At 38.1% G+C, this 72,089-nt stretch overlaps 4 protein-coding genes across 4 annotated transcripts in view; 2 read left to right on the forward strand and 2 right to left on the reverse strand.

Annotated features, from left to right (window-relative positions):
* The first annotated feature begins 10,572 nt into the window (after positions 1-10,572).
* LOC121795301 (universal stress protein A-like protein) lies at positions 10,573-11,554 on the forward strand. The gene is made up of 4 exons (XM_042193817.1): positions 10,573-10,793; positions 10,896-11,005; positions 11,067-11,185; positions 11,267-11,554. Exons 1-4 carry the CDS (start codon positions 10,619-10,621, stop codon positions 11,349-11,351), a joined length of 489 nt encoding a protein of 162 aa, XP_042049751.1. The 5' UTR covers positions 10,573-10,618; the 3' UTR covers positions 11,352-11,554.
* An 11,035-nt stretch (positions 11,555-22,589) lies between these two features.
* LOC121795307 (GTP-binding protein SAR1A) lies at positions 22,590-24,604 on the reverse strand. Its single transcript, XM_042193830.1, has 3 exons — positions 24,341-24,604; positions 24,086-24,217; positions 22,590-23,153 (listed from the first exon to the last, which is right to left on the reverse strand). Exons 1-3 carry the CDS (start codon positions 24,467-24,469, stop codon positions 22,833-22,835), a joined length of 582 nt encoding a protein of 193 aa, XP_042049764.1. The 5' UTR covers positions 24,470-24,604; the 3' UTR covers positions 22,590-22,832.
* Positions 24,605-42,974: 18,370 nt separating this feature from the next.
* LOC121795315 lies at positions 42,975-45,627 on the forward strand. The gene is made up of 3 exons (XM_042193841.1): positions 42,975-43,350; positions 43,473-43,888; positions 44,222-45,627. The coding sequence occupies exons 1-3, from the start codon at positions 43,261-43,263 to the stop codon at positions 45,375-45,377; spliced, it is 1,662 nt and encodes a 553-aa protein (XP_042049775.1). The 5' UTR covers positions 42,975-43,260; the 3' UTR covers positions 45,378-45,627.
* Positions 45,628-63,655: 18,028 nt separating this feature from the next.
* The window catches only part of LOC121740876, an 11,495-nt gene continuing 3,061 nt past the window's right edge, over positions 63,656-72,089 (reverse strand). Inside the window, exons 8-10 of the mRNA XM_042133527.1 lie at positions 64,850-67,849; positions 64,544-64,760; positions 63,656-64,454 (exon numbers count right to left, since the gene is read on the reverse strand). Of these exons, the coding sequence (XP_041989461.1) occupies positions 63,903-64,454; positions 64,544-64,760; positions 64,850-67,849 (3,769 nt within the window). The 3' untranslated portion in view covers positions 63,656-63,902. The remainder of the gene's footprint in view (positions 64,455-64,543; positions 64,761-64,849; positions 67,850-72,089) is intronic.

Here is a 72,089-nt window from a genome sequence, read left to right on the forward strand (position 1 = left end):
GTTATAGGTGGTAAAAAAAAGTAGGAGTATTAAAAAAATTTGTTGTGGACAGTAGTAAGGGAAAAACAAAGGTTCACTCATGTTGTGACTTGTGATTGCTATATATTTTAATTTTCTTAATCCCATGTATATGAATTATAATTGGAAACTTTCCTATATATTTTAATTTTTTGTTTAATCGTATGTTAATTTTATTTTATCCTACAATCGAATATTTGGTTTCAATGACATAGTAGTACTACATTATAAACAAACACGCTATAAAATAAAGCATGTGACGGTGAGCAATAATGTCTTCTTCTAGATGTAATAATTAGTAGTCAATCGTAGTTATTTTATTTTTAGAATTGACTAATAAACCAATAAAAGAAAAGAAAAGAAAAGAAAACTAGTGTATGATAGTAGTTATTTAATAGGAATGCTTCGAACAAAATTGTTAATCTAAGGATTATGATTAATATCGATCTAATTTTTCGCACTGAACCGCATAACAATAGTTGTTAAAATAACATGAACATGAAAATGAACTGCATGTTACTCCCTTCGTCCTGGATAATTCGTCTCATTTTGACCAGGCACGGATTTTAAGAAATGTAATGAAAAGTGAGTTAAAAAAATTAGTGGAATGTGAGTCCTACTTTTATATATTAGTTTTATAATAAAATGTGAGTAGGAATGAGTTAGTGGAATATGGGGTCCACTACCAAAAATGGTAAAAAGTGAAATGAGACAAATTATGTAGGACGGACCGAAATAGAAAAATGGGACAAATTATCCGGGACGGAGGGAGTGTTGGCAATTGAAACATAAAAATGAATATAATAGTAATCCACATCGGTGTACACAAAGAGCTTAATCCACTATATAAGTCTCATGGACCTCTCCTCTTATCACCAATTGGTTTTAAGAGGGAACCCATGGATTTCTATCATGGTATCAGAGCGGGTCACCGACTGTGGGTCATATTTAACTGACCCAGCAGTATATATGGGCTGAAACTGAAAAAAATGACTGACCCAGCAGTATAACTGGGCTAAAAATTTGGGCCAGTGGTCCAACCGATCAAAAAAAATATTGGGCCGATTGTTCAATCGATCATAAAAAAGTCCAACCCCTCCAAGATTCACCTTGAAGGGTTTGAGGGAGGGTGTTGACAATTGAAACATAAAAATGAATATAATAATATCTCACATCGGTGTACACAAAGAGCTTAATCCACTATATAAGTCTCATGGACCTGTCCTCTTATCACCAATTGGTTTTAAGATGGAACCCATGGATTTCTATCAGTGAGTACTATATAATAATTTAACTTTATGTTAATTTTACGGTTCGATACTAATTTTGCATGTATCACAAATCTCTCCGCATATATATATATATATATATATATATATATATATATATATATATATGGGAGCGTTATTCTCCTATTCATCCCTTAGATCCTTTATTCTTCTTAATATGGGCCGTTAGATCTCATTCATCAACGGTCCAGATGATCTGCATTATTACACTATAATGGGGCATTATTAGTCGGTGTGCATTATTCAACTGAAAATCTGCATTATTACACTATAATGGTGCATTATTAGTCGGTGTGCATTATTCAACTCAAAATCTGTATTATTAAATGACACGTGGCACCAATCTAACCGTCGGATGACAAAATCGTGGGGCTCAGATTAAAAAGAACAAAGAACAAAAGATACAAAAAGGAAATGAATACATCCCTATATATATATATATAGAGAGAGAGAGAGAGAGTTGTGATCATATGATAACCCCTAAATATCGTAATAACCCTATAACCAAACCTGAACCACACATATTTTCTAATCTTGTGGTTGAGATTCAAACTTAGATTTACTTCATAAAAAAAAGCACGGGGGTAAATATGTCATTTCCCACATTTAATTTCTGAATTTCGTCAAATAGCACGTAAAATGATAAAATGATATATGTTAGGTTTATTGCATAGAATGATAGTTTTGCCGGATAGAATGATACTCTGAGTTGATAAAATGATACTTTTGGCTGATAAAATGATATATGTTAGGTTTATTGCATAGAAGGATAATTTTGCCGGATAGAATGATACTTTGAGTTGATAAAATGATACATTTGACTGATAAAATGATATATGTTAGGTTTATTGCATAGAATGATAGTTTTGCCGGATAGAATGATACTCTGAGTTGATAAAATGATATTTTTGACGGATAAAATGATATATATGTTAGGTTTATTGCATAGAATGATAGTTTTGCCGGATAAAATGATACTCTGAGTTGATAAAATGATACTTTTGACTGATAAAATGATATATGCTAGGTTTATTGCATAGAATGATTGTTTTGCCGGATAGAATGATACTCTGAGTTGATAAAATGATACTTTTGACTAATAAAATGATAAAATGATATATGTTAGGTTTATTGCATAGAATGATAGTTTTGCCGGATAGAATGATATTCTGAGTTGATAAAATGATATTTTTGACTGATAAAATGATATATGTTAGGTTTATTGCATAGAATGATAGTTTTGCCGGATAGAATGATACTTTTGACTGATAAAATGATACTTTTGACTGATAAAATGATACTTTCGACTGATAAAATGATAAAATGATATATGTTAGGTTTATTGCACAGAATGATAGTTTTGCCTGATAGAATGATACTCTGAGTTGATAAAATGATACTTTTGACTGATAAAATGATATATGTTAGGTTTATTGCATAGAATGATAGTTTTGCCGGATAGAATGATACTCTGAGTTGATAAAATGATACTTTTGACTGATAAAATGATAAAATGATAACTGACAAGAATTTATTATACATACATACGTGTAACTGAATCTCATACATCTTTATATCATAGGAAATAAGATTTTACGTATTTAAATGAGCGAAATTTGAATACGTAAATTTTATCATGAACGAAATTTAGAAATTAAATGAGCGAAATGACATATTTACCCTCTGCGCCTTTTTTATGAAGGAAAGCTAAGTTTGAATCTAGACCACGTGATTTTAAAAATGTGTGGTCCAGATTTAGTTATAGGGTTAGGGTTATTACGGAAATTGAGGTTATCATTATAATGCACCCATATATATATATATATATATATATATATATATATATATATATATATATATAGGGATGTGATCATATGATAACACATATTTATGGTGATAACCTAATAACCTATCATTCTATGGACGAAATATATCATTTTATAAAATAGAATATCATTTTATGGATTAAAAGTATCATTCTATGCATGCTGAAAAAATATCATTTTATAGTGTATAAATATCATTTTTAGTAAAAATGATATTTTTGACCCATAAAATGATAAGTTATTAGGTTATCACCATAAATAAGGTTACCTCACCTCTTTTTTCTTTTTCTTTTATTTATTTATGATAAAAAGGTAGAAAGGCTATCAGAGCATCCACAGTTGTGTGGAATTCCCGGCGAAATTCCCCGATGAATTCCCAAAAACACCTCCTGGCATGTCATAAGGAATTCCCACTGCACTGCCACGTCATAAGAAATTCTCACTGCACAGTGGTGGAATTCCCGAAGGAATTCCCACAATTAAAAAAATTCACAAATTCACAAATTAGACAATTTTCCGGCATTTGAGGCATCGCAACGGACATCGGCGTACTCCCGCCGATGGAAAAATGGGGCGCCGGTGACTCGCTCGAGGCAGGTGAATCACTGTCGTGGTGCTCCATTGTTGATTCACACGAAATGTATTTTTAGAGAGAGAGAAACTTGTTAATACAAGTGGTGCAAATGAAATGAAGTTCAACGGGATGTATATATAGGAACCGAAAAAAAATATTTAACGCATTAAATGGGATACAAGTGGTGCGAATGAAATGAAGTTCAACGGGATGTATATATAGGAACCGAAAAAAAAATATTTAATGCATTAAACGGGAATTCTGCGCGGAATTCCGTGAGTGTCAACGCAATGGCGGACGTCAACACGGAATTCCGTATCTGTGCCTGGGACGCGCAATGACGGACGTCCGCCACGGAATTCCCGTACGCCAGGGGGAATTCTGCGTGGACGTCCGTCATTGCGGATGCTCTTAGGCCTAACCTCACGGGGTTTTAACTTTTTGACTTCAAGGTAAGAAATCGGTCACTTTGCTAGATAAATGGACTATCATTTCGAATTTATGGAAGGGTGAAAATTATTTACTCACTTTTTTGTAATATAATTATTAATTCCGTGAATGGACTTTTGTATCAAATGGATTTTAAATCGATGAAAGAAACAATTCAAACGGTAACCCATTTAACCTTTTATAAATAAAATTAATGTATAATTATTTTAAGTTAATTAGAAGTGGAGCGCATACGCGCACGCTCATACAAGAATTTCTCTTATAATATAATGATGGATCAAACATCTTGTACATGTAATTTAATGAAGGATGGTAATATAAAGTTTGATTTGATTTTTATTAAATACGAAAGAATAAATAAATGCAATGATTGAATATAACTAATTTAGTTGAAGCAAGTAATAAATCAATAAATGAGCTGCGAATCGAGGTCTCTCACTAATTTTCTTGTGTTTAGGCTTTTTGGCTACTTTGAATTTTAGCTTTTTGTGTGTTTGAACGTGAGGTGTATCATTGCTTGATTCCTACCAGAAATTTGAATTTGTGGGCCCACTTCCACCACAACGCGCTATTTCATGACCCGAGATTCAATGGGGCCCATTTTCTACCTTAACCTTTTATATTTTCTTGAGAAAAATATATATTGCAGTGTGAATGAATTCATTTTATATTTCTTTACATTCGTAGTTACCAAAAAAAATTAATAAATAAAATCTTTATTTAGTTGTAGCCTTGTTGTATTGGAGATTGGTAGAATTGATACTTGAAGCTAGCTAATGGGAGAAATTTGGACATATAAAGATTTTGTATGGATGAAACGAGACGTGTTATACTCCGTTTACCAAAAATTTATCACAATTTTTTATCGGTTCATTCATAAAAAAATATATATCATTTTTATTTAAAAGTAATATAAATCATACAACTCATCGAACATTTAAATTGATACATTTACTTCACTCATACACACAAAATTATCAATCATTTTTTAAATTCGTGTCGTCCATAATGCGGAAGGTTATTTGCATGAGTAATTGTTTGAATATTTTCGATCCAAAAATGTATATTCCATGATTGACTTTGGTGATAAAAAATTACTAACAAACAATTTAATACTAGTAACTTTGAGAAACACTAAGTTAGTCGTAGCAATATGGCTTCATGCTAGTATTAGTGATCTAATCTGGCTGCTATGTTGTGCTTTTCTTTCATACATAAAGTTATCCGGTTTTAGTTTGATGAAATTCTTGCCTTAAAATTTTACAAATTTTGACTAGTTATTGTTTTACAGAACATTTATAGTAGTAATATTTAAGAATGTTCACGATAATTTAGTTTTCTAGGAGATTCTAAAAGAATATTTAGTGAAGTAGCAATAGAGAATGAAAAAACGTGGAAGATGCATGGAAGTGCAACGTTCAACAATGTTAAGCAGACGCGTGCACAAGCCATACTTAATTATTACTCACATATTTTGGGCTGCTGACATTTGTGCTTATCCCCAATCCATTCTTATCTCTATTCTTTATTTCTTTCTCTCTCTCTAACTTTATTTTCTCTATCTATCCATAAATACAATCAATTGATTAATTAGGATTGGGCAGTTGTAGATTCTATAACGCTACCCGTCATTATCTCATCGCCCAATTGCAAACATTCAAAAGTCGATCATCATTCTCATCTTATTCTATTTTGCTTTCTTACTTTAGTATTATATTTATTGGAATTCAGACGATAAACTAGTACTTATATGAATTTGGGTAAGGCCGTAATTAAGCTCTTTAACATAAGTCATAAAATATTATTACAACTAAGCTTATGATACGAGAGCCTATGGACTCTTTCCTAGAAAAGTAAATGAGGTCCATTTATTTATCTAAATGACATACTATTGAAAGATTTGTTTATTTTTAATAAGAATAAAAACCAATTAACACTAGTATTATGATTTTTCTCAAGTTAACATGGAGTAAAAACTTAGTCCTCAATCACACCAATTTTTTCACAATTGTACAATAATTACCATACTCATTTTTCCCTACTTGACTCTCCAGTTCGTCAATTAGGATATCTTTATTTTATAGTAGTATGTGTAATTGACGTGGGTTTCCGACTTGGCAGTTAGGCAAAGCAGACCCTATTTTGATAGCATGACATTATTATGAATCATATTAAAAGATAAGAACCTAATTTCTCAATTAACTAATGTATTAACATAAATGTAAAACGTTATGTATAATAAATAGTATATACCTTTATTAATATTTAGTTAATAAGCTCGAAAAACAACTTATATGATATTACTCCTCCAAAAAAAGTCAGTCCCAAGGGTATACAATTTCATATACTGATATAATTTGGTTGTATGTTAAGGTTATATCGAATCTTATTATTATTATTATTATTATTATTATTATTATTATTATTATTATTATTATTATTATTTAATAAGTTGCTTAGTTGAAAATTAATTATTCTTAACAGGTGGCATACTATGACGCGTCTAATTTTTTCTCAATTTTCTAAATGACGAATTATATGGTAAGATTATTTAATCAATAAAATTAAAAACAATTAAAAAGACGTATCAAATATCAATTGATTCCAGTTTTTCTCATATTTATAATTATCTTATCTTGGAAACTATTATCACGCGGTACTAATTTCAATATTTCAATAGTAAAACTAACACATTACGAATATTTATATCTTCAGTTCCTCCTTTAATCAAGTCTCGTACATAAATGCCAATATATTAATTGATGCAAAAATCTTACCATTTCACAAAAAAAAAATATTCGAACCAGGTAGTTATAAATCTTCGTCGTTAAGAATTTAAAGCATCAATCTTATCTATATTTCGATGTTTTATCAACAAGTTTATTATTTGGACATCTTAACATCTCTCAAAACAATTTTGAAAAAAATCTGAAAAAAATATCTAACAAAAATGTTTGGAAACTCTACCTTTTTAAGCAACCAAAACCTTTCATTTAGGATTGGGTTTTGTCAATTGTTGATAAATGTAAAATCAATGGATGTATGTGCCTTGCAAGTTGCATCTAGTGTCGCAGTAGTGATTGGAAATTGAAATAGACCTTAAAATTGATCCATTTTACAAACTTTTGAGTTGAATTAAATTCAGAGTAATCGTTAAGCCTATTTTTATTAAAAAAAGTTAGTGAAAATTTGAAAAAGGACCCTTGAAGGGGACGTAGGTGGGCCTTCTGAATGTAACATTACTTTGATAATCATTTTACTACTCATTACGACATGTATAGAAGATATTTATTTTTTATTCATACTACTATTCATTACTAATTCAGCCGGAAAATGATTCGGATTCAATTTTTGTTGGACATTTGAACTTTATCATAAGTCTAAATGCAATAGAAGTTAATCTCCACTACTAATATATTTAAAAGAATGAAGAAATAAATAAGAAATCAAATTATTGGTGGTCACGCAAGTATGAACTATATATAACGATGTAAATAATGGTTCGTTTTTCGTAGTTTAGAGCTAACTCAATTAGGATTCCTAATTTTCTTCTGCGTATTGTTTTAATTTTATTTTTAAGAACTGCACTGGAATTTGGTGGTGTAAGTGTAACAAATTTAAACTTGAATAGATATAGGCACTTCTAGACTACAATTTTCGGTATTTAGGATAAAAAAGGAAACGAAAAATAATACTCCATATCAAATCAGATGGTATTTAGTGAGTGGAGAGATAATACATTAAAATCTAAAAATTGAGGAATCTTGCTCGTTGATTTTATATTTATAGGAGTATTATTAAGTCACTAGTATCCAAATGAATTGGTTTTTGGTGAAGGGTAGTAATACATTAAAATCTAAAAATTGAGGAATCTCGTTGATTTTTCTGTAGACGACAACCATTTATTCATTTTATTGTATCTTTATTTATAAATTTAAAAAAAAAACTACACACATGTACTCCGTATATAATATCTATGCATGCTTACACTGTTTATGACTCATTGATTAAATTTGCATGATAAATATATGAAAAATATTTTTTTTTTCTTGTCATTAAGCCACCCGCAACGCGTTACGCGCGTGGCTCGAAGCCCGTTCCTCCGTGACGGGACGCGCGCGGGACGCGTTGCAGCGTCTCATCCCGTCCCCAGCCCGCTGAGACACCCGTCTCTCTGAGACGGCCCGCGAGACGTCTCACCACGTGCGCGAGCGACGTGGCGCGCTCCGGCGCCATGCGTGACGCCCACTCGCCGCCCCGCGAGTGGGTTTCGTCACGCTGACGCAATAAATCATTTTTTTTAAAAAATCGAATTTAATAAAAAAAATACTAATTTAAAATTCGAAAAACGGTAATATTACCGTTTTTCGACCGTTTTCCTATTTTTTTTTATTTTTTTACTCTATAAATACTCCTATTTCATCCTCATTTCACACACAAACACACATCTATTCTTCTCAAATCATCTCTCTTTCAACTCCAATTTTCATCTCAAATCAACTCTTTTATTCTTCCCCCAAAGTTAATCGACCTAATGGATCCATATGAGCAAGTGCGTCGAATAATGGAAGAATCACTTGAAGAAGATCGACGCCGGGAGGCGGAAGAAGCCGCGTCGCCCCAAAGACGCTCCCGGACTTACATCCATCGTAACCGGGAGGAAGCCGCCGCAAGGTTAGTCCACGACTACTTCTGCGATAACCCGGTTTAGAGAGATACCTACTTCCGTCGACGTTTCTGCATGCAGAAACTGCTATTTCTCCACATCGCAAATACATTGGCAGCCGGGGAAGAGTTCTTCCAAGAAAGGTTCGACGCTGTCGGCCGTCCCAGCCACACGACGCTGTAGAAATGTACTGCATCAATCCGTCAACTTGCGACTGGAAAAACGGCGGATGTGTTCGACGAATACCTCCACATTGGAGAAAGCACTGGGAGAATGCGCTTGATCCAATTCTGCAAAGGCGTCTGGGCAGCCTTCACCGACGAATTTCTCCGGAGGCCAAGCACGACAGATTGTCAGTTTCTGCTCCACCTTCACGAAGAAGTGCACGGATTCCCCGGGATGCTTGGCAGCGTCGATTGCATGCACTGGCAATGGAAGAATTGCTCTGTGGCGCGGAGGGGGTCGTACACTAGCGGCCACAAAGGCACCCACCCCACCGTTATACTCGAGGCCGTTGCCGACTACCGGCTATGGATCTGGCATGCGTACTTCGGGGTCCCCGGATCGAACAACGACATAAATGTGCTCCACCAATCCGACCTCTTCGCCGAAGTTTTGGATGGTAAAGCGTCGGCCATCAACTTCATCGCTAACAACCGGCGGTATAAAATGGGGTACTAGCTTGCCAACGGCATCTACCCGAAGTGGCCAACCTTCTTGAAGACGTGCAACAGGCCTGTGAACGCAAAGCAGGCTCTTTTTGCGCAGAAGCAGGAGGCTGCTCGCAAGGATGTGGAGAGGGCGTTCGGGATTCTCCAAGCGCGCTTCAACATAATCAAAGCCCCGGCTCGTACATGGTTCATGGAGAGTATGGTCGACATTATGTATACGTGCACAATCTTGCACAACATGATTGTCCAAGACGAAGGACCTGAGGCGGGAAATTGGTTCGACCCTGAAGCCCCCGGAAGCTCTACAACAAGTAGTCCGCCTCGCAGTGGAGTGCATCCGTCTATACAAGAATGGTTGTCTATTCGGGCAAGGACACGTGACTCTACCGCCCACGCTCAACTCCAAGATGATCTAATGGAGCACATTTGGGTAAAATTTGGAGGAGGAAATTATTAAATTATGTATTTTTAATTTTTTTAGGATTTTACGAATTTTATGTTATAATTTTATTTTATTTTATTTAATGAAGTGTGCTTTTATTAATTGAATTTGTTGGAAATAAAAATAAAAAATGAAATTGAATGAATATTAATTTAAGAGACGGTTAAGGGGCGGATAAGAGATGGAGGGTTGCAGGTTCTGTCCCTTAGTTAAGAGATGAAGTAAAAAAGTACAGTGGGACTCATGAATAGTAATTTAAGAGACGGTTAAGGGACGGATAAGAGACAACGTTGAAGATGTTGAAGATAACGTTAGCTTATTATAGGAGCACAGAGTATCCTCATAATCATAAACCACAATTATTCGAAAGAAAACTAATTGTTCGAAATATCTCTCTGTAACTCAACAAATAGGTTACTTTTCTAAGTGTACAAAAATTATGGGACACTAACTACAAATACTAAACCAAGATATTTAATAGATGTTCAGCCAATCATAATCAGCCATGTTATGGCCCCACCGACACAAGAAATGAAGGAAAACTTAACTAAACAAACAAAAAAATCATAATTAACTTACTGCCAAACTCATCACACAGCCTCAATATGAAAGCAGTGAGGCCTTGTTTATAAATTAAAGCACATAAACCTGAAACTCTAAAAACAAGAAAACTTGTTAAAAAATGGATAATGAGAGGAAAGTAGTGGTGGCAGTGGACGAAAGTGAAGAAAGCATGTATGCTCTATCATGGTGTCTCACCAATCTTGTATCACCAAAAACCCCCAATCCAAACACCACCTTAATCCTCCTCTACATCAAACCACCTATTCCTTCTTACTCTTCTTTAGATGTCACAGGTCATAATTTACTTATCTTTTTTCCATCTTCTCATTCTTAATTGATAGTACTAGTTTTGATAGATAATTAGAGTATAGACTATTAACTCTAGAAATTTTCAGGGTATTTATTTGCTGGAGATGTGATTGCAACCATGGAGAAATACAGCAAGGATATGGCTAACTCGGTTATGAAAAGGGCGGAGGCAGTTTTCAATACTTGCAATAGCACAGTATGTGATCACCTTCACTTTGTGAAAATAAAGACATGATTAATTAATTAATGAAGTGCAGGTGAAAGTGGAGAAGAAAGTTGGAAGTGGAGATGCTAAGGATGTAATATGTGCTGCAGTGGACACACTAGAGGCAGACATCCTTGTCATGGGAAGCCATGACTATGGTTTCATAAAGAGGTCTCTCTCCTCTCTATAATTAAATTAAATAATCAATCTAATTTGGAAGAGTTAGTATTTGATTGAGTTTATGTTTTGCAGGGCACTTTTAGGAAGTGTGAGTAATTACTGTGCTAAGCATGTAAAGTGCCCCTTAGTGGTAGTAAAGCGCCCAAAGACTTGCTAGAGTGCTTATCAATGGCTTACTAATTGGTGGAGTTATGAAAAGAATTACTAAATCTTAATGAGTATTTATAAGACTGTACTGTAATATTCTGATTCTGTGTATGTTTATGTTTATGTTTATAAATAGCTGTAAGAGGTAGGATGAAAAATGCTTGTAGATGGTTTGCTTGTTGATTGATTAAAACAATTCCACTTAATTAGCAATACTGCCTATAAACTCATTTAGCAACAATCATTTACTCATAATAAAGTCGTGAGTATACATAAAATTGGTAAATATCAGGGGTTGTTTCCAAACCATTAAAAAAGGGGAAATGCAATTGAAAAAGAGGAATGGGCTAACGCGTCTGTTGATTTGGATTATGAGAGTTCAAAATTTATAATATTATTAATATTAAAACATATGACACTATTGTCAGTTTGTGAAGAAAGCAAAATCAGTTGTGAAGTGAATCTGTGTGTTGCTCAAGGAGTCGAAATGGGCCGTCGGATTTTTTAATTAGGGGAGAATATATTGGGCTTATTTTCAGTTGGCCACATCTCACGGTTTTCCTTTCTGTCTAATAAATATCGTTATCAATGCTTATCTTTGATACCATGAAAATTGGAAATTTACATTTAAAAATATAGCTTTCATTTCTAAATTAATACTATCATCAATATATTCTGATTTTCAATTGAATTAGAATATTAAAAATGGTACTACAACACAATCAAATGTTTAATTGTACCAAACATATGCTTATAGTATTTAATAGCTCATTCAAAAGCTTAAAAACCCATGTTTCATTGAAAACCTTAACAAGTCCCCCAAATTAAAGCAAAATAAACTATAGGCTTATGGAATCCACATGCAGAATGCATGCGACACACTGGTTCGCAGCCGGTAGAATCGGCCGGACCGATCTGGCTTTTAAAACGTAACAACAATTACTCATATAATAGTAGTAGTAGCAGCAGATGCTAAAAACTCAGAGAATAACCCAATTCATTATACATAAAGTCAGTTAGAAAATCACATCAAAATATTAAATATAGGATATGCTATTCAAATTTTTTTAAATGCATAAGTATATTAATATCTTTTACCAAACATATATAATGTGCATTAATAAATGGACGTATTTTATAATTCACACGTGACTCTCTCATCCCATATTAATATTTTTCGTGTCAATTATCTACTGTTATACTAACACAATGTTTTCATAGTTACATAGTATTATGTCTTTATGCTAATGTCTTGCATTAGTTTGATGATTCATTAGAGCATCTGGATTTACGTTTTTGTAAACACTTGCTTAGGATTTACTCCAACTACTCAGTAGTCTTTACCAATTGGCAAACTTGAAAATGATATTAAGCAAAATGATTAACAATTCATCAAAATAGAAAGAGACATACATACACATATAGTTGTGAATTTTGGGTATTGTAGAATTAGATGTGTAGCCATATTAATATATTGAGTGATACTTAGTCATACCAACCAATCCATGTTAAGAGGAACCGTTCAACGGCATTACCTTTCAACTTATTTTATGTTATGAAAAAATGTAAATGCTTATAGCTTTGTCATACAAACTCATATAAAAGATAGAGATGAAAGAGAAGTTGTTAGTAATTTGTTAACACTAGCGACTCGAGAAATCAAGTGTTGGGCCACCAGAAATAAAAGGTCTATTTGGAATTGGGTTATGTTGTGGAAGTCTGAATTCTCTTGCTACTCCCGACTCGACATGGAGATTTATCCCTCCCATGCAATAAATATTGCGTACCTAACATTTAGGCATGAGCAAAAAAAATCAGAAAATTGAATATATGAATTGAACTAAACCAAAATTTAAAAGAGAAAAGATAAATATACATAGATTATACATGTACTCCACATAATAGGGAGATAATCAAAACAAGAATGCATTTAACTCCAGTTAAGATCATTTTAGGTCATTATTTGTTAGTATGACATAAAAATAGACTAACAATGACCTAAAAATGTCATACGCATGTTATTGTTTTGTATTTCTATATTTAAATCTAGTTTTTCATAGATTAAAACCCCCACATAATATCCATAAATTTTTAAATTTAAGTGAATTTAATAGTACATGACGGAGAGGGTGAGGGGGGATGGTGTTGGTGGCGGCGGTGGTGGCAGAAATTGGCGTAGAGGAGGAAGAACAAGGTGAGGGAGAAGATGACGGCGAGGATAGCCAAAGAGCATCCACAGTGGGGCACCCTAAGGGGCGCCCTAAAGCCCTCCTTATGCACCGCCACGTCAGCATTTTATCCTCATGCCCTTCCACTTGCAGTGGGACGCCCTAAGCATTTTCTTCTATTTGAATACTTAAATAACTACAAAAATTGGGAAAAAACCTTCATTTCATTTATAAAATTAATACATTACAATACGGATTACAAAAAAAATACGCAAACTCAGCAACGGCGGTTACGGGCCCACACTTCTTCAACCATGTCGTTCATGAGCTGCGCATGGTCGGGTGGCTGCCCTTGTATCCACTAGTGAATTGGCCTCTCCACGCCGTCGGATAATTCTTCCACGCCCAGTGCATACAGTCGATGCTCCCTAACATCCCAGGAAAGTCGTGCGCCGTCTCGTACATTCTCATTAGGCTCTGGCAATCTACAGCTGTCGGCTTTCGCAAATATGTGTCGATGTAGGCCTCCACAACTCCCCTACAAAATCTCTTCAGGCACTCGCGGTCTGTTGTATCCCCGACGTAGAGGTACTCGTCGAACATGTCAGCGCTAGTGCCGTAGGCCAACTGACGGAGTGCAACTGCATAAGTCCGGGTCTGCCGATGCCATCTTCCCGATACTGGAAGTATTCATCACGTGACTGTAATGTCTGGACAATGCGAGAAAAAGGTAACGAGACATTCTAAAACGGCGGCGGAAAACAGTCGGGCCCCACCGTGATTGCTCGGCAAAATAGTCTGTACGTAGACGTTCGTGAGCTGCGGCGTGGTCGCGTCGGACAAACGTCCGATGTCGAATATGCCTGGAGATCTGCTCCGCTGCCGCCTCCGCCTCATCGCGTTGCATTATGGCTAAGCATTCCGTCATTGCGTCGTGCACGGCTGCATTTAAGGCTCGAGTCAAGGTCGGACTACCGTCCTCCGAGGAACTCCGGTCGTCGTCGTGGTTCATTTTGGTTTGTAAGAGATGGAGAAACGTGAGAGATGAGAGAAATGAGAGATGCGAGAAATGTTCGTATGAAAAATAGAATGACAATCGAGGTTTAAATAGAATGACAATCGAGGTTTTAAAAAAAAATAAAAACGCGTTGCATCGTCCGCGCCATTGTCCGCGATTCCCACAGTGGGCGGACGATGGCGCGGACGATGCCCTATCATCCGCGCTTCGTCCGCGGACTAAGCGTAGGGCGCGGACGACACATCGTCCGTCGTCCGCGGAGCCACTATGGATGGCCAAATAGAATATGGAAGCTCGATGATTTTGATACACAAATTAATTGATCATTAGTCGTTACACAGCTGAAAAATTGGAGCTTTCATAATTAGACAGCGGCAGACGGCAGTGATTTTGATTTGCAAAATTTAGTGAATAAAATTGATGTGAATAAGTAGAGTAGAGGATAACACATTCACAAAATCAGGGAGAAGTACTAAATAGTACCTACTGATTTGATTTGCAAAATTTAGTGAATAAAATTGATGTGAATAAGTAGAAGTACTGATTTACAAAAAAAAACGGAGTCCGAAGTCAATGAATCAGGCTAGATCTACTACTGATTTGAATAAACGGTAGCACATTCACAAAATCAGGGAGAATTATTCATCACAAATTATAATTATAATTATAATTATAATTATAATTGTAGTACATAGCATAGGTGAAGGATTTGAAAAAAGATAATCCAAAACCTTGCTTATAGAGATAAATCTCCAATTGAGAAATGATTTGAGTTAAATTCCCTCGTGAATAGGTTCCAAAGCAGGTTTCCACTGCTTCACTCGATGATTCCGACGTCCATTAACATCACTCTCAGCTTCTCCTAATACTCTATCACAACCCTCCTCCGCCACCACTTTGGAACTACGTCGTTTCAATCTCCTTCCACTGCAAAACGACACGATAGCCGCCATCTCCGAATCCGCAACCCTTCCGTTCATTCTACTGACCGGAATCAGTACATAAACCCCGCCGCCGACTAAAATCTCGTCGGCTTTTATGGCGGAGAATCGGCGATCGCGCACCAGAGAAACAAGGCGGCCAGGCTCTTCGAGCATGAGGTCGGCAGCCGTGGTCGGGAGAGCGAGTAGGCGCAGCGTTCCCCGGTGAAGATCGATGAGTTTTGCGGTGTCAGGCTGGGCGGTGATGCAAGAGCTGATGTTTCCCATATACTAATTGAATACTAATCTCAAATTCAAAGGTATTGTTTGCTTCTGATCAATAGCGTATTTGATGAATGAATGAATGGTTGAATTGAAGTAGCGTATTTATAGAGGTAGGAATGGAATAGAGTAGAAAGAGTAGAGAGTGTGTGTTGACTAGAAAAGCGTGTTGATTGTTGAAGATTACTACTTGTGGAGTGACAGCGTCCACAACCAGTGGAGCCAGAGATTTCATAATGGGGGGTCTAAAATTAAACTTCCAAAAAAATTACATAAATTAAATTATAAGGTTCAAAATATAAAAGTCAAATGCAATCACATCATAACATTTGTCTTCTATTCTTCATCTTCTGAAACCGCTGCATAATAGTTTCATTGGTAACTTTAACAAACACATCCTTTTCGATGTAAGGAACTAAGCAATCATTCAATAGTTGGTCTCCCATGCTATTACGTAGAGAAGTCTTGATGATCTTCATTGCTGAAAAGGCTCTTTCTACTGATGCAGTGGCAACTGGTAAGATCATTGACAACTTAACTAATGAATAAACCATTGGAAAAACTTCATGTTTCCTTGTAGAAACCATCTTTTGAGCAATACCACTGATTCCCGATATTTGTGAAAACTTTTCATCTATGCGCACATCGAAAATAAAGTTCTCAAGTTGACTTTTAAGCTCGGACAAAGCAACTTCAGAAAATTCAGAAGGATAATACCGTGCAAGACGAAGCAGGTTCTCCAAATCAAATGCAGAAAATCAACCTTACTTTTATCTTCATTCGATAATTCTTGAGGTTGAAGAAGTGAAGGTTCAACTGATGAAGAATCAACGGAAGAAAGTTTCTTGAAATAACGATCCATATACCTACAAAAATATTCAACACTGATTAAGTTCAAAATATTTGATATTTTCTGTATGCAAAACTATTAACACACACATCAAATAAAGAATTGGAGTTATAAAATTCCAACTACAGAACCACCGTAGTCCGTAGCCATTGAATTACATAAGCTATCTTCTTTCTCCCCCTTTGAATTATTATTGCAGCCAAACAAAAAAACAACCTAGGTAGAAAAATTAATTGAATTATATTTGAGTTTTGAATATACCTAGTTCTAGTTTACCAGATTTCAGACTTGGAACGGCAGAATGAATACGCTAAATTCAGACTTGGATTGGAACGGCAGAATGAATACGCTAAATTAAGAGGCACGATTCATATATATTTTGCTGAAACCTATCTCTAATATTATATTTATTATAAATTATAATTATTGTGAAATTACTAAAATACCCCTTAGTTTTTTAAGAATTAGTGGGGGGACCATGGGCCCCCCGGCCCCACCCTCCCTCCGCCCCTGTCCACAAAAACCACCAGATATCGCTTTCCCTGGAGAGTGGACTTTGTGTTAATTTTCTTTAACTTTTCTGTAGATTACACTTTTTTAGCCAAATCCAATCTATCGTACTAAGAGCACACACAACCGTGCTCTTGCCAACGAGCACGGTTGTGGGCCCGGCGCCACTATTCCTGTCTGCTCTTAGGCAAGAGCACAACATCCACAGTTGTGCTCTTCCGCAAGGACGAGCACAATTCAATTTAAAATTCAATTAAATAAAAATATTTCCATAATATTAAAATTCATTAAAAAACCATCATAAATATTACAAATTACAAATAAAAAAAGACATAATTAAAATCCTAAAAATAAAAAATTACATAATTAAAATACTAAAAATTAAAAATTACATAATTAAACTTCTAAAAATTAAATATTACATAATTAAAAGCTAAAAATACCCCCATGGAAGACTACTCATCCGGCGGCACTACCCCCTATTGTTTTTGGAGGCCCAATATCATGTCCTCGTGCGATTGAAGTTGCGAGGGGGTCATAGTGGACCTATCGGCCATATTGAGTTGGGCCAAAAGGGTCCACAACGAGTTGGTGGGGGGTGGAGGTGGTGCATATGGAACGGGAACGGGAGCATCGGCGGTTGCAGTCGCGGCTCAACGGCGGTTGGCCGTCGCCTTCTTCCTTCCTTGCGGTCGGCGTTGGGAACCGCTCGGGCCGGCGTCGGGGCTACCCAAGTAAGCTCCGGCTAGTTGGCTAACCACTTCTTCGGAGCCGGCGTCGGATAGGGATACCGACCTTGACTGTTTGGAGGAGCCGCTAGAGGAGGATGTTATGTCTCCCTTATATTTCGGGTGCGTCCGCGTCTCCTGCCAAATGTTGAGGTACTTGAACGACTTGTAGTTCATGGATTGGTAGGTGCTCATCGCGGCAGTGATGATGTCGACCTCGCTCCGGCCGCTCCCCGCCGACCGCTCTTCCTGGAGGAAATAGCCATTGAACTTGTCAATTTCTTCGTTGGCTCGGTAGATGGCGTTGCGCACCATCCTCTCATTGCGCTCGACAGTTCTCGGCGGCCGGTTTTCATTGTACCGGCGAGCGATGCGCCACCAAAAGCGATTGTCGGATTGGTTCGTGCCAACCACCGGATCATCCGAGATTTCCAAGTACGCCGTGAACAATTTATCCATCTCCACCGGAGTGTACGGTGTGCAGACACCGCGAGTAGGAGGAGTCGGAGTTTGGGAGGGGGCGGTCGACCTAGGCTCGGGTGTCCACCCGTATCGCCCTTCGGGCGCATCTTGGTCGTCGATTGGGTATGGCCGGTAGCCACCCGGAACGCCCGAACTTTAGGTTTGAGGAGGGGCCGAATATTCCGTTTCCAGACTAGGAAACAGTTGTGAACCGAACCATTCGGGGTTCCAACCGTGGGAGCCCGGGGGGTTATCGTCTTGGCCGGACATTGTTGAGAATGGAAGATGAGAGAATGAAGATGATAATGGATATGAGAGAATGAAGATGAGAATGGAAATGAGAGAATGTTGATGAGAATTGTGTAGTGTGGTGTGAATTTTTGGGTGTGAAAGTGAGGGTATTTATAGATGAAAATGTGTATTTTTGGGGGAAAAATTAAAAAGTGGTAGAAAACGGTTAAAAACGGATATATTTTTTTGGGAAATGGAAAAATATTTTTTTATTTTTAATCGATTTTTTTTATTAAAAACCGATTTTTAATAAAAATAAATAAATAAATTCAAAGGCAACGGCTATGCTGTTGCCCAATCGCGTGCCGCCACGTCACCTGCTGGCTGGCACGGACGTGCTCGATGCAGCGAGCAGCGTCGTGCCAGCAGCGCGAGCGCAGCGGCGGCGGAGCTCGTCCTTGCCAGCGGCACGGACGGACGTCGTCCGTCCACCGTTGCAGATGCTCTAAGTATCAAGTTTGCCACGTAACGACAATAAGTTATATTTAACTTTTAAGAGACTTGTATCAGTGTATATTTATCAGGGGTTAATAGTTGAATCTATTAGTAGTGGAGCGCCTTATGCACCGCCACATCATCATTTTATCTTCCTACCTTTCCACCTGCAGTGGGGCGCCCTATAAGCCGCCCTAAAGGCCGCCCTATAGGTTTCACTATTGTTTTGTTAATTAATTTAAATGTTTTCAAATATGTCAATGCAAAATAATTATAAAACATCACGATTAATTAAAAACGGCAAATCCTACATTGATTAAAAAAAGTTACACGAGTTAGAAATGAAAAAAAAAAGTTTACTACTCTACAAAAGTCCTAACTTGCGGCGCAGCTCATCGATCATCCCCTGAATTCGGGATCGTACTGCGTGTTGGAGTCGAAGGGCCGATATTCGTCAGGGTCTGTACCCGGCCAACGTGCACCACCCCCAAACATCGGACTATTCGGACTTAGGTATTCACTGGAATCCATTTTATAGTGTAATTTGAGAGTGGAAATGTGAATGGAAATGTTAAAAATGTGAATATGGGGTAGGGGTATTTATATAAAAATAATTTTTGAATTTAAAAAAAAATAAAAAATAAAAGCAAAAACGCTTTGTGATAAGGCTAATTTCATGCATTGATTTAAGGGATTTAATTCGTGTATTTACGCGGTCTAACACATCTTTTAAGCCAAGTGTGTAGAGAGTTTCGCCAGCCTAGGAAGAAGGATGAAGATTTGCATGGTGATGGGAAATGGCGATAAAGGTGAGCATTATGGAGAAAATGACTAGACGGAGGAGATCACGGATCCTGAAGGGCAGAATAGAGATTTCCGCGAAGGCTTCCAGAAGATCAACCCTGCACCTATATAAAGAAGAGAGCAAGGACATTTTTGAAAGGCTGGTCTCTCGGCACTTTTAGCTCTCTTAGCTCACTCACACACTCTACACACTTGTTTATCGGGAACTTGAGGGGGTTTCGGGTTTCATTTTGCTGAAGTAGTTGGGCAACACCGTCGTCACGGAGGGCGAAGATACAATTTTTGCTTTCAATTTATTTTGCAGTCGTGAAATTCACCGAGCTTCGCCATTCGAAGCTCAGCTTGTTTTCTGTTGGATTCTCGTTATCTATGCATTTTCTGTTTCCGAATTACTTTGCTGTTGTTGCTTTCGATTATGGATGCGATTGGTTTTGAATTTGACATAGTTACTAGAGTGGATGTTTGATTTTGCGTTGGATTACTGAGTTTGAGTGGAATTATTGGAAGCTTGTGTCGATCGTGGCAGATCTATTGAATCGGAAGTTATGGAGTTGATTTTATGGGTTGTTAGGTTCGGAATGCTTGGATCCAGAGTGGATTAAGCATCCGACATCTGGATCAGAACAGAGTTAGTTGTGGTCGATGCCTGAGTTTCGTGTTTTCGTTTCATTCTGTCTCGCTTATGTAGATCTGTTTTATTTTTAGCTAATTGCAAGTTTCCGACGTCCGAACTTTTACATTTTGCTTGAATCTGGATTTGTGCTCTGTTTTCTTCATGTTCGCGTTTGATTAAGTCGATAAGATGCTCGCCATTATTAGTTAAAATTGTAGTTTGTTATTTGCAGCTTTTATTCCGTACTTGCTATTTCTGGAACATGGTCCCCACTATTTACTCGATTTCTGGCTAGCTGAATTAGGAAGTTGTTCGCCCAATCTAGGAAGTTAGTTTAATATTTTGTAGTTATGAGGATGTTCGAGGTTAGCATGATGTTTTTAGTTTCCTAGGTCTAGAGTCATATTTTGTTCCTAAGTCTAGTAATAGTTACACCTCAACCCAAATTTGCGTGGCAGCAGCCATACACCTTTCCAGAGTCTTGTAAATGCTTTCTTACGCGTCCATCTTCGTGGGATCGATCCCTGCTTCCCTGTGCTAATTCATAGTATAGCGGGTTGAGGGTTTTGAATGCGGAATCTGTGTGTCCAACGACTGAGACTTATGAAATCCTCAGAGTTCCTAGACATTGTGATCTAGGGGATTCTCTGGTTTGAGAAGCTCGACCTAGCATTAAAGCACACAGGGGTCTCCAGACAACTTTCACGTTGCATCGTCCGCGTCGCCCATAGTGGGCGGACGATGCCCTATCGTCCGTGTATCGTCCGCAGACGATCTTTAGAGCGCTGACGATGCATCGGGCATCGTCCGCACACTCACAGTGGCGGACGATGGCGCGCCCGAGGCATCGAGCGGCCTATCGTCCGCCCCATTGCAGATACTTTAGTATGACCTTAGATGGTTTTATCAATTTAATCCCTTTTTGTAAAAAATTTTATTCTTTGAATTTCACAATGATGATCACATCGTGACATAGCATGTGATCTACTAATATATTCTATCAAAAATATGTTGTATATAAAAATATTATTCCATTCATTCATAAAAAAATAGTCTCATCTATGAACGATGCAATATCTAATACAAAATTGGTGAAGTAGGAGAAAAAATATGAAAAGATTTTCATAAATAAAAATAAGACTAAGTTTCATGAATAAATGGAATGATATATATTTTGTTTTTACTTTTTTGGAACAATTAATTAAATTGATACGATTGAGATAAAATTAATAAGTTGAAAACTAAAAATATAATTGATGTACAAGGTGAAGAGATTGAGTTTTTCTAGTTACTAATTTTGTCCAAGTCTCATTAATTTGTATCAATTTATTTAATTATTTTCAACTTAATTCATTTTTTTCCAAATATAGGATTATACTAGTAATAAATTTGTTTTGAACCGTTTTTCCTTCCTTTAGGATGAGAAAACTTGTAATGGATCTGGGCAAATGAACATTTGGAGACTAATTCAACATATACTAGTTTTTAATAGTTCATACTTCAAAGTGAAAGATGCGTTAGTAGAGCACTAAATCTATAAGGTCCATACCTTTCTGGCACGTAAATTACACTTTGATTTATTTAATAGGAAAGATGATTAGGTGAGTCATGGATGTAAATTTAAGCTTTAATTGGCAGTGTTTACCACGTAAGTTCAGATTACATCTATGCGTTTACCACGTCAATAAAAAGTTCAGATTACATCTATAAAGTTACCAAATTCAAGCTTAATAAAAAGATGATAATACTACATAGGGGTAGTGTTAAACTCCTTTTCTCCCCTTAGATTTAAGTTCCTTCTTAATCTGGACCGTTAGATCTCATTCATCAACGGTCCAGATGATCTGCATTATTACACTATAATGGTGCATTATTAGTCGGTGTGCATTATTCAACTGAAAATCTGCATTATTACACTATAACGGTGCATTATTAGTCGGTGTGCATTATTTAACTGAAAATTTGCATTATTAAATGACACGTGGCATCAATCTAACCGTCGGATGACAAAATCGTGGGGTTGAGATCAAAAAGGAAATAGGAGAAAATATGAAAAAAGGATTTGAATGCAATCCTGCTACATAGAGAGCAAAAGCATTAGTACTTATTTTCTACGAAGAAGAGAGCATAATAAGACTTTTGAGCTTTAACAAAAACAGGGACAATATAAAGCTGCAAAGACCTCCAAATTTATAAGAAGAGAATTATACAGGGATCAATCAGGTTCGACTACTTAACTTACAAACCCAGCAACGCATGTCATACAAGTTTTAACAACTAACAAACTGAATCAACCTGAAACAAACCAAATATTCCCACCATTTTTTGTCCATCTCTTCCGGCTCAAGCTGTCTCCTTCCTTATCAACGAGAACGGACAAACCTTTTAGGCGTTTTCTTGATGACAAAGCCTAATTTATATATTGAGAGACCCACTTGAAGCCGTCACCATAGCCCATTTTGCGCACAATGCTGCACATGAACACCTCCAACGGGCGCACATTTGAATCTGCAAGGTTCACCTTCCCCTTGCCGGTGGTTACGCCAGTTAGGCCAAGGTGGTAACGCAACTCGTCTTCAGAGGCAGCATATGGTATGTCGATCTTGTTTCCCAAAATGAGAAATGGAACAGTGGCCAGTGTTTCATCAGAGAGGAGTGCATCTAGTTCCTTTTTGGATTCTGCAAAACGCTCTTTATCATAAGCATCAACCAGGTAAACAACAGCATCAACCTGTGGAACCACAACACTATTAGTGTGCAAACTCTCGAGTCTCGATTATGAATTTTCTTAGAGAAATACGAGCAGGCTATAATCATACTCCACTTAACAATTTCAGTTGGCATTTCTTTGGAACGCTATATCTACATTCGGGGATAATTTTTAATAAATGAAACAAATAGGACCAGCATTTTATAGAAAGTTAGTAATGAATATCTGCCTTACCATAGAAGCCAAGAATTGATTCCAAGTTTCCATCGTCTCCCAAAATCACATTATCCTCAAATGCACTACACCTTGGACAATCTCATTTTAACCATCATATACTTTTGCGAAGTATACCATCTTACTCTCCTGGTGTGATAGAGATGTAGCTTTAAAGGAGGGGGAGATACTAGTATTTTCATCAGCTTAGGCTAAGGAAATGATCATTATCATGTCAGGGAAATTTTAACCCTTGTTCTCTGATTAATTTTTTCAAATTCATAAAATAATCTCTCACTCTCCCTCTTGGCCCTATTTTCCTATTAGTGTGAAGAAAAGTATCAATACATACATATTTCTAAGATCAGAGCAGGCTGCTTCAAATGCAAAAGACAAAAGTTCTTCTTCATATAAGCAGTTATCATTGTCTAAATGATTTAAAAAATTCCTTAATGCAGTCGTAACTCAAAACATCACACTCCACTGATATCTCAAGTCTCAACTACTACTGAATTCTCAAACCTTCTGAAGCTACAAACCACGCACCAAAATGATCCAAACCACATTTTCGAATACATAATAATTAAAATGCTAGCAAAAACAAAAAAAAACAATCCAATCCACAATCAACCTTATCTATGTTTCCTCAAATCATACAATCAGTAAATTGCAGCAACAAATAAAGAATAATCACAATCAAAGCCACATACATCCACATTTAAGAGCAAAATGAAATGTACCTTGGCGTAATAATCCTTCCAAACTCTACGCGCGATTTGATGCCCTCCCAAATCGAACGCCTTGAACTTAATTTTTCCGATGCTCAGCTCTTCTGACGTCGGATACTGCGTGGGCTGATGCTGCACTAATCTCTGCATCAAACCGGAAAACCCCAATTACAATCAATTCAATTCAACCTAGATCCGTCAATCCGCCACAGTCCGCAATCAATCGAATCCTGGCATATTCAATTATAAAAAAATGTAAAAAATAACCTCGTCCTTGAGCATATGAAGGAGCGTGGTTTTGCCGGCATTATCGAGGCCGAGAAACAGGATCTTCGCCTCCTTTTGCCACAATCCGAGCGAGGCTAGCACACCGTAGAACCAATCCAACAGAAACATTTTCTCGGGAGCGGGATTGGGGTGGATCTGGAGTGTAGCTTAGTGATGGATTTGTGTGTGTTTCTAGTTTTTGGTTTTTGATTTCAGTGTGTGGGTGGGAAGAGAGAGAAAGAGCGATGGGGGTCGGAATATTAATTGCCGTGAATTTGTTGTTCACGTGTAATACTCTTAGGGCATCTCTACTTGCTTTCGCCAATCAATAGCCCAGCCACAAACTCATCCTGTCACATCATCAATACTAAAAATTCTTCCACCACATCATCAGGACAAGCAAATAGCCCAACAATAATCCAACAATAGCTAACCACATTACCCCTAATTATATAAAACAAATAATGCTCCCTAAGGCCATCCACTATGCTGTCTCTTTACCGTCCCTTAAACTAATATTTGAGGGCCCCACTGTACTTCTTACTCCATCCCTTAACTAAGGGACGGAACCTGCAACCCTCTGTCACTTAACTGCCCCTTAAACCGTCTCTTAAATTACTATTCATTCAATTTCATTTTTTATTTTTATTTCCAACTCAATTCAATTAAAACAAACACACTTCATTAAAAAACATACAACATAAAAAAATTACAACTTGAAATTTAAAAAAATGAAAAAAAACCATAAAAAACCTAAAAAATTAAACGTTGCATAATTTAAAATACAAATTTAAAGAAAATGAAAAAACTACTCTGCCGGCGAATCATCCCCCGAAGGCGGTGGAGGTTCAATAGGAGGCGGAAGACCAATTTGTGCTGCCATATACACAATTCCGTTCCACCAGGCTTGGTATTGGGAGGGTGAGAAGCGGGAAGTGTCCGCCATTGTGGCGGTCATGTACACCGCCATAAGGGAGTTCGAGCCTCCCCCTGAGCTCGATCCCGAGGCCGCCTGGCTTGATTCGCCTCGGCCCTTCCTCGCTCTAGCCGCTTTCGCCGCCTTCGTCCCTTGCGGCCGACAGCGCCCACGGCTGGATCCCCCGTCATCGCCGGCCGTACCCGCAAACTCATGCGAGGCAGCCTCTTGTGCGTCGCTGCCCTCACCGGTGTCACCAGACGAGTATTGTCCACTCGTCGTGTGCTTCGTGCGCTTCGAGGTTGAGCCCGAGCTGGAGCGGGCACCGCCGGCCCACCGTTCCTCGTCCTTGACGACCTGCCAAACATCAACAAATTCGAATTGTTTGTCGGTGCCCTGGTTGTAGACGCGCAAAACCGCCCTCAGAATGTCGGCTCCCGTGGCGCCGCTTTGGTAGTTCGCCGCTTCGGTCGAGTAGATGCCGCAGAATTTTTGGACCTGTCTGTCGACTCGGTCAAAGTGAGAGCAGAGCATTTTATATGTGCGCTTGCGGGACCCTTTCGGCTTGATCTGGTGGTAGGTCTCGGCGACCTTTTCCCAGAAGCACTTCCGGGGTTGTTGATTCCCGACGATGGGATCGTACGAGACGGAAATCCAGGCGTTGTACACCGCCATCATTTCGTTGTTGCTGTACGGATGCCGGCCTAGATCCTCTTCCTCTTCCTCCTCCTCGCCCGCCTGGGCTTCCGCCCTGGAGCTTCCTCCGCCTCGGCCTACTCCCGGCGTGGGTTCAACGGGAAAATCCTCCCGAACCTGGGATAATCCCTGCGAATACCGCGGGGCGGAGGGACGGGCATATGCATCCACGTCAAAATTGGGTGGTTGGTAAACCCCCCTAGCGTCGTCGGAGCTTCCACCGCCGGAGTTGCCGTCGCCGGACATTTTGTGATGAGATGTTAGATGAAAATTGGAGAGGAAATTGAGATGATTTAGGAAGAATAGATGTGTAGTTGTGGGTGAAATGAGGATGAATTAGGAGTATTTATAGAGTAAAAAAATTCATTAAAAAATTAAAAAAAGAAGAAAAAATAGATATAAATGGTAATATTACCGTCTACAATTTTTTTAAATTTTTTTTAAAATCGAATTTATTAAAAAAAAGATTTATTGCGTCAGCGCGTGACTACGTCCACTCGGGGGCCGGCGAGTAGGCATCACGCATGGCGCAGGGGGGGGCCACGTCGCCATGGCGCGTGGCGAGACAGCCCGTCTCTTGTCTCGCAGGGACGGGTCGCGGGACGTGATCGTGACGGGCGCGGGACGGGTCGGTGTGCCGCAACACGTCGCGCGAGCGTTCCGTCCCTCCGTCGGTGTGCCGCAATACTCTAAGGCCATCCACAACGCTGTCACTATACCGTCCCTTAAAACACTATTTGATGGATGATTATTATTTCATTTTTTATTTTTTTTTCACTAAATTCAATTAATAAAAACACACTTCATTAAAAATAAAATAACATTACAACATAAAATTCGTAAAAAATTAAAAAAACATAATAAAAAATCCTTAAAAAATTAAAAATACATAATTTAATTTCCTCCACCAAAGTTTGTCCAAATGTGCTCCATGAGATCATCTTGGAGTTGGGCGTGGGCGAAAGAGTCACGTGTCCTTGCCCGAATAGACAAACATTCTTGTATAGATGGATGCACTCCACTTCGAGACGGACTACTGGCGGTTGAGCTTCCGGGGGCTTCGGGGGAACCAATTTCCCGTCTCGGGTCCTTTGTCTTAGACAATCATGTTGTGCATGATTATGCGCGTATACATGATGTCGACCATGTTATCCATGAACCACGAACGAGACAGGGCTTTGATAATGTTGAAGCGCGCTTGGAGAACCCCGAACGCCCGCTCCACATCCTTCCGAGCAGCCTCCTGCTTCTGCGCAAAAAGCGTCTGCTTTGCGTTACCAGGCCTAGCGCACGTCATCACGAAGGTTGGCCACTTCGGGTAGATGTCGTCGGCAAGAAGGGATTCTGCACACCGAGGCGACAAAGAGGACGAAGACCACCGAAGCTGGTGGTTACACAAGCAGCGAAAGCGGAACTCGTCTGATGGACCTAACCGGACGTACGAGGACATTGAGAGTTCCGGCACACCAATGTCCTCCCTGCGTCCCATAGACGTCAAGGCTGCGAAGGCCAAGGGGAAGGCGACGGCGACATCATCCTCGACCGCCGCTGTCACACCTCAACCCCTCTGACGTATACTCTTATAATAACTAAATCCATTATCATAAAAGCAATCAATACATGAGTCTAATTCATAGAACACCCATATTATATAAGTTCAAACCAACACTTATCCGATACATATTTCAAAATATCCTGTAAAGTAGTGGAACCCTTTCACTACTCTATATACTATACATTTATCTACATGCAAAAAGATAAGGAGGAGAAGGTTGCTAATATGTGTCAGCCGCCGAACCTGATAACACGTGGAGTTCCTATAACCCACATCAGTTAAACCTTTACTGTTATCTTATTCCTGAAAAATTTAGTGGTTTATATGAGCCACAACTCAGTATATATAAATTTCCACCTTTAATCTCACATGATACAAACATCAAGCATATTTTTTTATTAATACATATAATCAGAAACAATATATTAGATAACTTAAAAACAAACCAGTTCATATTCATATGCATATGCCACTCTATTCAGTTTATTATTCTGTAACAGTCAAGCCTGGTATCTGCCCGGGATTCCTCTATGACCCGAAGGTCTCTCTGTAATTGGACTCATGGGTCTCTCTGTGTTTGACCCGAAGGTCCCTCTGTATTTGGACTCAGAGGTCCCTCTAAAATTTCAGATCCAGTATAAGGCTGTCACAGATGCTCTTTAATCCAATGATTCACACAATCGGTATCATAAACATATCCTTTGCACCAATAACATATCCATATCATATTCCATCAAATTATCCAATATATCTAAACACACATGTCCATTTCAGCAATCAAAAATTCATATCATATTCGACCATCAAAATCAAACAATTTATAATCATATCAATTTCACACCATATAATCAAATAATTCACTCCAATTCAACATATAACAATCAACCACATAACACATGTAAAACTAAAAGTATGATTTATACACACCTGGTTACGATAAGTAAACTTGTTGAACTTCTAATTCCAACTTTTGATTTCAAGAGCTTTTATTCCATTATTCTCTCGATCTCCCTCTTTTTCCTTTTTCGATCTATAACTCTTGGTATAGCCGGAGGGGTCGAAACTATTTTTCGTTTATTTCCTTCAATTTTGTTTCCTTCATAGCCCCCTCCCTTTTTCATTGTCCACGGACTCTACGTATATATATAAATTTGAGGCGGTTATACATTTTAGAGTTAAAACTATTGCACACTATATATTATAAAATTATTTAAATATGTAGCACAAATGCATGCTACTTAGTTTGTTTAATCGACACTTGCCGCATGAGATTGGTGACTCTACAAAATAGTGAACACGTGCATGCAACAACATTATACTCAAACTATATTTACTTTTATTTTTATAATCTTAATTTAGGATCCTACTATTGTATATATATATTTCATGCACAAAATAATTCCATGCACATACGCATTATTACACGTGCACACACTTCGATGGACTGCTTAATATTATACTTATTTTCAAAACCTTTCAATAATTAAAATAATATTCTATTATATTGAGTTAATCGTAATACTAATTTTTACCTTTTATAATAGTAATTTAACATATATCTATAATGCCAATAAAATACGCAAATAATTCATGTATCGGGACAGGGATGTCACAGCCGCCGCCCCATTGCCGATCCCGGTCCCACTCCCGACCCCGAACTCGACGGTCGCCGCGTACGAGCAGTTGGCAACAGCCTCGATGGCGAAGACGTTGTTGCAGACGCACAAGGCCCTCAAGAAGTGTACGGACCCCGCAGAAGCCGAATATCTCTAGGGGTTGATCGATGAGATGCGCCGAAAGTTGGGAATTGCGTAGATTAGACAACTTGAATCGTGTAACTTTTGTTTAATTAATGCAATCTTCGCCTGTTTTTAGTTAATCGTTGTGTTTTTAAATTTAGTTTGCATTACATATTTAAAAATATTTAAATTAATTAACAAAACAATAGTATAACATATAGGACGCCCCATTGCAGGTGGGGGTAGGAGAATAAAACTGATGATGTGGCGCGCCAGGGTGCCCCATTGCTAATGGCCTTACATTTGTAAACAATGTTGGTGACATCCGGAAGAGCCGGCTTTCACTCCCTTGTTTACTTTCACCATCACCGTTACATAAAAGAGTATTTCAACCATTAGAGCATTTTAACATTGCATTTTCATCTATACTAATATGCAACCAACTAATTTAAATACAACAAGGATAAATGTTTACAAAAATGGAATGTGACTGTCGGGAATTCTGCATCGGCGGGGGGGAGTTCGTGGAACCAGCACTGCTACTGTACTCCCCGGAGGCGCTGATCTCCGTCCGCTTCGGCCAGCTAGATTCAACGCCCGCAGTGAACTTGGGCGAAGACTGCATCACAAGATAAACTTCCCAATATTTGAATTCATCGAACCCTTTTTCACTATCGGGGAACTGCTGGTGCGCTAGAAGCTTCACATCCTCGGAAGATAAATAAATTTATAGAATTTTTTAAAAATAAATTTAATGCAATAATCGGGACGTCCGCGCTGACGTCCGTGAGAGTCAACGCAATGGCGGACGTCCGCACGGACGTCGCGACTGGCGTCAGCGGAAGGCCGCAGAACTGCAGTGTCCACAACGGATGTCCGTATCCGCGTCACATGCACACAATGGCGGACGTCCCGCGCCGACGTCTGGAACGCCGGTCTGACGTCCGCCGGGACGTCCGCCACTGCGGATGCTCTTAGACAGCAATATGTACTCTATTTGCGAAATTTAATCCTGGGCGTTGGATTTTCATATCTAACGGACTATATTGGTGATATGGTGGTACCCTATCTATGGTGGCACGGTAGTCCACCCCTATACATGGTCGTTGATTAAGAAATATGAAAATTATTACTAGTATTATATAAATCTTCCATGTTTCCAATACATTAATTAAGTATAATATAACCATATTTCCAGCACGTTAATTTAAAAAAGATACTACTATAAGCTAAAATGTTACTATTAAGTTACTAAAATATATGGAGCATTGTTGTTGATTAAGGAAATACTATGAAGTTAAAATATATGGAGCACTGTTGTTGATTAAGGAAATATGAAAAGGTTACTATTATATAAATCTTCCATATTCCCAATACATTAATTAAGGAACATATATTCTAACCATATGTCCTACACGTTAATTGAGAAAGATATATGCTAAATTTTAAGAGTTAAATTTAAAATATTTACTTATATACATTCTCGTTGATTAAGGAAAATTGAAAAAGGTTAGTGTAATATAATAAATCATAAGAGTAAACGAATTTGAATCATTGTCGTTCCTCTCACTGTCTCACACACGTAACGTAAAAAACATGACATCTGCTATCTTCAGCAAAGAAAAGTCGCGAGATAGAGAAAATTGCCGGAAAATTACACATCTCCAAAAAAAGCAGAAGAAAAACAACAGAGTAATCTGATTCAGCCCGACTATCACAGCAAAGGCCTTATTTTGGAACTCGCCGAATCATTATTGGCTGCCACAGCCAAAGTAAGAGTTCTTTTGCCGTTGCAGAATCATTATTGGCTGCCACAAAGTTGATTTTGAAGGAACATATTTATGCTATCGTGTTGGAAATTGTTGGTGTTAACTCTGGATTGATTAAGATTCAACAACGATAACAGTCTCCAATAAGATGCCACAAATTTGTTCCTTCAAAGCCAAATTTTGATGAAACAAAGCTAACTCTTTGTGTGGAAGCTTTGTCAATTGTTGTTCAAATTTGAGAGCATTCGCATCCCCGATCACATCCCAATGTCTTCTCAAAAGTTAATATCGCGACAAAGTTTGTCCAACAGAACAAAATTTTGGGGATTCTGCAGCGGCAAAGGAATTCTTGTTTTGGCTTTGGCAGTCCGTAATGATTCGGCAAGCTCAATAAGTGCTTCGCCAGTAGGCTTGAATCAGATTCCTCTTCCTCTTCCTCTTATTGTTTTCCTTCAGTTTTTGGAGATGTATAGTATTTCAGCAAATGGAATGAGGCATTGAGAAAATCATTGCAACAGCTCTATAACTGCATCTATAAGAGATGTGAAATCAAACATAGAGGAACAAATCTCAATATAGAGATGAAAAGGAGAAAATATATTTTTCATTCCACACGGAAATCAAACTTACAAAGAAGAGAAAGCTATCTATTTATAGTTCTATATAACACACTATTCGCATGTGCATGAGTGTATGCTAATATATTACACAATCAAATCCTTATTTGCCTGCTCACTTCCACGTGTCTCTCTTTATTCTTCATGTTGATCTTTGCTACTATCTTCTCTTTTTATTCTTCAATAGTATCCATGAATCTTATCTCACATTCATATGATATTTCCATGTATTGGTTTCTGCCGAAAGTGGGCCGTCTTATTATTGCAACCCAAGGTGAAGGTATAATCTACTCTACTTATGGCCCATAGCATTTGATAGTATATGAAAATTGTGAATGCTGCTACAATTAAATTATCATCTAAGCCCACTAACCCTTTTTTTTTCTGAGACAGTACTTAGAAAAAGATGATGAAAAGCTTCATATTGGAGTGGGGCTCCATGATATCTGCAAATTACTCAACATTTAAAATTTTAGTTATAAATAAAGTCTCTCTCGATGAGATTGAGAACTGGAACTGCAGATGTGGAAGTTTTTTATTTTTATTAGGATTTGTCCAAATTAGGTGTAGTTTTGATGGATTGGATCCATTAAAGATATTCAATTGTTCCGAAATTCAAGTTTTATCAATATTTTTATATTCGAGCGAATTTCACTTATGAATACAGCCCTAGCTAGTCTTTTTTTTCCTTTTTTCCATAGGTCTTTCTTAGTAGTGGAGTTCAATAAAATATTAATTGTTAATTTTAATAGGTTATTGTTATGTTGCAAAATTGCAATAGCAATGAATAGTGTCACTACTTTTCGATTTGTTACAAAATTGACGATTCAAATTTTAATTCACGACAAAACATAATACTACTAATCTTTCTGAGGAATTTGAATAATAAAGTAAAGTAAAGTGAAGTGAAGAATCATAGAACTATCCATCCCATAGGTTAGTTGGCGAATTACGTATTCTAAATATTTATTTTGCGATTTAATTAAATTAAATAGTAATTAGACCTGGCTAGCTAAGCAATGTAAATACGTTCACATACATGCACACATGCACTTACACAAATACATGTATAGTATTATTTTTTTTAGTATGTAATTGCTTTATTTGACTACAGATCACATTTTGGTTGTAATCAAAGGGAATGAATATTTGCATGTTTCCGAAAAAAACATTGAACAAAATACTTGTTTAATTAGTCAACAACTTCAATATTATAGTTGACTTTGGGTTTCTCAGTCTAAATTCGCAGCTTCACTCTCCCACCGGCCCCATATTATTTTAACCGCTCGAAAATGAAAATGAAAATGAAAATGAAAATGAAAATGAAAATGAAAATGAAAATGAAAATGAAAATAAAAATAAAAATATGTTTAAAATTAATCAGTGTGCTATTAGTTTATAAATAGAAAGGTAAAATAATAAAGTTTGGTTGCATGTGCATCCACTGTGTCATAAAATATGCCCTAATTACGACTATTTAAATTGTCAAAATAGATAGTTACGTTATGGATTTCAGTATAGCTGATAATTATTAATTATCAAGGTGCATGATGACATTCTTTTAGCAAACCAAATAGGAACGTCACTTGCAAATATCATTGCATTTGTTAGATGACTTTACAAATTATTTAACAAAAATAGACTGGCCAGTTGGTAGAACTTTGCAAATAAAAAAAAATCTTGAAATGCATTTAACAGCCAAATCTAATATCCAAAACTAGGATTGAAATAGCTAGCACGTTCGCAGTTCAACTAAATTCAGCAAACCGAATCACTCGACAAGTTTTTTTTAAAAAAGTTAAAATACATATTTCATCAACTCAAGAAATTGTTATATCTATTAAATACTAGTAGTGCATATTATAAAAATCAAAATAAGCATACGAATTGGTGATAGTCTCTTTCAAAATCAATTCCAGCTAAAAAGAACAAGACGTGTCGAGTTCGAGCCCTCTTCACATCAGTTGTAATTTCCTCCTATCTATAGTATGAGTTTATTTGTAATTTCCTCCCTTATATAAGAGTTAATTAAAAATAAAAATAAAAATAAATAAAAAAAGGGATGTCACTCTGTTGCTTTCCAAGTGAGTGGCTCGCACGATTTCGGCACATGGGCGGCACGTGCGAGATCCACTCTGCCTAGTATAAACAATTTCACATTGCTTCAAACGCTCACATATTTCATTGGTTAAACCGTTACAATATTTCTTGTAGTCATGCCGTCAAAAATTAATATTACTAGTAGTACTATTTTTTGTAAGAATGGCATGTATAAAACTATAAATATGTGTTGATTGTAATTAATTGCTTAAGATATGGGATAAGAGAATCTTTAGGAATTCACAACAGACAATTGCCCCCTCTTACACCAACATGTCTTGAGAATGGGGGCTTTTTTATTTTTATATTCATATTTCTCTTAACTCATCAATTATGTAGGTATTGGAGATACAATTAGGCCTTATAGGATCTTTTATTCTTTTGCATATATAATGCTTCATCAAATGATGTTTGCATTAGGTTATTTGAAAGAAAGTATTAGTCAACTAAGGATAAACTTTAGGAATGCGTTCATGTGAATATGAAATGCATTGTTCATTTCTTCGATGTAGCGGTGCAAGATGATTTAATTTTAATCATGATATAGAGGTATTATCTCACCTTAATGCAACTATATATTCATAATTCAATTATACTTTGTAAAACAATAAGATACACAACTCATGCCCATTTCATATCCAACGTCCATAGTTTTAAATTTTAAATGAAATTATTGTAGCGCCCAAAAAATTAATATTCTTTCATTCCTTCAGTTTCCAGCTATACTCGTATAAGTACTCCTACTTAGGGGTATCAAAATGGATATCGGGAATTGGATACACGATTTTTCAGGTTTTGGGATCGTGTATAGGATTTTTGGATTATCAAATAACACATTACCCGATTGGGTATATCCAAATTACTCGAATTACCCAATTTTTTATATTTTATTTTAAAATTTAATAAATAATGTATTTATTCTATTATTTAAAAATTAAATAATTAAATGCACTCTCACAATCCTTCAATCTTAAGTCATATTTTGAGTTGATGTATGAATTGTGATTTTTATTATGGATGAATGAGGGGTGTTATAACTTATGAATTTTTTATTTCTAAAAATTTGTAGTAGATTTTTTTCTCTTAAATTCGAATTACTTTAAGTTTGTATCAAATTTGAACTACAAGTTTGTATTTTTAAAAGTTTGTAGCTAATTTTCTTAAAGAATAATAAAATAAAATAAAATAAAAATCTAAAATCGGGATTGGATACCCAAGTCGAGTATCAGGGTACCCGAAATCATTTTTCGGATCGGGTATCTGGTATTAGATTTTGGGAAATTCGGGATCGGGTACCCGAAATTTTCGGATCGGGTACCCGATTTGACAGGCCTACTCCTACTTTCTATTAATTTTGTTTTAGTTTTTGTGGGATATTGACAATTTCCTAGTTGTCGATATACTATTGCCACATGTGTAAGACTCTAAGGTCACAACCTTAACCAAAAGAATATAGTAATGTTAGTTATGCTATAACTTATAACAACATAAATCTACAACAATAAGCCCGTTAAATTTCACTTTTATTTTGATTTCGGTAGAAGACTACGAAAAATTGAATCTTAGACTTCTACTCAATTTTATGAATAAAAGGTGACATAATAATAAGCATCTTAACTTGATCTAGAGGATCTTGAAGTATATTTTTAAACTAAATTACATTAATACTTTTTAGTCATGAAATTCGAAAGGTGCAATGCCAACCATTCTTGCAAACGTTCCCTCACATAGTCACATAGATGATAGTAGTAGCAACTTCTTCATTATAAGAATAACAATATAATAAATGAAATCTTCACTTATAATAACATAATAGCAATAATAAGTAAATAAATATGATTATTTTTTGTTTTATTGTACAAAAAGTGCATATATTAATAGAAAAGAATAATGTCCAATCTGGCAAAGCCAATTATAGGCGAATGCTATTTCAAGTTTATCATGGAAATTGAGTTATTGGAATTGTCATATTCCAAAAATTGATTACAGAGAGGAACGTGGTATGTATTGTTTTGTACTTTAAACTTTATCATGTTCGTGGTATGTCTTCTGTTTTATTAAATGTTATATCAAACATAGTATTTTCACAAAATAGTGGGGGAAAATAATGTACTATCAATAAAAACAGACATCTTTTTTTTCAATCTGGAGTCATGGCAGGGTTGTCAAATATTAATCAAAAAAGAAAATAGTCTAATCATTCTTTTTTAGCCTTAATTGATTACATATTTATAAACTTAACAAAAAAAATATTTTTTGTCCTAATGACATCTTAATATTTTACAATGTCAAATATAGGAAGAGGCAAATAAATGTGAAATAGTCAAATTGGTGGAGCATAGAGGCCAAACAATTGGTTGCTGTAAAATACAGGTGACGATTAGATGGAATTAAAAATTGAATTGTTCAAATGATTTAGGATGGTTTACGGATGGTTGTATTAATAATACAACCTGCAAACTATTAGCTGTATTAATAATAATAATAATAATAATAATAATAATAATATTAATAATAATAATAATAATAATAATAATAATAATAATAATAATAATAATAATAATAATAATAAGGAATGGTTGTAATGTAAGAAAACCTATGCTATCTATGGTTCCCTCTGGCTATTTTTGTTTTTTATGAAGGAAAATTTCCCCTGATGTTGGAAAGGGGACATCAATTTCAACTAGCTACTAGTATATACATAGCATTATTGGCAATTTTAAAATGAAAAATATAATTATTTCATTTTATTTTGTGTGGAAATAATGGAACATATATAGGCTGGGCATTTTAGTTCAAAACTGATAGGGCCAATAATTTCAAAAACATTTTGACTATAGACACATACAAGACGCGTGGCAATTGGCCAGCCTAAACCCTAATTTCAAAAACATTTTGAATTACACTAGGATCTTGAATATACTTTTATCAACAGTGTAATCATACTTATAATAAAATTGATGACAATCTAAACAATATAAAATTAATACAGTATATTGTAGCCAAAGAGCAACACAGGGCTATAGAAAAACAAAAACCCAAAAAAAACACACAAAAGTACATGACATTATCATGCATGCTTGCTTATCTCCTTCAAAAAACGTATTGATCTCCTAACACGCATTATGTCCAAACAATGTCACATAAAAAAACAAACCAATTACCTCAAACAGGGCAACTAAGGATTTGATAACCACAAAAACAAATAAAAAGGAAAACCACATAGCAATTAATAACTAAATCGTAGCCCTAAACTGTGCCAGTTGATAGTTTTCGAGGATTTAAATATGCCGTATAGTGATGCAACGCCATACTTAAAACAAACTCACTCGTTGATTTAAGGCAAAGGTTGGGGTAAGTTCAAATTTTAAAATTCAAATACGTGATAACCAAAAATAGCAAGAAAAAGAAGTCTCATGAAGACAAACAATAACTAGACCACACCCTGAGTTGTGCATTTAAATGTGTCATATATTGCGCCAACCTGAGGCGAACTGGGTCGTTGAATTATGGTTAAGGACAACATTAGCACTATCGCTGCCCGGCCTACCCTTGCGCATTGTTACCAGATCTCCCATCCCTGCGAATATGAGATCTAAATAACACTTTGAAATTTTGGATGTAACTTGCAAGCATGTTAGCTGTTTTTTTATTAAAAGTGTCGACAAATTAGTAGCATTTGTATTCAGTGCACTTAAAGCAAAGGCATTGTAAATTGTAATTTCATAATTTGCAATGTCAGTAATAAGTCAAATAGACGCATTCCTTCTCTTAAAAAGTAACGGTAATGAATTCGATCAAGACGTTCTTCACACATTAATGCTTTCACAATCCGCGTGGTGATGTTCAAACTTTCATATAATCTACAATGTGCTATAATCCCATTCATATATTTATAATTTATATTTATTGAGTATTGTACCTATTTAGTGCTACCAAATTTCAACCGCTAGATAAAAAAATGGAAGTCTTAGATTGGGTTTTAAAATTTTCAGATTTGAAAACACGGAGATCACTATATGGGCGTTTTAGTTCGCTATAAAGGTTATGGATCACAACGCGAAGTGAACCAAAACGTTCTTATAGTGAACTATGTGTCTTCAAAGTCTATCCAGTCTCATTCTTCCACCTTTTAATCTAATGATTAAGATTTGCTCTCTAGTTATGCATTAAGATGTAATTATGCATTGATCACTACTGCATATTTATATAATACTCCATGTGACTACTTATGCAATGCTATCACATTATCAAGAAGAACTATGATTCTTTGGGTTCAGTTTTTAATGCTATAAAATTTGATAAACTGCTGTTGAAACTAGCGAGGTTACTTTCTTTATCGAGATATTAGGTTAAATAAGAGAAGCTGTATTAGATGTTTTGATGAACTAATTCAAAAATATTGAATGAAGTTTCTTAAATAAAAGAAGCGTTTATTAAACTTTAAACATGGACAACAAACCATCCAACAAATAGATTATAGACGTAATGTATAAAGGCAAAAGACTTTAGCACTACTTAAATAGAATTAGCAGAAAGATATGTTTTCTATCAATACCTCAATAAGAAAGAGCTATAAGAAAATTATTGTTAATTTAGCATTTAAATTATTAGACAGCTCTTAATTCTCAACCTCACAAAATTATATAGCCGTAATCTTGTTTTGGGTTATAGTTAATTTTTATTTTCTTTTGTAATAAAATTAGGATCTAGGTGATTCATTCCAGTTTTAAGAATTTAGTAAAAAAACAATTTAGTAACCGATAAAAGAAAAGTTATACAGTTTGTTGTAAAAAGGAAAAGAATGTTTCAACTTTCAACTTAAACGTAATATATTAGCACTTAACATTTAAAATTTAAATAATGTCGAAAAAATATCATGAAGCAACTAGTGGAGATACAATAACATAGCTATCTATACCCCTTCAAGCGTGACATGCAGATTTTCTAAAATTAAAATTTATGATTAGAGATATTATTATGATATCATCTAAATTAAGCATACAATTTTTATGCTTTAAATGTTCAGACAATTTTAATAATAATAAAAGGTCATATTTCTCCAAAAAGGTTAAGTAAAGAATAAAATTGAGCATTTAGATTAGATACAATAATATAGGTATATGAATATCCCTCCCTACCCTACCAATGGTAGCGAAGTTCGTCGGACCATCAATCAGGTCGTGCCACGTGGAAATTTGGATGGTATATTTAGTGATGTGGCATGTGGGGGTGGGTCCCATCCCCACGAGATTGTAAATTTAGATAGTTCATGTAAATCAGAATATTATATATGTGTCGTGTCCTCTTTATCCAGTCCCAATATTTTTTGTCATTTATATGCTGATTTAATATTATATTTATAATTGTTTACATTAGAATTCATATAGTAATAAATTAATATGCAAATTTGAGCACAGAAATTATGATTAAATGTGGTCTCCTCTCACTGTCCCTTCAATTCAACCATAAAGTTCCTCGAATTTCCTATGTAGTGTAAAACATGAAATATGTCCTAATCAAATATCAACACACCATACCATACCATACCATACCATACCATACCATACCATACCATACCATAGATGAATGAACCATAATTGTAGATGACAAAATATTTAAGAGATAGACAAGGCCATATGGCTTTCTATCCATCTATATCCACTACAAATCATGTGCACTCATTAATCAATTTGGGTGAAATTTAAAGCAAAGGATGAAAAAGAGAGAACCCATCGTGAAGGAAAGGAGCTTTAAAAATTAGGGATTAAAAAAAGAAAGAAAAAGGAAAAGGGCATGATTCTTGTGGTTTACGACTTGGGGAATACTTTCTTTTCTTCATGCCTCGTCAATATAAAATTTTATCCAATATGGACGATTCACTTTTTTTTATATACTATTAGTCTATTGTAAATTTTTTTTCTATTTAATTTATGTTATAAGGAGCATTATGAAAAATGATAAATATTTTAGTGGATGGTATGATATTTGAATAATAAAATGTAAAAATACTCAATTTCTTCCATTATTTGTTGCCATATGTGATTGTGGCACCTCCTCATTTGTGATTTTGTTATATAGCATATGATGATAAAGTGTGATCTGTTGCTAATTTTCGTTGCAGATTTTACTAACACTGATATAAAATGTATTAAAATTGTCAACATAAATTTAGTTGATAATTCAATACACTGTGTTGACATTAATATTTAAAATGTCAACACAATGTATTAAAATGTGAATATAAATTTGTCTTGACATTTTAATATGATTGTGTTGACATTTTTAATACACTACATTGATGAATTTACAATTTAAGAAAAGTTAGTATTCTAACTCACTTTAATAAGATAATAATATAAAATTATATGATATCAATTCAACTTTTCGAAAAAATAAAGAGAAGATATGGTGCTTTTTTTACGACTACTAACCAATATCGCTAGTATTGTAATTCAATGATATTAATTTTTATATGTATTTGGAAAGTTGACCAATTTCAGTTACTAATTCAATTATAATTTTTGGAATAATTGCTAAGTAGAGGAAAATAATTGATGTTAATGCAATTCCAGGTCAATTGGTTGAGACGTAATAATAATGTATTCAATTATCATAACATTCCTAATATCTCGACGTCTAGATAGTTAATAGAATTATATTTGTTTTTGTTCCAATTACATTATTGTGAAACACACACACATATATATGGTTAGTTGTTAGTGCATCCATTCGTTGATTTAAATGGTAAAATGAAATTAAGTGTATCTAAATTACTAGTATTATTTAAATGAGTATTATTTATTAATTAATCCTATTTTTCTCCTGAAATTTATTTTATTTTATTTTATTTTTAAATATCATTAATTGTCTTTAAAAACATTTGCAGTGTCTTGTGATACGTGGCGCAATACACAGTAGTCTGCAATAATACTAATGCTATTTTATAGCTTACTACTATCTTTATTTACTTTTCTCTATTTTACGAGAATTCTAATATTTTTATTAGAAGTAATTTTGGTAGCAATTTTATTGATAATGTTCTTATAGACGATACAAAACATTAATCTCATCAGATTAATACATGTAAAAAAAATGGCTTACCAAAATACAGCAAGCATAGCTTATGTACAAATTCGAACTATATTCCATTTGCTTACTAAGATCGTATACAGACTTCAAGATTTATACTCTATATTCAATGGCTTAGTAAATTTTAATAAAATATACTAATATTAATTCTTTTATTACATTTATGGAAACCAATTTCTTAGTCCGAAACTCCGAAATCCGAATATATAAAGGCCGATGCCGGCGGCAGTGTGACACATTTACCAATTCTTCTACAATTATAGCAACATATTTATAGTATAATACTATAATATAATAGACATCATTTAAAAATTAATTATAGAGACCAATTTCTTCTTCCAAAAATCTTTTAAAAAATTATTATAATTCTCTCAATTTAAAAGGATTTTTTTATAAAAAAATACATATTAAATTAAAGGTAATTTTATGAAGATTCTAACAAAATTCTAATTGGACATATCCACATAGAAAATTTACTATGCTGGTTGTATTCTATATACGTAGTATATATATCGATTTAGTTAGTTATATATATTGACTGAGTTTGTAGTATATATGCATATTGTATTACAGTAAAATTTGTTGATTGAGTATGTGCAAAATGTTGATTGTATTATTATAGTATGTTAACTGAATTTTTAATATATGATGATTAAGTTTGTATATATTGTTGATAATATATTGATTGTATTCAATAAATATGATGATTAAGTTTGTACTACATGATGATTGATTTGATTGAATTTGTAATATGTGTTAATGGTATTATATAGATATATTTACTGTGTTTCTAATACTTTATTTAGTAAGATTCACACATGATTTTTTAAACAGACCAAACTCACTATAAAAAAGGCTAATGACATTTTTTAATATAATTAAAAATATTAATTTGTGTTTGTAAATATATCGTCAATGCTTTAAAAAATGTGTTTATTGTTAATGTCCCAACTAAAATAAGGGAATTCAAATGGAAATGTTATTAAAAAAACAAAAGATTAATATAATTTGTTGTCAACTTAAGGATACTTCAATGCAAATAATTGTGTCTCTATTTGCTAATTTTTTTTAAAAATACTAATTTTTTTTAAAAATACTAATTTTTTTTATAAACACTATGTTGCAAGTAGATAATGCAATTATAGCATAACTAAGAGAAGCACGAGTACTTTAACCGGTCAAAGTACTGTTCCATGTTTCCTTTGTTTAGTGGTGAAAATGAAATGTCAACATTTTGATTTTTAAGAACCGAATTTGACCTAAACAAAATTTATTTGCATACCAATTTCGAAAAGTATAATAAACTTCGACTTAACTAGGACTGGATTAATTTATTGATCTACTTTAAAAGTATTCAATATTTTACAACACCAATGATTTTATTACTATACTTAGTTGTACAAAGTATTAGATGAGTCAAATTATACAAAGCCCGATTTAGTACTTCCTGTTTCCGTAGGAGTCACGTTTAGTGTGAACACGAAATTTTAAAAATGTAAAGAACAACGGGTTGGAAAAATTAGTGGGATATGAGTTCCACTTTTTTTTATATTGATTCTATAATAGAATGTCAGTGAGTTAGTAGAATATGTGACCTACTTATCAATTATGGTAAAAGTGAAATGTAACTCTTATTGTGGGACAGAATAAAATGAAAATGTGACTTTTATTGTGGGACTAATGTATATAAAATTGCATAGTTAAAGATATTTTATAATAATCATAGAAAATTCAGAGAGACCGATTGTATAAAATTGGAAAATAAAATGCAAATTAGAAGTACATAACCTTACCACTAAACAAATAAATCTATATACAAAAGAAATTAATAGATTTGAATAAAATATTGATAGATATAGAAAAGCATAAGGAAGAACATTGAATATAGTATACTATAGTATTATACTTTTAAAATCTTGTAACTAATAGCAAAATTAAATTTGAACGATTCTAACTAACGAACGAATTAAACTCAAAACTTCGGAATTTTCACCTCCAACTAGGCAATACACAGCACGAATATCGTATCATTAGGTACAAACTAACAGTTTATTTTCATGAAATTGAAGAATTATATGATAATGAAAATTAATATAATTCCAAAAAGATAAATAATTAGAAAATGAAAATAAACAGATACAGCAGCGCGTAGATACAGATAGAGTAATATAGGTTTCTCACTCTAAAAGTTGGGAGAGAGAGAATCTGGACGCCAGCGATGAAGGAGAGAGATCAAAGCTTCCTCAGGTCAAAGCTGGCATTTCTTGTTTAAAGCCCTTCTTCTCATCCTCCTCTCCTCTTCACTCATCTCTCTCTCTCTCCAATCCCTCTCTCTGATTCAAATCACCTCTCCTCGCCGTGAAAGGGATGATTTTCGGATTGGAATATAATTTTACTATGTTTTTCACCCACATTTAAAGAAGGAGATAGTTTTTAATGGTTGATTACTGCAATCCATCGATGGCTGTCGCGTCTCCGTCTTTCGCCGGCGGAGAGAGGAAACACTGGTGGCTCACCAACAAAAAGGTACCGCAAAATTAAATTAAATCCTCTTTCAATCGTTAGTATTATTACTATTCTTATTATTATTTGGTGTCGATTATGTGGTGGAGTGGAGATATTGATGAATCACGGCAAATGTATTGCAGATTGTGGATAGATACGTGAGGGAAGCCAGAATGTTGATTGCGACGCAGGAGCCGAGCGAGATTACGGCGGCGTTGGGGATTCTGGAGGCGGCGCTGGCATTGGCGCCGCGCATGGAGGTTGCGCTGGAGCAGAAGGCGCGGTGTTTGCTGCACCTCCGGCGGTTCAAGGAGGTGGCGGATATGCTGCAGGATTATATCCCGAGCTTGAAAACGGTCGCCTCTGACGATTCGTCGTCGAGCGCATCGTCGGACAACTCGTCGACTCAGCTATCGAGAGAGCGAGTCAAGCTCCTCTCCTCCAGCAGCGACTCACTGAGTGGGGACGAGACGGCTTTCAAGTGTTTCTCCGTCTCTGATTTGAAGAAGAAGGTGATGGCAGGGCTCTGTAAAAACGTCGAGAAGGAACGGCAATGGAGGTAAATTCGTCAAATCCTTCATCTCTTTCTCTCTAATAATATAATTGTTTAATGTTGAATCATTATGGTTGTGATAGATGCTTGAATTTTACGCGAAGCAAGCTGTTTGCAATTAATGAAACTTCACCTAATTCACTCGTTATTAATTCGTGATGTTGCTATCGTAAAAGTCAAATTCGTCGATATCTATGTCGAGATTATTCACCAACGACGAACTTTCATAACCAGATTTAAATAATCAAATTCATCATTCAATCTGTTTTTCATATCGAAATATTCACTCGTTTGATCGAGTTAGACCGACTCAGTTATCTGACGCATTTCATCAAACAGGTACTCGATATTGGGGCAAGCCTGCTGCCACCTCGGCTTAATGGAGGAGGCGATGGTGCTCCTCCAGACCGGAAAGCGCATCGCCACCGCCGCATTCCGCCGCGAGAGCATCTCCCTCTCGGACGACATCTTCTCCTTTAACAAGTTCCCGCGCACCGGCGAGATTCTGGTCAGCAACCAGCCCTCGACTCCGCCGAAGACACAGTCCGAGAGCATTTCCCACCTCCTCTGCCACATCAAGCTCCTCATCCGCCGCAAGACAGCCGCGATCGCCGCTCTGGACGCCGGACTCTATGCCGAGGCCATCCGCCACTTCTCCAAGATCCTCGATGGCCGCCGTGGTGCACCCCAGGGGTTCCTATCAGAGTGCTACGTCCACCGTGCTACTGCCTTCCGCTCGGCTGGCAGGATCGCGGAGGCGATCGCCGACTGCAATCGCGCCCTCGCCCTAGACACCTCGTGCATCGACGCCCTCACCATTAGAGCCGGCCTTTTCGAGACCATCCGATGCTTGCCGGACAGCCTCCATGATTTGGAGCATTTGAAACTTCTCTACAACTCAATTCTTCGAGATAGGAAACTGCCCGGCCCCATTTGGAAGCGGCAGAGCGTTCAATACAGAGAAATTCCGGGCAAATTGTGCTCTTTAGCAACCAAAATTCAGCAGCTGAAGCAGAGGGTTGCCGCTGGAGAAACCGGGAATGTAGATTACTACGCATTGATCGGATTGAGAAGAGGGTGTTCGAGATCAGAGCTTGAAAGAGCTCATCTCTTGCTCACGCTTAAACACAAGCCAGATAAATCGTCGAGTTTCATCGAGAGGTGCGAGTTTGCGGATGAGAAAGATATCGATTCTGTCCGTGATCGGGCAAAAATGTCGTCCTTGTTGCTGTATAGGTTGGTGCGGAGGGGATACACTAGTGTAATGTCGACAATTTTGGATGAAGAGGCAGCTGAGAAACAGAGGAAGAAGGTCGTAGCCGTTCAGCAGCCTCCGCCAATGCCGGTGGCGGAGGAGAGCAAGGCCATCAAAACTCCACCACCTTCAGTTTTTCAAGGCGTTTTCTGCAGGGATATTGCGGTGGTCGGTAATCTGCTGGCGCAGGCTGGTTTCAACCGTCGGATTCCGGTGAAATACGAAGCTTTGAGCTGTTGATTTAAGCGGCAGTAATTATTATTATCGCGGTAAAAAAAGGGGGGGGGGGGAATTGAATAATGTTGGTGGTTTTGAAATGTTAATATACCGGCGGGAGAATCTGATTCTGGTGGCAATGTACAAATCGTTAAACCTGTAGTACTACCCTCCCAGGATAAAAATTTTGTTACTTTATTTATGCTATCTTTGAGTATGTACAGATTTAATTTCAATTTGACATAATTTGAGATGGGAGGTTGGAAATTAATGATATGCATATGCAATAGGAGGAGAAGTGAGAGTATTGTTGCCTTTACATGTTGGGTATTTGGCTTATTATATCTGATGTCTTGTGTGAATGCAGTATTCACTTTAAAAATCAATGTCAGCCTTATCCAACTCACATCTCCCCAAAGCCTGACATTCCACGAGCTTTTTCATCGCATCAACTCTATTTGCAAAAATGTCTAGATCTTGTTTTTTTGCTTCATTAAATTCAAATTCATTACCCCACATTAAATAACTATGTATTGATATTCAATGGTTTTCTTGTTGATTGAATGTTCATGTGTGGATCATCATTCTATCAACTTGTTGTTTTGATTGATTGGGGTATTTTTCAACATGGGGTGAAATCCGTGATCGAGATTCCTGAAGCATGAGAAATAGTGTTTGTGAAATACATCCAAAATTAAAATCTTTATCTCAATGGTAGTAGACAGACATCTTGTCATGATTCCACTTCAAATTCTAAAATCATTACAGTATAATCTTCTAATGTTCTGACTAGTAATCAAGTTGTTTATAAACAATAGTGAACTCCCACAAAGTTCCGAATAAGTTAAAATTGATGAAATTCCATTCATCACTCACTGTATTAATATTTTATATATCTACTCCATAAAATAAATAAAAAAATCAAATTCGTGACGCTTGACGTAAGACGATTAATTTAGAAAAAAGAAAATGAAATAAAAAAATTCTACTTCATCATCTTATTTTAAATGTATTGAATCCGTCTCACTATGCAGGTCACATTTTTACCATTTCTGGCGGTTTAATAATAAAAATTACATTTACTTTTATTATAAATGGTAAGTAATCTTTATATTCCACCAACTTATTTCACTCATATTTTATTATAAAAATAATACTCCATCCGTTCCATAAAAGATGTCTCACTTTCCTTTTTAGTTTGTCTCATTACATATGTCATATTTTCATTTATGGAAAAAGTTCTCTCTCACATTAATGGAGTATAAATATTATTCCATATCTTCTCTCCACTTAACACACAAAACAAAACCTACTAAAATCTTGTGTTGTCCCACAAGTGTGACATCTTTTGTGGGACGGAGGGAGTACTCATTTTGTCCCACAAAAATATGAACATTTGGAGGAGCACGAGAATTAATGCACAATTGGTAAAGTAAGAGAGATAAAAAGAAAAAAATAATTATAAAAAAAAAAAAAAAAAAAAAAAAAAAATAATTATTGTATTGTTAGTGGAGAATATAGTCCACCTTATTATTTACCAAAATTAGAAGAGGATATTTTTATAAAATATCCTAAAATAAAAAATATTCTTAGTTTTATAGGAAATAGGGAGTATATATAAGTGGGACCAATAGTCTACTAATTTATATAGTCCACTTTTTTTACATTTTTTAAAACTCGTGTCCACACCAAATGTGTATGTTATTGTAAGACCGGGGGTAGTACTCCCTTCGTTCCCTCATAGTTGAGGAGAAACTTTTATGCACGGAGTTTAAGAAAGGGAGCCATCCGCAACGCTGTCTCTTATCCGTCTCTTAACCGTCTCATCTCTTAACTATTCATTGGCCGCACTGTACTTTTCACCCCATCTCTTAACTAAGAGACAGCACATGCATCCCTCCATGTCTTAACCATCTCTTAACCATCTCATCCCTTAACTATTCATTCAATTTCATTTTTTTATTTCCAACAAATTCAATTAATAAAAACACACTTTATTAAATAAAATAAAATTACAATTTAAAATCCTAAAAAAATAAAAAAAAAAACACATAATTAAAATCTAAAAAAATAAATAAATAAGACATAATTTAAAAAACTAGAAATTAAAAATTACACACTTAAAACTACTCCTCCGGCGAATCATCCCCCGAAGGCGGTGGCGGTGCACTCAAGCTACCTGGAGGCGGAATACCAATTTGTCTTGCCAGATACTCAATTCCGGCAAGATGGGCTTGATATTGGGGAGGCGTCATGCGGGAAGTGTCAGCATCGTGGCGACCAAGTACATGGACATTAGGCTGTTCGAGCCAGAGCCCGCCTGGCTTGATTCGCCTCGGCCCCTCCTCCCTCTAGCTGCCTTCGCCGCCTTGGTCCCTTGCGGCCGACGGCGCCCACTGGAGGAGCCCCTGCATCGGTGGCCGTGCCCTCAACCTCCTGTGAGGCGTTGCCTGACCCGCCCTCACTAGACGAGTATTGGCCACCCGCCGTGTGCTTCGTGCATTTCGAGCTCGAGCTCGTGCTGGACTGGACACCACCAGCCCACCTTTCAACGTCTTTGACCGCCTCCCAAACATCGACATGTTTGAATTCTTTGTTGTTGTCGTCTTTAAAGACTCGCAAAGCCGCTCTCAGAATGTCGGCTCCACTGGCTCCGCTTTGGTAATGAGCCGTTTCATTCTTGTAGATCCCGCAAAATTTTTTGACATCTCTGTCGACTTGGTCAAAATTACTGCGGAGCATCTTCATGGTGCGGCGGTGTGAGCCCTTTGGCTTATTCTCATTGTAGGCGTCGGTGACCTTTTCCTAAAAACACTTGCGGCTTTGTTGATTCCCGACGATGGGATCGTACGAGACGCTGACCCAAGTGTTGAACAGAGTCATCGTGTCTTTGCGGCTGTATGGATGACGGCCTACATCCTCCTCCTCGACCTCCTCTTCCTCCACGGCGTCGAATGCGCGACCCCTGAAGCATCAACCGTGTCGTCCTCCTTCCGGAGTGGGTTCAGCCGGAAAATCCTCCCTAATTTGGGATAATCCATGCGATTGACCATAACTCGGGGCGGGGGGACGAGAGTATGCATCCACGTCAAAATAGGGTGGTTGGTACGCTGCCGGTGTCGACGAACCGGAACCGGAAGCACCCAAGACATTGTACATGCCCCCAGTCGCCAAACGTGTTCAAGTCATAGCCGCCGGAGCCGCCAGAGTTTCCGTCGTCGGACATTTTGAGATGAAAATTGGAGAGGTGAGATGAAAATTGGAGAGGAAAGAGAGATGATTTGAAAAGAATAGATGTGTGTTTGTGTGTATAATGAGAATGAAAGAGGAGTATTTATAGAATAAAAAAAGAAAAAAAATTACCGTTCAACGGTTATATTACTGTTTTTAAATTTTTTTATTAAAACCGAATTTTGAAAAAATGATTTATTGCGTCAGCATGACGACGCCCACTCGCGGACCGGCGAGTGGGCGTCACGCCTAGCGCCAGCGCGCGCCACGTGGCGCTGGAGCGTGGCGAGCTATCTCGTGAACCCACCCTCCGGGACAAGACATGGGACGAGACCGGGACGAGACGGAGGGCTGCATCGGCGTCTCGCTGTCGTCTCGTCCCTCCGAGACGAGACCAAGACGGGGGCGAGACGCGTTGCGGATGCTCTTAGTATATTAAGTAGATAGAGTAAAAAGTACTCTCTCCATCCCCAAAGAATATGCACTTTGGGTTCGGCACAAGTTTTAATGTAAAATTGGTAAAGTAAGAGGTAGGAAGAAAAAGTAAATAAAGTAAATGGAGAATGGGTCCCACTCGTTAGAGAGAGAAGATTTTCTAAATTTAGAAAGTACATATTCTTGTTTGACGGACTAAAAAGTAAAGAGTGCATGTTCTTGTGGGACAATGGGAGTATAAGAAAGAGAAAAAGGTAGAGAGAATAAAGTAGAAAATGAATAAAGTAAAGAAAATAAAGTAAGACTGAAAAAAAATGTTATATGAAAATGACTCAAATGAAAAAAATACTAAACTAGAGGGGGAGTACCATTTTAACACTGCACATGTAACGGGAATTATGGGATATTAGGTAATAACCATGCACAGGAGTATTAAATTGTCTGCAATTCTGCATGATATATCACAGTTATTCCGGAGGAGCAGAGTTTCAAATTAAAAGGACTGTAACAGCAGCGAGTACAGAGCTTTTTTTCAGCGAATACAGAGATTTTTTGGTGTAGCTAATGTACCATCAGCACTCAATACAAAGAGATGAAGACATTTAAATACTAAATATTTAAATAATACTCCAGTATATTGTATACGGATAAAACTTTTAGTGGTCATAATTAGTAACCCCACCAACCCACTTCAAAGGTAAATTATGACACACTGCTACCGGTACGGCCTTTATCGTCTTTTTCTTGCTTTTGGGTAAATAAAGTTTACAGTGGTGTTAGAAAAGATAACTTTACTCCAATCAAGGTTACAAAAATTTTCTCATATAACAAATAATCATCATAAAGGTTTACTGGACTGGACTTATTATTATGTTTGGTAACCCATGTGACACTAATAATTTATAGTTTCATCGTATTGTATCCATCAATTATGAGTATGAATGTTTTTGAGAGCTTCTATTTCTTTGTCATGAGGTAGCACATATGTTAAGGACGTGCTCCTTAACCTCGCACGAATTCCTCCGTGAAATCGCGGGAACCTTTGCCCGACGATCAACGACGATAGAAATTATGGTTTGCTTGAGAAGAAAGGAAAAAAACTAACGTAAATGATTTTATTTCATTGATTGTCAATTATGAAATATTCCCAGAAATATTCCCACATATTTATAATGTGGAATCCTCAAATAAATAAATCTAATCTAATCTTAACCAACTAAGCAAAATATAATGTGGGGTTGATCATAACGGGGCTGGTCGAAATAACCCCCGCAGTCACGTCTGCCCCATAGGCTGTCCCACGCCGTCGTGCTCCTACCACCGTGATCAAAGCGCGGTCCCATGCATTCTCCCACGCCGGCACCTGTCTCCCGGACCGATTCTCCAATCGATGAGCGGGATTGTCCCACGCCGTCGGTTGTCTCCCGTGATTCTGCCCTGCGCTGACCCCGTTGCGGTCCCACAGCGACGCTCCAGGTACGGCAGACTCCCGCTGTCCCAATGTTGAAACCGCGCCGCCAAGTCCAAGATTTGAGACCCCGTCGCCAAACCCTACATGGGGCCTCGACGAAACCGTCGTTGCCGACGATGTGATCGCGCCCAGCCGCCCAGAATCGTCTCTCCCCCGCTGCCAATCCACATATGGTGGATCCGTCGACTGCTGCTCGGCGCTCCGTCGCATCAAGCCTTGCCTCCAACCTCGCCAACGATGCGAGTACATGTTCGAACGCTAGCGCTGGTGTATCCAACGCCAGAGTCGCCGCATACTGTGACTCCCCCCCGACGATGACACCGGCGGAAGTCCCCACCATCGGTTCCGTGCGTCCAGCCGCACAATTCGCCATGAAAATTGAGTTCGTCAATCAAAGCGCCAGTTGTTAAGGATTTACTCCTTAACCTCGCACAAATTCCTCCGTGAGGTCGCGGGAACGTTTGCCCGTCGATCGCACACGACAAGAACTATGATCAATTCCCCGTGAAGTCGCGGGATCTTTGCCCGACGATCAACGACGATAGGAACTAGGGTTTGATATTGAAGAAGAAGGGAAACTAGCGTAAATGTCTTTATTTCTTGATTGATAATTATGAAATATTCCCACATATTTATAGTGTGGAATCCTCAACAAATAAATCTAATCTAATCTTAACCAACTAAGCAAAATATACTATAAAGATATTAATTACTAAATTATGGGAGATATGGAAGATTAGATTAGATACGAGACAATCAATGAAATAAAATCATAATCATTATAGTATATTTTGCTTAGTTGGTTAAGATTAGATTAGATTTATTTATTTGAGGATTCCACATTATAAATATGTGGGAATATTTCTGGGAATATTTCATAATTGAAAATCAATGAAATAAAATCATTTACGTTAGTTTTTTTCCTTTCTTCTCAAGCAAACCCTAATTTCTATCGTTGTTGATCGTCGGGCAAAGGTTCCCGCGACTTCACGGAGGAATTCGTGCGAGGTTAAGGAGCACGTCCTTAACAACTGGCGCTTTCATTGTCGAACTCAATTTTCAATGGCGAATCGTGTCGTGGATCGCACGGAATCGATCGTCAATTCTTCCGCCGGCACCTTCCGCGGGCTGGAAACTCTGCCTGCGACGAGCGGTGCTTTGGATGCACCGGCGTTGGCCTTCGAGAACGTCCTAGCGTCGCTGGCCCGCATCGTGGCTCGTCTGGACGCGGCGGAACAACGGTCAGCCATCACACAGCCGCCTCCGAGACCGGATCCTGATCCGCCATAACAAGATTGGCGGCCTTGGAGAGAAGAATCTGGACGGCAGAACGCGATCCTGACTGTATCTTCAATTCCACACTTAGGGTTTGTCGGCGGGTCTTCTTCACATCTACCGCAACAAGCTAGGCCCGAGCCTGAGCCGCTTTACGAGGATTGGCAGAGGGGTAGAGGCGAGACGACTAGGCTACGCCCGATTATATCTCCAGCCACAACCGTGGCTTCTCAACAAAACCTAGGGTTCGTCGGTCCTTCATTCAAGGTCGCGAATCAGCCGCTGGAGACAGAGCAACTGACGTGGGATAGGTACGGCGGTGGTAGCGATGGTTTTCGGGGGCGCCGTCATAGAGCCTGGGATAACCCCGCGCATCGGCTCTCCGATCAGCCGGGGCGACTTGCGATAGAGTGGGAGCCGCCGAGGCCCGACCCCGATCCACCATACTCCGAATGGCAGCGAGGGTGAGACGACACGACGCGGCATCGGGCTGTGTTGACGACGGCGACGGGAGTTTCTGCGCTGCCACATCTAGGGTTTGGCGGCAGGAATTCCACGCGTGGGCCGCTTCACGCGAACCTCTCGGGGGCGTCACCATGGGATCGCGAAGTGTTCAGCGGCGTGGGGAATCGCAGCAGATAGCCCACAGCGTGGGATAATCCGGCGCATAGCTCGGAGCATCGATCGGGCAGACCCATGTCGACATGCGACAATGCATGGGGCCGCCTGGAGGGAGGGGGCTATTCTGCCACGCCCCGTTTGGATCAAGTGATTTTCGAACAGCCGCGCTACGACACGCCTCGTTTGGATCAGCTTCGTTTCGAACAGCCGCGCTACGAGAAGATGAAAGCCCCGCATTTTGACGGATCTGATGCGGCGAATGTCAATTTTGCAGCGACGACGAGGACGGACGAGGCAGGGGGTTACGTGGCGGCCGGTGACTTTGAATTGGTTTCTCCAGATTCCGTTTCGAGTGATGGCAGCAGGTTACCTGATGATGCGAGTCACTTGCTAGGAAGCTCGGATGTTGAGGGCATTGACGAGGGACATATTGTTGCTGTAACGTGTGATAGTAAATGTCTGCCCAAGGAGAAGACCAGGAGCATTGCTAATGCTGGATTGAAAGCAGGGGATGCCATGCCGGAGTTAGACGCAAATTTGACTGGGATTCAAGAAATTGAATGTGTCAAGCAAGAGGCAACGAGCATGTACCTTCTCAGTTGTTTTCAGTAGCCATCACCTCCTGTTCCAGTACTGTGTGAACACAAATCAATTGAAGAATTTGTTGTTAAATGGAGCTATAAGGTTGAATGGAGGCATTCAACTATTCCGTTATGTGCGAAACAACAATTTGGTGCATTTGATCCAGGAGGGGAGGCCCCGGCAGAGCTTCTGTTCGCGATGTTCATCCGTGTGTCGTGGTTCCCACCTTGAGGACAAGGTGGATTTCAACCGTGGGGGAGTTGATACGAGACATATCTTCCATATCTCTCATAATTTAGTAATTAATATCTTTATAGTATATTTTGCTTAGTTGGTTAAGATTAGATTAGATTTATTTGTTGAGGATTCCACATTATAAATATGTGGGAATATTTCATAATTATCAATCAAGAAATAAAGACATTTACGCTAGTTTCCCTTCTTCTTCAATATCAAACCCTAGTTCCTATCGTCGTTGATCGTCGGGCAAAGATCCCGCGACTTCACGGGAATTGATCATAGTTCTTGTCGTGTGCGATCGACGGGCAAACGTTCCCGCGACCTCACGGAGGAATTTGTGCGAGGTTAAGGAGTAAATCCTTAACAACTGCCAATTGATACAGACCAAACAGGAGAACTCATCCCAAAAGACTAGCCTGTTAGGAGAGATAGCCCATTTAGTCTATATACCCCACATCAGTTGTTCTCACAACCGATGTGGGAATTGAGTCCGTAACATTCGACCCTCCTTTAAGGGCCAGCGTCCTCGTTGGTCACGACCACGTTGGTCACGGCTGGTTCTTTGCCAGGCCACCACTCCGAGTTCTCGTTGGTCACGACCACGTTGGTCACGGCGGATTCTTTGCCCGGCCACCACTCCGTGGGTCACCACTCCGAGCGGCCCCAAACGTACTCGTTGGTCACGGCGAGTTCGCTGCCCGGCCACCACTCCGAGTCGTTTGGGCTCTCAATGAGAGCATCAATTGATACAGACCAAACAGGAGAACTCATCCCAAAAGACTAGCCTGTTAGGAGAGATAGCTCATTTAGTCTATATACCCCACATCAGTTGTTCTCACAACCGATGTGGGAATTGAGTCCGTAACAACATACTAGTACTCCTACTAGTTAATATTTATAGTAATATAGCTATATATACATCAATAATGCCACTCAAAAATGGTAACTAAATAAACTATCACAAAACTCAAAATCCTCTGATGTCCTATAATACTTCGATTCATACTTCATTCGTAACAAGTGATAAAAGTTACTCCACTTATTTATCTTTTTTATTTGATAATATATACTTTAGTTTATATGTTATTTAATCAACACATTATTATATAAACACACATGCACATGGTGACATGGAAATTTGGACATATTGGAATGTCTTTTTTTTAAAGAAGATCAATAATATTTTTATTTATCTCGTGATAACTTGAACTTCTAACCTATTAAATAGAGGAGAAACGTTTTAATTTTAATTCGTTGTCGATTTTGTATATTGGCTAATGGCATGGTCAATTCCTCAAAAGTGACGAATGCTCTTGGCCTTGGGTTTGTTTCCAAGCAAAGTAGCAAATTGCAATTTTTGGTAAACACAATAAATTACCAATAAAATTAAGTCAAGAGCATAAGTGACATAGGAAGCTACAAATCTCAAAATCAATGGCGTACAAATATTCTCATAGTCTATGGCTTTTGTGGGTTTTTCGTATAGAGTGTGATGACTTTGATATGCTAAAGTTCAAGTTTTTCCCCCTTTTTTAGCAATATATACTTCCACGATATACTAATATATTGGTGGCTTTACTTGGAAGTGAAATATCACAATTTCTAGTTTTTTAGTATTTCTAAGTTGTTATTTTCATTTTATTTAAAGAATTGGGTTCTTCACTTCCACACTAATCAATAAAACAATGATTCCCCACTGCCCAACAATGTGGTGTTGGTGAGAATAATACAAAGATAACCATCTTACCTTGTCTCCCTTTCATAACATGTGAAGAAGATTTAGAGTATTGAGGAAAAACTTTTTTTTTTTTAATTGAATATAATAGGTGTTTGAAATTTTTTGTTCGACTAGTGACAGAAGATGACGTTTTTGGAAATTATCCTAATTATTGATAGTACATCATTTTGGGACTATTTATACGTACTTATTTTTTGTTTTCTGTACACCGTACATGTGACACTCTTTCAGGTGAATGAAACCTAAAAATCATTCGGGTTTCGGTTCGGTTTTTTGTCAAAACCGAACCAAAACCGAAAAACCGAATTTAGTTCAAAATCCAAACCGAACCGAACCCGAAAAACCGAAAACCGAACTTAAAAAACCGAAAAACCTGAACAAAACCGAAAAAAACCGAAAAACCCAAAAAAATAAATATAATATTAATATATATATATGTGTAATTTATTTTATTTTATATATACTAATAGAATATTTATATATAATATAAAATTAATAATACATATAATATATATAATATAGTAGAATTTATTAAAATAATATACTATATATTATATATAATATAATATATTAAATTAATAGAATATATATATAATTCGGTTATTCGGTTTTTTTCTTCGCCCGAACCGAACCGAACCGAAAAACCGAAATTTTTGTATTTTCAAAACCGAACCGAACCGAAAAACCGAAATAACCGAACTGAATTTCAAAATTTCGGTTTGGTTCGGTTCGGATATTCGGTTTCCGGTTTTTTTCTCACCCCTAAAAAAGAAATTTCAATGATAATATTGGAAGTTGGATGCTTCAGTTCATCAAAATATAGTTCTTGATAAATTGATAAATCACTCTTTGTTTGTCCACACAAACTCAACTTTAAAGTTTATTAGAAGTTGAGTTCTATGAAACAGAAGAAAATAAGAAGAAAAGAAGCATGTCTTATGAAAATGGCGAATGAAACGTATTATCCCATTTTATTTTAAATTTCATTTTCTTAAATGTTTGACCTATTTATGTTATGTTTTACACACTATAAATAATTAAGATAGGAAAATAGAAATACATAATAAGTGATAAAAAAAAGTAGAAATACTAGAGTATGATACAATTATATGAGAATATATTGATGCTTGCATTGGGGAAGAAAAAGAAAAGAAAAAGAGTTATGTGCGTTGTGCATCTGCATATATGATTGACCCAAAAGGAATCAAATGACCCATTATGCATCATTCCACAAACCAAAAGAGAGAAAAATATTAGTAATAAATAAATTAAATTCATCATAAAGAAAATACTTGCCTATTACTATGATTCATGATTGTAGTAATGCTACATGCTTCTTCAAACGAGAGATATAAAGTTCAAATTTTAAAGCGGGGATATAATAGTAAAAAAATGCATAATATAGAAAATATCCTTTTAAGTTTGAGTTTAGAGCGTGTTCACTAGAAGATTTCCATTTCTAACATTCGGAAGAATTAAATGCCACATATATAATTCTTTTCTCCATTGTTTAGTATCCTAGAATTGGCCCAAATATTCTCCAAAATAAAGATTTTGACCTAATAGAATTATGGATTGACAACTTTATCCCTCAAAGTGGAAATGTGGAAATGTGAAAAAGTTGGGCAAATGTGTAAAACCAAGCCATTTTTGGTGCATTTTTCAATGCACAAACAAATCTTATTCTTCCTCAATTGGTATGACCAGTGCGGCGGCTGACCCCCAATTGTAAGGCCCCCAACAATTAATTAGTGAAAGGTGAACAACCATAATTCACTCAATTGGGCCAAGAATTGCTCAATTCTTACATAGTGAACACGCCCTAGTGTTAAATGATTAGAATAAAATCATAGTTAATTTAATGTGACATTTATATTAAAATGAGTTTGAGTTTAATATAAATAATAGTTGGAGATGCTCTAAAACCCATATCTTTTGTTATGGAAAATGCCACGGGTCATTTTATGCTAATGTGATAAATAAATAACTCACGCCCATTTCATACCTAAAACAAAAAATTCGGTTAAAGTTGATTATCCTCTGTTAGAAAGGAAAGATTGCAACAGATTGCAATTAGAATCAATAGCACAATTAGGTGATTGAGAGAATATTGAGATGATTGAGAGAATATTGTGTATTAATAATCTTACCATGTACATTGGCTACTACACCCTATTTAAAGGGGTTCTCTTTACAATTGAAAATTATCCCATTCAATACAAACCAATTGTCTTCTCCCTTCTCCAATATGCCGATTACACCATTTAACATGGCATCAGAGCGGGTCTGGACTCAGAAAAGGTATCATCATCGTCCTTGATACCCTTCTCGGCCCTTTCCCGTGTTACTTTTTACTTTTCCCGTACCTGTACCTGTACCAGCAAATATGTCAGACGAAGAAGATCAGAAACTAACAGAAACTATCAACCAGTCCATGACGGACGAATTTGCCCGGCAATTCACCAATTTCATGCGCAATAGTTTTGCGATGAACCCAAACCAAAACAACCCCCCAGAAACTCCTATTGTGTCTTACAGAATAGACACACAGCCCCTCCACATCGGCGGGGACAAACTCAACGGAGAGAATTACGCTCTCTGGTCCGTACTCATGAAGGCGGCAATAAGTGGTCGGGGGATGATATCTCACGTGACCGGAGTTCCAACCCCCCCACCACGAACCGATCCAGCCTTCACGCAGTGGCAGCAGGCAGACCACTGTGTGTTTACATGGCTGACCCAAAACATCGAATCTCGACTAGTCGGTCGAATTTCACAACATCCGACGACCAAGCACATCTGGGATGCGTTGGCCGTCACATATGGGAGCGGAGGAGACCGAATTCAGGTGTATGATCTCCAGTTCAAAGCGAGTACACTAAGACAGGGGAGCAGCTCATTAGACGAAATATGGAGCAAGTTGCAAGAAATATGGATCTCCATTGATCAAAGGCAGAGCAATCCAATGAAATACCCAGAGGACATTGAAATCCACAACAAATTCATACAAGATCAGAGATTATGCCAATTTGTCTACGCCATTGACAGCAAGTATGAATCAACCAAGAGATAAATACTGAAATTAAATCCACTTCCCTCAGTAGACTTCGCATATAACCTGGTCCAGCAGGAGGAGACGCGTCTCCGGGTATTGCAGGCGGCGAACAGTGGTGGAGCAGCAACCGATGGAATCGGGGCAGGCCTCGCCGTCCGAGGGTGGCAAAACCACACCGGCGGCTCGCGGGGTGGTAATCGCGGCGGTAATGGCAGAAAGCAAACAAACCGAGGTGATGAGGAGGACAAATCGAAGCTAGTTTGTTCGTATTGCAAACGGAAGAAGCATACGAAAGATTCGTGCTTCGAACTCATCGGATATCCCGATTGGTGGGAGGAGAAGCATGGTAAACCGCCACCGCCGTCGCGGGCACCCTGGAACCGTGGTGGGCATGCCGCCGCAGCACTCGGGGGAGACGGAGGCCGCGACATCGGAGGAGCCATCCAGCCAACAATTTCAGCCGACCCCGCCGTTACCCAACCGACGAATAGGATCGGGACGGCGAATTTGGTCGCCGGAAGGAGCGGGAGTGTGATCCATGAATGGAGTGAGGAGCTATGTGGAGAAGACGATCTGGAGGCGGAACGAGCTAGGGCTTCAGGTAAAGGGGTCTCTTTGATAAGAGAGACCCCCACTGTTGTTAAATTACAAAACTTACCCCATATTCCTGTTAAATTCCGAAAGCTACCCCATGCCACTAATAAATTTCAGAAATTACCCCACTCTTCCGAAAATTCCATAAATACCCCAATCTTAAGCAAAAACCAATTTCAGCCCCTCAGGAATTACGGAATTGCGTGTCAAGTGTCTAGTGGATATGAGAAAAATGATAGATGGATATTTGATTGTGGGGCAACTGATACGATAACTTATGATGCATCAGATCTTACAGGGATTCAAAAACCCCAGAAATCTCATATTCAGACAGCTAATGGGGAATTTACAAAAGTTGAGGGGGCGGGAACTGTGAAAATATCACCTACCCTTCAATTATCCAACTGCCTTTACATTCCTTCAATGTCTCATAAATTGTTGTCTATTAGCCATGTCACGAAGGAATTAAATTGTACCTTATTGATGCAACCTCATTTCTGTCTCTTGCAGGATATCCGAACCGGGGAAATAATTGGACGTGGCACTGAACGCGATGGATTGTACTATGTGGACGAGATAGCTCAAAAAGGGACCGCCATGCTAACTCACGGGTCTACTGATAGGAAAGCTTGGCTTTGGCATCGACGCTTAGGACATCCCTCTATCGGTTACTTAAAACTATTGTTTCCTAATTTTGTTTCTAAGTATGATGAGTATTGTGAAACCTGTTTTTTGGCCAAAAGCCACCGAACCTCTTATCCTTTGAATAATACTCGTGTTGATTTCCCTTTTTCCTTAATCCACTCTGATGTTTGGGGGCCCGCACCTTTTATTGGAGGGCGGGATCTTAGATACTATTTAATTTTTGTAGATGACTGCACTCGCATGACTTGGGTATATTTCATGAAACAAAAATCTGAGGTCTATACTCATTTTGCACATTTTTTCACCCTCATTAAAACCCAGTACCAACACTCTATAAAAATTCTAAGGTCAGATAACGGAAGGGAATTCGTTAATTCGGCCATGAAACAATTTTTCCAAGAAAATGGGTTGATTCATCAAACCAGTTGTGCCTATACCCCCGAACAAAATGGTGTAGCCGAAAGAAAAAACCGTTCCCTCCTTGAAATGACTCGCTCTATGCTCATCGAATCAAAAGCCCCAAACCAGTTCTGGCCAGAAGCTATTGCCACCTCGGCCTACCTTTTAAACAGACTACCCACAAGTATCCTCAAATACCAAACACCACTCCAAGCCCTATCCTCCTTCACTAAAATCCCTCCACCATTAACTCTTGAACCAAGAGTTTTTGGGTGCTCCGTGTTTGTCCATACCCCAAAACATGAACGAACCAAACTTTCTCCTTGTGCAATTAAGTGTGTATTTGTGGGATACGAGGTAAACCAAAAGGGGTATAGGTGCTTCGATCCTAAAACCAACCGAATGTTTATCACAATGAACTGCAATTTCCTTGAAACCGAGTACTTTTATACCCACCTTAGCAGTCAGGGGGAGAATAGTAGTAAGGACCCGCTAAGTTGGATATCAGCGCCAATGCCAACGCCGAGTAATCCTGAAGCGGGCCTAACCGAAGCGGCAGTAAGCGGTACCGCTGAACAAGTCTCTGAAGTAGGACATTCCATTACTGAAGGTGTCACACAACCACCTACTTCCCCGTTAAGGCTATCCAATGTAAGTTTCGATAACCCTGCTCCTCAGATTTCCATTACTACTAATAATGCAAGTATAGAGGAAGAAACAGGCCCACTGGTGGTGAACACGAATGAGGAAATCAGCGGGGCAGAAGAAGTCGAAGGAATTGATCCCGACACAGGAGGGTACATTCTTCCCCACCGAGCCAACAGGGGAGTTCCGCCAAAGAGATACACCCCGGAGAGGATTAACAGGAAGGCCCGCTACTCTGTGGCTTGCCTAGTTACGAGTCATCTGTCAGAAATGGCTCAAGCATTTGAGAAGGCACTGTATGAGGAGGAAGAGATTCCACAGTCATGGGAAGAGGCTATGCGACATAAGCACTGGAGGGAGGCAATGCAAAAGGAGATAGATGCACTGATCCGAAACAATACTTGGGAAACGTGCATCTTACCCAAGGGGAAGCGGCCGGTAGGATGTCGATGGGTCTTTACTATCAAGAGGAGACCAGATGGCTCAATTGAGAGGTACAAAGCACGGCTAGTCGCAAAGGGCTATACCCAGACATATGGGGTAGATTATTCGGAGACTTTCTCTCCAGTTGCCAAGATGAATACAATTAGAGTCTTATTGTCTGTGGCAGCAAATAAAGATTGGCCACTGCATCAATTTGATGTGACGAATGCATTTCTTCATGGTGAGCTAAAAAAGGAAGAAGAAGTGTATATGGAGGCCCCTCCAGGATTCGCAGCAGACTTCGGGATAGGAGAAGGATGTAGGCTGAAGAAGACTTTATATGGGTTGAAACAGTCCCCGAGAGTATGGTTTGGGAAGTTCACCGGGGCAATGATTAGTTATGGATACAAACAGAGTAACTCTGATCATACTCTGTTTCTAAAAAAGAGAGGAGATAAAATCACTTGCTTAATCATATATGTCGATGACATGATTATCACAGGTGACGACTTGGAAGAGATTGAGAACTTGAAAAGGAACCTGTTTCAGGAGTTCGAGATGAAGGATTTAGGGGATCTTAAGTTCTTCCTTGGGATCGAGGTGTTGAGATCACAGAGGGGGATCTTTTTGAGACAGAGAAAATATATTCTGGACATTCTTGCAGAAACAGGACTTCTAGAGTGTAAACCGGCAGATACGCCCATAGTAGTTAATCACGGATTGCAGATTAATGATAAAGCAGAGTTGACCGATCGAGGTCGATATCAGCGACTGGTTGGGAAGCTCATCTACCTATCGCATACTAGGCCAGACATCGCCTACGCCGTAGGGGTTGTGAGTCAGTTCATGCATAAACCACAGATAGACCATATGGAGGCAGCTCTTAGAATTTGTCGATATCTGAAGGGGACAACAGGACATGGAGTGTTATTTTCAAAAAATGGGAACCTTGAAATTCATGGATACACGGATGCTGATTGGGCCGGGAATCCGAATGATAGGAGGTCAACCGCAGGGTATTTTACCTTTGTTGGGGGTAACTTAGTAACTTGGAGGAGTAAAAAACAGAAAGTGGTGGCGCTTTCTAGTGCCGAGGCCGAATTTCGTGGTATCAAAAGTGGACTAACTGAGATAATGTGGCTAAGAAGGTTGATGAAAGAACTTGGTCTCTCTCCAAGAAAGGAGTGCCGACTATACTGTGATAACAAGGCCGCCATAAGTATTTCAGAAAATCCGGTTCAACACGATCGAACCAAACATGTCGAAGTGGACAGACATTTTATCAAAGAGAACATTGAAAGGGGAGTTGTCGAGCTACCATTTGTTCGCTCAGAAGATCAGCTGGCTGACATGTTGACAAAGGCGGTCAATACGAGAGCCTTTGAAGATGCCCTTCGCAAATTGAGTATTGGAGACCCCACCACTCAATTTGAGGGGGAGTGTTAGAAAGGAAAGATTGCAACAGATTGCAATTAGAATCAATAGCACAATTAGGTGATTGAGAGAATATAGAGATGATTGAGAGAATATTGTGTATTAATAATCTTACCATGTACATTGGCTACTACACCCTATTTAAAGGGGTTCTCTATACAATTGAAAATTATCCCATTCAATACAAACCAATTGTCTTCTCCCTTCTCCAATATGCCGATTACACCATTTAACATCCTCTATACATTGCATACATATAAATTGCAGCACGTTTGCCTTTGACCTCTAAATTGGGAAGTTTAGTTTAACCGTACGAAAAGGACGACTTATTCGGTGGGCTTTGCATCGCTGTATTATGTTAAGAAATTAATTAAAACAGCTTCCCATCACTCTAAACCTACTAATCTATCAACCGTAGGTGCGGGTTTTTATGGCAATTCAGTGCGTGTTTTTTAGTATTACTATTACTGAGCAGACAGATAGTGGTAGAAGTATGCTTTCACACCTAAGTTTATTAATTTGAAATGTTAGAAGTGATAGTAGTATTTTATAAGGTTTTGAAAGTCTCTAGTTTGAAGGATTCAATGGATTTTCTGACACTGACTTATTTTCCTTTTTTTTTCTTTTTTAAAGGTGGATCGACGATGCTTCCCCATCTACCCCCGAAGTGACTCGGACCCCTGGCCTAACGGTCGGATGTGAAGCGTCTTACCACCGAGCTGCGCTTCGTTGTCGGGATGAGAAGGAACGAGTCAGCCAACCTTTCCCTAAACACGGGTCCAGACCAATTAACTGACTTATTTTCTTATTCTTAGAGTTTTTAACTAAATTGGATTTGGCCTTAACAAACAGGGCATTGAATCTGATGGATTATGTATTTGATAAAATACATATGCAACTAACAAGAGATGATAAATCATAAAAAGTATTACTAGTAACAATGCTTTTTATTCTCTGTATTTTTGTGGATAAAGAAAATTATCCAAATTCACGCTATACGTGGAGGACATAAAAACATAGTGAAGATGATTGAGATATCTGCATAAATACTAGTATTAGTATACTACTCCCTCTATCCTAACTAGATCGTACACTACACTTTCTTTTTCAGTTTGTCTTATTAAATTTCTAATTTTGATCATTTTTTCTCTCTAATTAATACATCCAACATTTTTTTTTACTTCAATTAAATATTCAACTCTATTTCTCTCTCCATTCAATACTTAAATCTACTTTATCTCTTTCCAATTAACCACGTTAACCAACAACTCCTAAAATCTCGTGTCAACTAAAAGATGTGTCATCTTAGCCGGGACAAATGGAGTACTATATACTGCTGAAAATATATATCGTACAATTTATAAGTTTGTTTAATCAATTTGTCAAATAGCTTCTCATATTATCATATCATCTTGTAAATATAGTGTTTACCATCTCCATGTAAATTTTCAAAATCCAAATACAAACTCAGGATAATTGTTCGGCTCATTTGCTTTTATGTAGTTGCTTCCGTATAAGGCAACAATTGATCCGATGAATTCTTCAGGATGATGTACAATAATTTACAAAATCTAACATAACAAACTTGACAATTTAAGGGTTTGGATCTTCACTATCTGTACATTACCAGTAAACACATTCTAAGTCTATAGCAATACTCAGTAACTTTATTGTCTTTTTGCTACTTAACAACACAAGCATTATGTCAAACATAAATGCCATCGAGCCTTGTAAGAATTTAATAAAGAATCAATAGACTGATCACTTTTTCGATTTTGAGGCTCGTTTCTTCAAACTCTGGCTACTACTTTTCCGGCAGCAGTCATGGCAGAACCAGTCTTCCTCCGGCACAGCCTCAAGTGGAGGATCAAGGCAGTCAATGTGGGCACCGACACCACATCCGTGACTACCACTCTCATCACCACATATGAGCATCTCATCTCCTCTGTCACGCGATCCACACACTTGGCATGCTGCGTCATCAACGCAGTTCTCTTCTGGTGTTTTAGGCTCATCAACTGCCTCCTCCACACGTTTAACCAGATTCTCAAGTGAACTCTTCGCCCAAGCATGAGTGTTGTATTGCACATGCTTATCAAGGGAATAACCAGGCTTGCACACATACTCTACCAGATAGTCAGCAAGAACACAGGGTATCTCGTGTCTGAGAAACTCCTGCACCCACATGTCAACACGGGTAATGCCCGGGCTAACAATGGCAAAATCAACCCTTGAATTTAGAAAACGCGTGTATGGAGGCGAGGTTGCGAGTATGGTCCCATCTCCAGCCTTTACAACACGCTTCAAAGTATCCTAAATTTGATGATCATATATTGTATACACATTATTCCCAAATCATTAAGATAGCGACAAAAGTAGAATTAAACAAGTTAATAGCATACCAGTGGAGGAGCAATGCACTCTCCATAAATGACTATACGCATTCCATAAAATGCACCATGGCCTGTTCTCTCCCTCAGAAGACGCCATTTCCTTGGAGCTTCTAAGTTGATTGCTCCATCTTCAGTTAAGCATTTCTTATGCCATTCATATGGCTCTTCAGACAAAAACCTTCCAGCCTCGGTGCTAGCAGTTAGATAATCAGTTTTGAGAATCCAGCTGCAAAAATCAAGTTATGCAGGATGCATTTAATGAGGTACAGTTTCAGTCACATAAAAATTTGATAACAATGAGTTAATTAGGAATACCTTCCAGATGCAGCAGCTGCAAAGAACTTCTCAGTTCTTCGAATTGGATCCGGAACAATGAAATGTGTTGCTTGATACGACCAATTATGAGAGTCCCTGCATACTTTTCCTTTTAATTGCCTTATAACCTGCTGAAACTCCTTTCTTTGAAGCCTATGCCCGCTCAATATAAACCATGCAGGTTCGGTCTTGGTGGTTAGGTCATTTGCCCGGCCATTTTTTAGAGGTGTTTTAAGTTTATGAGTAGACTTTCCAGCTGCTCCCGTATCACAGCTTACACTTGGTTGCTCATTTGTAACAGGTTCATTTTCCTTCTCCACGTCATGTGAACCTTTCAGTTTCTTAGATGGTCTTTTAGCAGTTTTACCAGACAACACAACCTTTTCTCGATTGTTCAAGAGAGCCTCCTTCTCGTCTTGTTTGGCCTCCTTGGTATGATCCTTCAACTTATTCGTCTTAGACTTGGTCAAAGGACGTTTCTTGCCCTCTGCTACCTTTTTCTCTACAACATCAACAGTTGATGTTGGTTCTGGCAACTCTGGAGACTTTTTAGCTTCAGCGCTCTTCTTAACCTTTGATTTTGCCTCCATCTTTTTTGTGGTTTTTTTGCCAGGTTGCTTGCTTGTATGAGGTTCTTCGACTTCTGCAGATTTCTTCAGCCCTTCGCATTCTGGAGTTTCAGTTTCATCACCTACAGGTACATCTTCATTGCGGTTTGAAGAGACGGTGACAAACTTCTCGGCAAGAGAAGCATTTTCTTTGTGTTCCACGCCTACTGCTCCATTCGAATGACCTATGAACTTGTTCTGCAATACGGAAGAAAGCAGGCCTTTATGTTTTGTAGATTTCCCTTTACAGATAGTTGGTTTGGAACCCAATGTCTTCCTGGCAAGCATCTTTTTCTTTGGGGATTTTGACTTGGTACCACTGTGATCTACCTTTGAAGAGTTCAAATCCGCTTGATCATCCAGTTTCTCTACTGTAGAGCTTGTACTCGGAAATGGGGGTCTGAAATCTGGTGGATCACTTTGATATATTTCTTGTCCCTCGGTGCAAGATTCGGTCCTTCTCAGAGAAAGGTCCTTCCCATCGGAATCAGGCAACCTCTGCTTTTTGGGTCTTCCTCGAGATAATGTAATTGTTTGATCATTGCACTCCTGTCTTTCCTTAAGTAGAGTAGACGTGACTAAAGCTTCTTTAGAGGCCAGTGAAGCTTCCTCTCTCAAATGGCTGGTGATATTTGTTGGAGATATATCAACAACTGATTGATGTGAAGCAGGGATTGGAGTTCCAGAAACCAGCATGTCTGTCTCTTTTGTACCCAATACTGTTCCCATTAACGTGCTCCGAGAACGGCTTAGTTTCGTTGATTTGGAGTTACTACGAGAAACAGTAGCTTTCCTACCGCGCAAACTGCTGGTTTGCTCCATGTGAAGGTGCACTGAAGCTCCCTCTATAGGAGTCTTTATTCCTCCAGATTCAGTTCCATCTCCATCCCTCTCAGACAGCATGTTAAGAACATCGCCAACTTCTTCCTGCAAAAAACTAGTGATATTTGTGGGAGGAACATCGGCAGCTAATTGACGTGTACCACAAACTGGAGATCCAGAAACCGCCATTTCAATTGATTTTGTATTCAATCCACTTCCCATTAATATCTTTGAAGATCGGCTTAGCTTTGTTGATTTTGAACCACTGGGTAAAACGGCCATTTTCTTCGTACCAGGCAAACTGCTTTGTTGTTCCTCGTCAAGGTACAACAAGGATCCCTTTAAAAGAGTTTTTGTTCCAGCAGATTCAGTTCCCTCATGAATGTTCTCTGATGGCAGGACAAAACTGCCATCAACTTCTTCCCTCAAACAACTAGCTCCGGTAGTTGAAGAACGGCTTAGTCTCCTTGATTTTGAACCACTACGTGAGACGGTCATTTTCTTTGTACGGGGCAAACTGCTTACATTTTCCTCATCGAGGTGCAACACATCTCCCTTTAAAGGAGTTTTATCTACAGCAGATCCAGTTCCATCTTGAATTTTCCCTGATGGCGTGACAAAAGCACCAGTAACTTCTTCCCTAAAACAGCTAGTACCTTTAACCGGAGACATATCACAGGCTACTCGACATGAACCATCAACTAAAGATCTAGAAACCGACGTTTCCTTCGCTTTTGTAGCCAATCCACTCTTGATCAATGTTTTTGGAGAATGGCTTGAAACTGGCGATCTCGAATTACCACAGGGAACAGTTGGTTTCATCTTATTGGGCAAACCAATGGTTTGTCCCTCATTTGGGAGCAACAATCTTCCCACCAATTGTGATTTGATGCCATGAGAATCAGTTGCATCCAGATCTCTCTCCATTGGTATATCAATACCTCCACGAAGCCCGGTTTTACTTACATTTGACATGGGACTGCCTGGATTAATTTCAGTTCTTTCTGACCACAGAGGGAGACTGGCCTTCATACTCTTACTACTTAATTTGGACAAGCCATCATCTACTGACTTCTTAGCACTTCCAGATGTTGAAGCTAAGGCATGCTCAATGTTTTCAGTGTTTCCTTTACCATCGGGCACATTAAATGGCACCTCAGAGAACATTTTAGCAGGACTCCAGGAACAAGAAGAGTATGATGTATCAAGTTTGTCACCGTGAGTATCATGAGATAATGATGTTTTTCCAAAGTCGGTCTCTTTTCTAGGACTTGACTGGGTGCTGGTCTTCTCTTTGGTTGGAGTTGAGTTTGTTTTGCTGGTATTCTCCTTTCTAGGAGTGGAGCGGGTTTTGCCGGTATTTCCAACATTTGCAAAACTTTCGAATGCAGGCACATAACCACTGTTTCTAGAACCCCCCTGCCGTTCAGGTGACTGATGTAAATTTTTATTCTCAATTTGAATATTGTGAGGATTGATGATGTCATTCTTTTTCACATCTACTAGGCTCATGTCTTGTGTCTCTTCTTCAGAATATTTAGCTTTAGCCTCCATCTCCAATTCATATCCACTGTGTCATACCTCAGGAGTAAAGGCGGTGTATGCAAAAAGTGAATGAGCAATGCAAGAAACAACTGAACAGGAAACAGAAATAAATTGAATGAAAGAACTGGAATATATAAACACCTCACTTGAGGTCCATGGCACTTGCCAGTTTCAATGCTTGATCCATAGATACCGACTCACAAACTTGCTGAAGAATTTATAAGAATCTCCCACCAAGACTCCTACTTGCCCTCACTCTCAAGCGACTAATCCTATAAGGCTACTGGCCCTTAACTAAAAAAGTAATAATGCTGAACTCAATCTCTATCATCATGGGACAACCTTATGAACTTATTAACTCGTGGAATGTGAAATGCCGAATTAAACTAATTCATCTTCAACTAAAAAAAAGAAAAAGAAAGAAGAGACCAATTTGCCTTAAATCTGGAGAACCCCATCTGCAAGTCTAAGAAATAGTAACCAAAACTATCATGAAGGTACATACATGTGTGCTGAAAGTTGAGCAACATTATGTCATGAGTAAAAGCATAGAACCTTGCGTCTTGTTAATTATGGAGCCTAAAATATCTCCTACCATGTTTAGGATTTGTTTCCTTGAAGTATATTTCCTTGTGATAGATTTATTCCTTAAAAGATATTTCCTTATGGAATATGTTTCCTAGTTTGACTAGAATTAGGGCTCTCTAGTTGCTTATAAATAGAGGTGTTCCCTCATTGTTAAAGTATGCTTATCCTGAATTATATAGTGAAATCTCTGGCTTGGCATCGCCCCCAGACGTAGATACACATTGTATCGAACTGGGTAAACAACTTCTTGTGTTCATTCTCTTTCATATTCGTGATTGCCTGTGTTTATTTCCCAACAACTGGTATCAGAGCCTAGGGTTTAAGCGGCAGAAATCACGATGGGGATCGACGAGAAAATTGCTGTAGAGAAGTTCGATGGATCTGATTTCGGATTTTGGAAGATGCAGATTGAGGATTACCTGTACGGTAAAGATCTCTGGAAGCCTTTAAAAACCAAACCCGAAAAGATAGAACATGAGAAGTGGGAGCTGCTGGACAGAAAAGCGATGAGCGCGATTAGGCTATCGTTGTCCAAGGATGTGGCTTATCACACGACTGCAGCAAAGTCGACAAAGGAGATGATAAAGATCTTGGAGGACATGTATCAGAAACCATCAATGGCAAACAAGGTACATCTGATTAGACGATTGTTTAATTTTAGAATGCAAGAGGGAAAGCTGGTGCAACAACATCTCAACGAGTTCAACATGATTACTTCGCAACTGAACTCGGTTAATATAAAATTCGATGATGAAATCCGTGCCCTGATTTTGCTATCGTCTCTGCCTGAGAGTTGGGCTGGCACAGTGACAGCAGTTACTGCTGCAGAGACAAAACTAACAGTTGACAGAGTAAGAGATCTGATGATTGGAGAGGAAGTTCGCCGGAGAGAATCAGGATCTTCTACTTCAGGATCAGCACTGAATACAGAACAGAGAGGCAGATCGAAGGAAAAGCAAAATCGTGGAAGATCAAATTCCAGAGGAAGGAGTCAATCCAAGAAGGATTTGGATAAAGTTAAATGCTGGAATTGTGATGAGTTTGGGCATTTTAGAAATCAATGTGAGGCACCGAAGAAGTATAAGAATAAGGATCAGAAGGACATGAAGACAGCAAACGCTACCATGTCTGATGACGATGGCGAGGTGTTGGTCTTGAGCGTCAGTAGTCCGATGGAATCGTGGGTATTGGATTCTGGGGCGTCGTTTCACTCCTGCAGCAATGTGGAGATAATGGAAGACTACGTTTCTGACGATTTTGGGAAGGTACATCTGGCTGATGACGAGCCCTTAGATATCGTGGGAAAGGGAAACGTGAAGGTAGTGACGTCCAATGGATCCGTAATAAAACTGAATGGAGTCAGACACATTCCTGGATTGCAGAGAAGTTTGATTTCGATTGGGCAGCTTGATGCAGAAGGGTACACCGTGACGTTTGGCTGCAACAATTGGAAGATTACCAAGGGAGCTATGATAGTAGCTCGAGGTAAGAAGGAGGGTACGTTGTATACCACAACTAACTCCAAAGATTGCATTGATATTGCAAGTGAGGCAAATAATGCAGATTTGTGGCACTGTCGTCTTGGCCACATGAGCGAGAAAGGGATGAAGATAATGTGCTCAAGAGGTCTACTGCCTGGCTTGAAAACTGTTGAAGTTGGCCTGTGCGAGGATTGCGTGTTTGGGAAACAGAAAATGGTGAGTTTCTCAAGAGGAGGCAGAAAATTGAAGACACAGAAGTTGGAGATGGTCCACACTGATCTATGGGGACCAGCACCTGTGAAGTCCCTAGGAGGCTCTGAATATTATATAACTTTCATCGACGACTCTACTCGAAAGCTATGGGTTTATTTTCTGAAGAGTAAATCCGATGCGTTTGACGCTTTCAGGAAATGGAAAGCCCTTGTTTAAACTGAAAACGGGATGAAGGTGAAGTGTCTAAGATCCGATAATGGAGGAGAATATGAACTTGCAAAGTTCAAGGAATTCTGCGTCGAGAATGGAATCCGCATGGAGAAAACTGTGAAAGGAACTCCACAGCAGAATGGAATCGCAGAGCGCATGAACAGAACGTTGAATGAGCGAGCAAGATGCATGAGGTTGAAAAGTGGATTGCCAAAGAGTTTTTGGGCAGATGCAGTCAACACAGCTGCATTCCTAATTAATAGAGGTCCATCAGTTCCCTTGGAGTTTCGGATACCCGAGGAGGTTTGGACAGGAAAAGAGGTAAATCTATCTTTCCTACGCATCTTTGGTTGTGTTGCTTATGCTCATGTTAGTTCCGTTGAGAGAAGTAAGTTGGATGCTAAATCTATTAAGTGTACGTTCATTGGTTATGGAGGCGATGAGTTCGGTTATAGACTCTGGGATGAGCAGAACCGTAAGGTTATTCGCAGTAGAGATGTCATCTTCAATGAACAGGTATTGTACAAGGATAGATTGGAGGCGTCAAGTCCCAGCAGTTCTGAGCCACAAGTGGTCGAGCTAGACATCTCAAACTCGAGTGGGAGCAAGGAGAGTCAGAATGCTGAAGAGGTGCTTGTAGAAGAACCAAGCACTCCACCACCGACTATTCCGCTGCCTAAATCGACTAGAGAGCGACGTGCACCTGATAGGTACTTGCCCTCTAATTTCTATTTGTTACTTACTGATGGTGGTGAGCCCGAGTGTTATGCAGAGGCAGGAGAAGGCCCTGATAAACGAAGGTGGAAAATTGCCATGGATGACGAGTTTGCCTCTCTTCTCCTAAATGGCACATGGGAGCTTGTGGAACTTCCTAAAGGGAAAAAGGTATTGCATTGCAAGTGGGTCTATCGAATCAAAGGTGAAGCTGATGGTAGCAAGCGCTACAAGGCTAGGCTGGTTGTCAAGGGATTTGAGCAACGATACGGTATTGATTATACAGATGTGTTCACTCCTGTTGTGAAACTAACTACTATTCGTTTAGTGTTGAGTATGGTAGTTGCAGAAAATCTATTGTTACATCAGATGGATGTAAAGACGGCATTCCTTCATGGTGATTTGGAGGATGAGTTGTACATGACACAGCCTGAATGATTCATAGTAAAAGGAATGGAAAACCTTGTATGCAAGTTGAAGAAGAGCTTGTATGGTTTAAAGCAAGCTCCAAAGCAGTGGTACAAGAAGTTTGATGGATTCATGATGGAGATTGGCTATAAAAGATGCTACGCTGACCATTGTTGTTACTACAAGAGGTTTGACAAGAGCTATCTTATTCTGTTATTATATGTTGATGATATGTTGATCGCATGAGGTGATCAAAAGGAGATGGATAAGTTGAAAAGGCAATTTTCTGAACGATTCTCCATGAAAGATCTTGGAGAGGCTAATCAAATTTTGGGCATGAGAATCGAGCGTGACAAGGCGGCAGGAAAATTGTATCTTTCGCAAGCTGCTTACATTGGTAAGGTTTTGGAAAGATTCAACATGGATAATTCGAAGTCAGTAAGTGTGCCTTTGGGCAGTCACTTTAAGCTGTCGAAGAAGGAGTCGCCGAGTACAAAAGAAGAACGTGCTGAAATGAAGAAAATTCCTTATGCTTCAGCAATTGGCAGTATTATGTATGCAATGGTGTGTACGAGGCCTGATATTGCACAAGCAGTGGGAGTAGTGAGCCGGTTCATGGGTGATCCGGGCAAGCAACATTGGGAAGCAGTT

Source organism: Salvia splendens, chromosome 1 (genome assembly GCF_004379255.2).
Source record: "Salvia splendens isolate huo1 chromosome 1, SspV2, whole genome shotgun sequence".
Taxonomy (NCBI): Eukaryota; Viridiplantae; Streptophyta; class Magnoliopsida; order Lamiales; family Lamiaceae; genus Salvia; species Salvia splendens.

What these genes read in the sequence shown, in the direction of transcription:
- LOC121795301 (XM_042193817.1), top strand. Translation starts at nt 10,619, where the DNA reads ATGGATAATGAGAGGAAAGTAGTGGTGGCAGTGGACGAAAGTGAAGAA. An exon ending in TCAATACTTGCAATAGCACA is followed by an intron (nt 11,006 to 11,066) that starts GTATGTGATCAC and finishes AATGAAGTGCAG; the next exon opens with GTGAAAGTGGAGAAGAAAGT. An exon ending in GACTATGGTTTCATAAAGAG is followed by an intron (nt 11,186 to 11,266) that starts GTCTCTCTCCTC and finishes TATGTTTTGCAG; the next exon opens with GGCACTTTTAGGAAGTGTGA.
- LOC121795315 (XM_042193841.1), top strand. Translation starts at nt 43,261, where the DNA reads ATGGTTGATTACTGCAATCCATCGATGGCTGTCGCGTCTCCGTCTTTC. An exon ending in GGTGGCTCACCAACAAAAAG is followed by an intron (nt 43,351 to 43,472) that starts GTACCGCAAAAT and finishes AATGTATTGCAG; the next exon opens with ATTGTGGATAGATACGTGAG. An exon ending in GAGAAGGAACGGCAATGGAG is followed by an intron (nt 43,889 to 44,221) that starts GTAAATTCGTCA and finishes TTCATCAAACAG; the next exon opens with GTACTCGATATTGGGGCAAG.
- LOC121795307 (XM_042193830.1), bottom strand. Translation starts at nt 24,469, where the DNA reads ATGTTTCTGTTGGATTGGTTCTACGGTGTGCTAGCCTCGCTCGGATTG. An exon ending in TTCATATGCTCAAGGACGAG is followed by an intron (nt 24,218 to 24,340) that starts GTTATTTTTTAC and finishes GGTTTGATGCAG; the next exon opens with AGATTAGTGCAGCATCAGCC. An exon ending in GGAAGGATTATTACGCCAAG is followed by an intron (nt 23,154 to 24,085) that starts GTACATTTCATT and finishes GTGGTTCCACAG; the next exon opens with GTTGATGCTGTTGTTTACCT.